Source organism: Ambystoma mexicanum, chromosome 4p (genome assembly GCF_040938575.1).
Source record: "Ambystoma mexicanum isolate Mex_15411 chromosome 4p, UKY_AmexF1_1, whole genome shotgun sequence".
In the NCBI taxonomy this organism is placed as follows: Eukaryota; Metazoa; Chordata; class Amphibia; order Caudata; family Ambystomatidae; genus Ambystoma; species Ambystoma mexicanum.
In genome coordinates this window covers 13,793,689-13,865,777 of record NC_090927.1, presented here as the reverse complement: position 1 = coordinate 13,865,777, position 72,089 = coordinate 13,793,689, and the positions used below count along the sequence as shown (strand labels likewise).

The following is a 72,089-nucleotide window of genomic DNA, read 5'->3' as shown; positions in this document are numbered from 1 at the left end:
CGTCCCTCGAGGTCTAGAGATACACGTCGCGGGGCGTGAGACCGGGTTGGCCAACTGAGACTATTTTGCTTTGCAATAAACCCTAGCTTTGAGAATACAACCTCATGTCTGGTGTATCTTTCGTGTGTGGTGATTTGCTTTGTTTCCATATCACGAGGGACTCCTAGGGGCCCCTATCAGATCTACTACCTTGTTTAGTGCACGCAGATCAATTATGAAACGATACGGTACCTCATTACCTCCTTTCTTATACACCGGAAGAATGGGACTGTTACATGTGCTTCCTGTAATCTCTACAATCACCCCCAATTTTACCAAATCAGACACAATACTTTTCAATCCTTTCCCTCCTTCTGCTGAGATTTTGTACTGTGGAATACGTGGTAACGTTACTCCTTCTTTTAGTGTAATTTTCACTGCCTCTATCTTCAAGCATCCCACATAATTGTCATTCATCGCCCATATGCAAGTTGGCACTTCATTTAATTCTCCTGGCAAAGGCTTAGACAAAAATTCTGATACTGGTACATCCTGTGGTGAAATGGTCAAAAATACTCCATCTGGCGTACAGTGGATCACTGCACTCAGATTTTTCAATAGGTTTAATCCTAATATATTTTCACCGCAGTTTTCTGTTATGTGAAATGGACAGTATTCAGTGAATGGGCCTAATGTTACGGGTACTGGTTGGGACACTGGATTGATTACTGGGGTGACTGCGAACCCTACTGAAATATTTCTATGCCCTGACAGGACATCACTGGAACCAAGTGATGGTCTATCGAACACCTTTGTGCCCCCGTATCCATGAGGAAGCTGCGCTCACTATTCCTGACTTTCATTTCTACGTAGGGTCCTTTCTGATTCATGGGAATAGACACTGGTTCCAACCCCTGTCTTGGGCTTTCCTATTGAGGAAACAATTCATCATCCAATGTGTAATCGCTGCTGTTATTATAGTACGCATTTGATTGAGTGTCAAAAATGTTCCCACCCCTTCCTCTATTTCCATTATGCATGTTCTGATGACTCTGGTTCTGAGTAGGGGCAGTTTGATTATTAGCTTGGTTCTGACTTTGGGTACCATTCCCTTGGCCATTTTGGTGCTGCTGCATGTTATTTCTATTCTCACCATTTGCTCCAGGATGTCCCCTATGCTGTCTTCTCTGGCCATACCCATTTCTATTTTGCAGATGTGGACATTGCGCTTGCCAGTGACCTTCCTCCCTGCAATACGCACACTGATTTAATCCCACAGGCCCTCCATGCATGTTCGAATTACCTCTGCCTTGTGCATTCCCTCTTCCTCTATTGTGTCCTGCCTCTTGCTGGAGTAATACCTCAACCATTGTTCGTAGGGCTTCTATTCTCATTGGCAAGGGGTATTCATCAAACATCTCATGTATTTCCATTGTGGGGGTACTAGGATCTGAAATCCATTTTAAAACCCTCTCGTATACGTACTTTTAGTTTATCACCTGTCTGTCTTGACAATGGTAAAAATAGCAGCTGTATATATAGATCTACCGCTTCCTTCCTGTCTCTCCTAATATCTTTACTCCTATACCCAGGCATGGCAAACATTTCAGCATATTCATCATCAAGTTCATTCTTAAATTCAAAAAGTCGATATACATGTTCCCTTATTTCTTCATCGTTTTCTCTACAACGTGCTAATGCATTTAAATCCAACAACAGTTGTGGCGGTAGCCTCCCAGTTAACTGTTTCCATCTCGCCACTAAATATTCACCCATGCATTCCAAAACTACCTGTCTTTCACTGTTCCTTCTGAAATCATACATCGAAGCCAGCGCTGACGTTTCATTGTTCCTGTTTATATACATTTCTGCCTGTTCTTGCAACTCCTGTCTTCTTTCCTTGCTGATCGCACTACGGGTCACTCTCGCGCATTCACTTTGTCCAGCCCCTTCCATCGCTTCAATAATTTCAAGTTCAATCACGGAAGGGACGGATGGGACAGAGCTAGTCTTTAGGGCTGGAGGTGCAGATGGGACGACGGGAATGGGGAGTGACTGTTGCGGTGCTGACTGGCTAATAGGAGGCGCTGAATGTGCGGTCTATGGCTGTGCTAGGATTTGAACAGTTGGGAGGGGCTGAGCAACAGGAGGGGGCTCTAGCCTTGGAACTTGCTTTGTATCAGTCAACATTTTTTCTATCAATTCATCTGGTGCATGCAATTCTCATTGTGGGTATATTTTTTTTATACTCAATTGGTCGCGTCTATTTGACTTTCTCAAACTATCATTCCACTCCTCCTCCTTCTCTTCTGCTCTTTCTGCTTTTGATTTATGCCTGCGCGCATGTTTCTCTCTACTTTTCCAACAAAGCATAGCTTCCCTTCTCCAGTCCCTAAGGATATCGAGTGCTGCAGGGCGTGTTTTCTTTTTTATCAACACCTTCTCTAAATTATCTATTCTCGTCATCTCAAAACTCCCATGATTCGGCCACTGAAGATCTTCCTGTTTTCTGGTTTGCCTATGCCAAATCTCACAAAACATTATCGATCTCACACCATATTTCACATACATTTCATACGCCAGCGTTCCCACAGGTTGCGCGATCTGGCCAGTTTCCAAAGATTGTCCACCGCAGCGGAAAAATCCTGCTAAAGTGGACAATACCCCAGGCATGTTTTAACCTTACGCTCGGCTAATCAACCTTACACTAGGTATTTGATTTTGCAAAATCAACTCTCAACCAATATCAGGATTACTTTGAATCGGGGCACGACTCACCTGATCAATCAAATTGTCTTTTCAAGACACAATTCGTCCGTATACTGACGCAACCAAAGACATCGTGTCTGCGTATCTTGGCTCACTCTGCCTCGTTTCGGGACCCTCGCCTCCTTGTTCTCTGGCTGGGCATGTCGATCAGGGATCAGTTGTGTGCAGATCTGCAAAGGAGTCTCTCATCGCTTTCGCAGGGGCGCCCCGAACACCACTTGATCCCGGCTCGATCGTCCCGTCCTCGCCGTTCTCTCCACCTTCCTTATTTTACAACGTACACGATGGAACAAGTGGGGGAGGGTCCCCATTTCGGCGCCATCTTGAAGGGGCCCCTGAGGGACCCTCGCATATGGAAACAAGGCAAAATCACCACACACGAACTGATGCGCCAGACACGAGGTTGTATTCCCAAATCTAGGGTTTATTGCAAAGCAAATAGTCTCAGTTGGTCAACTGGGTCCCACGCCCCGCAACGTGTGTTACCAAACCCAGGGGGACGCAAGAGAGAGAAAATCGTACATCAGTTACATATATACAAAACAAGCATCTTGCAATAAGTGGTGTCACATCAAATACCGCCACCAGTATATTTCCTTTGAATTGGGCACAATGATTGACAATGGTGATAAGTATGACACCCTCAAACATTAATTTAGCAACAGTTTGCAATTTTGCGAGCCTACAGACACAAGTCTTTGTTTTAAAGAACATAATGCTCCTGTTTTTGCAAGCAAGCTGTGTGCAGGGGAGAGACACATTCCAGGCCTTGCTATCTCCTAGTTTCTATTCGTGTCCTGGGGGTCAACTTGCTCTCCAGGACTCTACAGGGCTCAGGAAAGGGGGGCCGCAAAGAAGAGCATAATTCAAGTCATTTAATATTCGCTTCTAACATTTCTACTGTGTTTTCGAGACTAACTGGCACCTGTGGACTGATTAGGATGCCTCGCTGCTTTCTTCCAAGGATATGCGAGGGAGGAGACTGGGCATTTCTGTCTGGGTCGCTATGTTATGTTTCAACATGTCTTTCGTGGCCTTGCGTTATGCACTAGTAAAGCAGAATAATATTTCAGCGAAGCAGTTTAACAGAAGGCAAAGAGCAAACGTTAAAGAAAACAAAATGGCGATTTCAGTCACCTTAAAATGGCCACACTTTAGTCAAGCTTATGGCTATATATTTCTAATACTAAACACATGAGACGGTTGGTCTTTGGCCAACATAGTACATAGCCTTATGTTTGAGGGGTGTCTACTTTTTCTAGATTGACAAGCTCTCCGCCCCACGTTGGACAACACAAATTAAGACGGCTCACGTAGATAGGATGACACACTGGCTCAGGTTCTAATAACAAAAAAATTTCAAAACGTGGATGGAGGCCCGCCTGGCCTTCCACGTTAAAGTCACTTATTCCAGCGTTCCAAAAGTTGTTTCACAGTTCAACAAAAAGTTCATGTAGGTTTTTCTCCGTCGCACTCGGACCTCTCAAAGCTGTAATAGTTCACTTAGGTCTCCCTCAGCCATGCTTGGACCTCTCAATCACAGCACTTGCAGGGGTTCCCTTTCCCAATATTATTTCATATTCGTTAGGGGCTCCCTTGCCCTAACTTATCACACTTCTGGTCTCCCTCAATCGGACTCAGACCTTTCACGGAGGTTGAAAACCTACGAATGTGCGAGGCTTTTACTATAGACCTCCACAGGACTACTTTGAATTTCTCTTCAGCTCACACTCTCATGTTATTTGCCCCTGTGTCTCTTGGTCATGGTAGTTCTGTACCATAAGCACAACAAGTTCAAATTAATCTTTCTCTTAACCATTCACCTTTTCACTTCCCCTTTTGCCGGGCTTAATCTTGACCGTTATGCATTTCATAGTTCATTCAATTTGCTGCTTTTTCACAAAACATTTCACATTTTGCGGAGACTTTTGTGTGGGCCACTTCCTTTTGCCGGACCACTCCGCCACTCTGTATCACTGGCTTTACAGTTATCACCCACTTAAAAGTTCATCAGTGGTTAGCTTTCTTTCGCATCTCAACAACATGTGCACAACCTTCACTTGTGAGATATATTTTACGACTTCAATCTTTCCTTGACACAATCCGGCCTCTCCTGTCTTTCACTAACTCACCGGTTGTGCACGTTCCTTTCTTGTCTCTGCAGCTTTTATTCACGAGTCAAGGTTAATATCACAGGCTTGGCCTCACCTCCGCAACTCTGTCGTTCACCCGGCAGGGTCGCTGGCGTCTTTGAAACACAATGCAGGTTTCTCCTTGTCTGCAATTTGGCTTTCTCCATGTTTCCTTCACGGCTTCCGGAAGGCAACAACCTCCTGCAGGGAACTTCCAGCTTTCTCCACCCTTTGCTCTAGTCCCTCGATTGATCGTCCTGCTCCAGTAGGTTCCCCTTCGAAACCGGAAGATCTGCTCCTTCTCATGTCCACCTTGCTCAGGGTGTGTCCCTATTTGTCATGACCACCAGCAACCCCCATCATGTCACCAGCAACTCCCCTCATGTCACCAGTATGGTCACCAGTAACTCCCATCATGTCATCAGGCGCTCCAGAGAATCATCCCTTACACCTCCCCACATTGCCAGGAAGGGGGAAGGCCGGGCCCTGCTACTGTACCCCTGACACTTACATCAACCATTGCCTGCCACAAGTATGGCTTCATCTGGGATCTCCAACATGGCAGCCTCGTAGGGCTGGCCTGTTACCTCCAACATGGCTAACAATCCACCAGAAGGCAAGCAAAACTTCAGGCTAGTAGCAAGGGTGTGGCACTCTTACAAAAGCCACGCCCATGCTTCCTCCTTTGCTTTGCGTTCTCTGCAGTCCTCTGCGCAATGCTTACCACCGGCTCCAGTGAACAGCGCCTGCAGCTGGCATCGGTCTCCTGAAAGAAGCAAAAGATGAGCCACCAACATGCAAGGCTCAGCAGGCTCACACCATCCAGTAAATCGGCAATCTCGATTGTAGCATTACACAAGGACACTCACCTTCTATACTGCAATCCTATCCCGTGGCGTTTCCAAGCACTTTGGGACCACATCCATCCCTCGGTGCAGTGCAGCAACCGCAGACAGCCCCTGGAAAATCCAGCGCCCACAGCCTCCAGGAAGCCACGAGCACGATCCTGGTATAAAGAAAGAGACTAGGAAGGGAATTGAGACACATGCTGAGACTCATGCAGCAAAAGTGAACAAGACAGAGAGAGAGGAAACAGAAACAACCAGTAGGAAGCCCTGAGACTACTTATGGGTCAAACAAACTTATACCAGGGACAAGAGACAACCTAGTAGGAAGCTCAGGAAGCAGCTTATAAGGGCAAACAAACTTCAAACAGGCAAACAGAGAAATTGTGAAGAAGAAGGCCAAAGAAACACAAGGCTGAGCGCAACCGCATCCCACAAGCCGCAGCTGGTCTGGGCAGGGCCAGTGAAGTAACTGCATGGATCGAACCAGGAACTACCAATACCTACCCGTGCTGTACAACGGGAGAGTCAAGCCTTCCGTTGGAGGGGGCAGGAAAGTGTAGACAAAGTTTGCCATCAGAAACACTTACACCCATGTTTTGGCTTTAGGAACTCCATATCCAGCAAACCACATATCCAGCAAGTCACCTGGCTTTCCTGGGGTGCAGCATCCAACAACATATCCCACTCCTTCCACCCCACACTTGGTGTACTATAGCAACCATACACAGGAGTGGGGCAGAAGTAGTGTGGAGTTGTCGTCAGGAATTCGGATGCTCCCGCAGAGTACAAAGGTAAGTGTTACAGAACACAAACCCCACATTACCTACTCTGCCTGAGCACCATGGTTTCCTCTGAAATGGACCAGTTGGCACAACTCCTTGGTGAGCTCAGGGCTGAAGTTCATGCAGCCCGCTCAGAGACCAATACCCTGTGGAGGGACCTTGTGGTGAATAGGGACGACACAGAGGAGCTGGCAAGACTATTTCTACAGACACAGACAGGACAGGCCCCACTCCCGCGGGGGCTCCTCCTGCTGTTCCACCCCCGCTTCAAGTGGTGGTTCGAGGCATAGTTCCTTTAGCCCCACCAGAGAGGATTTCTGGGGATCCCCACATGCCTTTAAAAAATTCTTAACCTCATCAATCACTAGCTGCTTTCGTGCTTCTGGGAGTTTGTATGGCTACAAATAGTCCACTTTCCCCTTTGGAGTTCTAATATAGTGGTAAGTACCATGTACTCACCCTGGTTTCTCACAAAATACATCAGGGTATTGTAAGGAACACATGGTGACAACAGTAAAGACAGACACAATTGATCACAGTTCAAGGGTATTTATTAAACTGTAAATGCAGGTTGGAAAAACACCTAATCTAACCCTAAACCTAAGATGGGAGCAAGCGTTGACCATCAAATGAAAATAAAGCAGTCCTAGTGGCGTTGTGTATAAAAGGACCTAAACTGAGAAAAACCTATTGCCAATCCTTACAACTAATACAAAAAGGGCGTGGGATAGTTTTCAAGAAAAGAAAGAAGTGTTCACAAATAATATGACACAATGCTGTAGCGTGAGTCTCCCTTCTCCACGTTTTGAGCACGGGATAAGGTGGGACTTCTGGACACAGCACACTTCTCAAGCTTTCCCCAGCACCAGACGACAGTTCCTGTTTTAACTTCTCAGGAGCCAGACGGACAAGTCTCTTTTCAACAAATTCTCTTACCTTTGAGGGTCGGGAAAATAACAAACAAATGAAAGTTCTGGGTGCAGACCCCTCTCAATTTTCAGCGTCCCTACACTGGTTTCACTATGGCTTTTCCCGGATGCATGAATCTTAATGTCTTTTTAAACAGTTCTCTGTGGATCTGCCTCTACCGGGTTTACTTTTGTCTACACACTGTTTCTTGGGACTTTTAGACTTTGCCCCCTTTTCCCTGGCATCCCTCTATCGGGTTCACTCTTGCCATTTGACAATTCCTTTTGCTTAAATGTCTGCAGGATTCACTTCCCTTGCTTTCTCTCGATGCAGGATTCACTTCCCTTGCTTTCCCTTGCTTTCTGGACAGTTTATCGGTCAAAGACTTTCAACTGTAGCAGGATTTTGCTAGACCTCCTGTATGACCACTTTGATCTGTCTTGGTGGCTCTCCTACGACCTTCTGGTATCTGTAGTTTCATCAAAATGGGATAAACCAGGGTTTCTGGAGACAAGCACCCATGTGGTGCTGGTCTTTAACAATTTTACAGTTATTTGAACTTCTATCAATATGCCACTTTGCGACTTTCTTTCAACACAGCCCGGTTCTTATCGGTTCTACCTTCGTCTTGCCGGCTGTGATGAACCGCTTGGCTTTCCATCTATCTGGAGTCAAGGCCAGATCACGGCATCAGGTGTCTCCCTCGCTCTGGCTCTTCGGCGTAGGCAGGCCCTGTGTACCGTTGACATCGGCTGCAGGACTGTATAGCTATTATTCTCTGGCTTATGTTTTCTTCCTTGAAGGTTTTGCAGGGTTGGGTCAGAAAGGGCAAGGTCACTTCTCTCCTTGTCACCCTCTCGATTCTCGCCGCCTTTCCCCTTCTCTTGAACTGCCGGGTTCGATTAGCTGTCTCGTCGTGCGGTCTGCCTTGCTCGTACTGTGCTCTCTTGCTCCACCTTTTATCCCTGTGGGGATTCAAAAGGACCATCTGATGTGTGTGATTCTGGTCAATTGCCTGACTTTTCCTGACCCTTGTATTGGGACATGTCAGGTAAATGGCTCAGGTGTTAGTCCGTACTCTAGCATGTTGTGTGAAAGTGTTTGTGTCGGAAAAAGGGTGAGGGCAGTGTTTTTGAAAATCCTACGTGGTAGGATGGTAAAAATGTTTTGTAAGAAGGGAGATACCGCGTCTCACCCATCAGTGTCTCACTCCCTGAGGACCCCCCACCAAGGTGATTCTCCCTTACTGTTCCAACCCCAGGAACTGAATCCAATAGCGATGGCTGTGTCCTGGCCACCTGGATGATAGATCCATGGGGACTAGCTAGGGAGACACCTTCAGATTTCTCACATTATGCAATAACAAGGTCGTTCATATCCTTTTGCTTATCTTTAGATAGAGTTGTCTATTTCCTCGGGTACCAAACAAGACAATATAGAGGAGGTAGCAGTAGAAGGATTTTCTTTCCACTCTTTAAGGAGACTTACGTGGTAGAGGCGGGTCTTTTGTCTGCCATCGGATTGGGCTATTTTATAGGTGCAGGTTCCTGTTTGCTCTAGTTCCTCATAGGCTGTGCCACTTTGAAACAAGTTTATTATCAGAGGTAGGTAGAAGGACTAATACTTTCTGTCCTACTGACATGTCCTTAGATTTACCTTCTTAGTATAGGTACATTTTTGTTTCCAACGGTCCTATAATATCCATACTGATTCTAGAGAAAAAGTGGCTTCTATTAGGTAATGGGTTTAGAGGGACAGGTAGGGGAATATGTGAGCTGGTTTTTTGGTATATGTCGCATGTCTGAATGGAGGTATTTATGTCAGCATGGATACCTGGCCAAAGGAATGTTCATTTCATGTGAGCTTGGGTTTTAGATTGTCCCAAGTGTCTCCCTGTAAAATGAGAGTGTGCAATCTCTAGCACTATCTTGTAATGGGTTTTGGGTATTACTAATTGAGTCTTGCTTAGGCCTTCCCTTCTATATAGTAATCCCTGTTTCAGGAAGAAAAAGGGACTTCCTTTTTCTTGTCCTTCTCCCTCAGGAATCACTTGTCCGAAAGCCTCTGTGAGTATTGGGTCATTTTGCTGGGCGAAGGCTAGGTCAGGAAGGATGGTAGGTTCCTCTTCCATTTTTGCTTCGGTGGTATGTATCTCGTCGGCCTCTCCAAAGCCACTCTGTTCCCTCTGGTTCAATGTCTTCCGCAAAATGGAGAAATAGAGCTTTCTCAAGAATTCCCTATGCAAGTTTGTCCCCAGGATATGATATGATATGATATGATATGGTATTTGTAACGCGCCTATACACAAGTGTTTCAAGGCGCGACGAGGCGGGGGGGGGGGAAACAAGGGAAAGACAGACAAACGATCCTACTAGGCCAGGTGTCATTCAGATCGCGCAAGTGCCGAGGTAAGGGGAAAAAGGAGAAAGTGCAAGGGGAGGAGGTGGGGGGGAAAGTGCAGTACAAGGTAAGTAGCGTAAAATAAATAATGAATAAAAAGGGCCAGCTGGTGGCAAGTGCGAGGTAAGTGCATAGCAAGTGCTGGGAAGGGGGCTGTAGGGATACAGTGACAGTCCCACGGTGCAGGGGGGGCCAAGGGAGGCAGTGCAGGTGGAGAGTGGCTGGGCCCTGGACCGAGGTCGCTGAGAGTGGCCCAGATGCAGGTTAAGTGCAGAATTCAGTGGGGAGTTAAGCAGGTTTAGCAGGGGAGAGGGAGAGAGAAGGCAGAAGCGAAGAGGAAGGTTTTGAGGTGCTTCCGGAACCGGAGATGGTTCTCCTCAAGTTTCAGGGAGGCAGGAAGGCTGTTCCAGAGGGAGGCCCCTGCTGCGGAGAGAGATCTACCCCCAGCTCGTTGCTTCGAGAAGCGGCTGACCATGAGGGAGTTGGAGACGGATGAGCGAAGTGCTCGTGAAGGAAGATATTTAGGAAGAGAGAGTTGAAGGTATTTAGGCCCCAGGCCCCAGAAGGCCTTGTGGACAATGCAGAGGGTTTTGAACTTAATCCTCGCAGCCACTGGGAGCCAGTGAAGAGATTTCAGTCCAGGAGAGATATGGTCCCTGGGCTTGAGGCCAAGGACAAGTCTCGCAGTTCTGTTCTGGATAAGTTGCAGAGGGCGGAGAGTGGAGGCAGGCAGATTTAGATAGAGGCTGTTACAGTAGTCCAGCCTTGAGAGAACCAGGGCTCGGGAGACAGTGAGCTTCTGGGGGAAGGAGAGGAAGGGAAGAATACCTCTGAGGAGGTGCAGTTGGTAGTGAGACTTCTTAGAGACGTCAGATATATGAGGAGAGAAGGAGAGTGTGGAGTCGAAAATGACCCCGAGGTTTTTAGCCTTGCAGGTAGGGGCAGGAGGGGGGCCAAGGGAGGCCGGCCAGAGAGCTGAAGGGAAGGAGGGAGTGGGTGTGCCGATGAGTAGAATCTCAGTCTTACTGGCGTTAAGGCAGAGGTCATTGGCGGCACACCATTCCTTGATAGCAGACAGACAGTCGGAGATGAGGGAAGGAGAGGAGGAGGCCGAGGGTAGCCTGAAAATGAGCTGGGTATCGTCCGCATAGCACTGGAAGTAGGGGCAGAGAGCGGCGATGCGGTGGGCAAGGAGTGCCAGATACTGGTTGAAAAGCCAGGGAGAGAGGTTGGATCCCTGGGGGACACCACAGGTGGAGAAAAAGATGTCAGAGAGGAAGGAGCCCATTTGGACCTGGGAGGGTCGACCGGAAAGGAAGGAGGTCAGCCATGCCAGAGCCTGACCAGTGATACCCAGGTTATCACGGAGGCGGTTTAGCAGGATGGCATGGTTGACAGTGTCAAAGGCAGAGGAGAGATCGAGCAGAATGAGAACACAGGGAGTGTTGGAATCGAGGTTCAGGAGCAGGTCCTCACGGATGTTCAGGAGAGCAGTTTCCGTGCTTCTCAGGATGTATTTCAAACAGAGTTTCGCCACGGTTCTGTAAGAGAACTTTTATGTCTACCCGAAAGTCTGGATCTATAACACCTGCTAGGATGTCTAGACCAAATTTCCAGGCTAGGCCAGATTTAGGGGTCAATCTTATATAACAACCTGCAGGGGGTATTTGAACTAAGGCAGTGGAAATCATCCCTCTTTTCACAGGAGGATAGCGGCTTCTCTTCTGCTACAAATATCAGAGCCTATGGATTCTTTCATGGCAATAGATGGTTCTGAGGCTCTGTAACTTAGCTTCTGGAATTTTAGGGTTCCCCAATTTGTCTCAACTGAGTCGCATCCCACTCCTGGCACTATATGTAAGGAAGGCATGGTATCAAACTGTAAGACAGACACAAGTAACCACAGTTCAAGGATGCTTATTGAACTTCAATTGGGTTTGAAAAATGCCTATCTAATCCTAAATCTAAAGATGGGAGCAAGCTACGATCATCAAATAATAATAACGCAGTCCTAGTCGGGTCTGTCAAAATAAAAGAGCCTATACTAATAAACCTATTGCCAATCCTTACTTCTAAATGCAAATAGTGTGGGAAACAATGTTTACGCAAAAGAAAGGTGTTCAAGAAATCATATGACAGGATTTTCAAGCCCTTGGCTACCCTTCCCCATGTTTTCAGCACTGGGTCAAGGCGGCAGAATAAAGCTTAGAACACTCTCTAGCTTCTTCAGCACGAGGATGCAGTCCAAAACCTCAACACCAGGGCCTTCTGTGTCAAAGTCTCTTTAACTTTTAAAGTCTCTTCTTTCAGAGGACCTGATGCAACACAACAAACAATGAAGTTCCTTTCCTTTCAATATTTCACATGTACACAATTTTCATAGATGATTTACTATCCCACACTATTTGTATTTAGAAGTAAGGATTGGCAATAGGATTATTAGTATAGGCCTTTTTATTTTTACAGACTCAACTAGGACTGCGTTATTATTTAGGTTTAGGATTAGATAGGAGTTTTTCAAACCCAATTGAAGTTCAATAAACACCCCTGAACTGTGATCACTTGTGTCTGTCTTGCTGTCTGATACCATGCTTTCCTTACACCATCCTCCGTCACATGGTCACTAATGCAGAATAAGGCAGAGCATGACATGGCAGGATTCCCCCTCGCATTCACACATCCATGTCCCATTCTGCCTCATTTAAAGTGGCTTTTAGTTGTTGCAAAACCCAGTGATTTTCTGTGAGATACAAAGTGTCTGCCTCTTTCCAGGGAATATCTGAGGGTGCAATCATTTGTTTATGGTATAACACTTCATTGTTAAGGACAGGAATGAAGATGATGGTTGTGGGGGTAATGATCTGATTACTTACTATAATCTTCACTACTTCTAGATCTAAGCTTCCTCTTCACTGTATTTAAAACATTATTTATTGTTTTATGTGGTTTACATTTGAAACCTTTACATTCACATTGAATTGATTAATTAGAAAAAAGGTAACCAGAGAAACAACTATTCATATACAAATGTTTCAGTGCAGTACAACCTAATTATAGTAAAGATTCAGTAAGCATTGGATTACAATAGTTTCACACAGTTCTACATACATTTTTATCTCAGGTATTCGTATCAAAAAGTATTCATATAAAAGAGGTGGCGAGGGGGGCCTAAACTAAAACATTTTTTTTTTAAGGGGAATAATCCGCAGTCCCACATGAAGACCTTCTAAAGGAGGGGGAGACACATTATAGTATCCATTCAGAACAGGCAAAACCTCTCTCAAGCCACGTCAGTGCCAAGTTCCAAGGATTCGATAAAGCTGGCCACAGCTAGCCCTTCCGACAGATTGGAGTCTGATACACATCTTGACCATATGTAGTCATCGTCTCCCAAAAGCCCAGCGATACTGAATTTCCCCAAGTATAAATTCCAGTTTTTTGTTAGTTTGAGGCACTCTGGAAGATGATGACGTGCTGTTTCTAAAGCCCCTATCTTACAGAATCTACAAGGGATATTAAATTCATCAATCAGATTTCTTCTCTGCAGAACCTCTTTAGTTAGTAGAGAATTCCACCTGAGTTTCAGTAAAAGGGTGTGGTAGTACCGATTCGGGAATTGTAACATCATAAATGATAAATTTCCTCTTTTTCTATGTTCATATTTGATGCTGCTGAGAGAGGGATAGGAGTGTAGACGTTCAGTCGTATTATTCCAATCTGATGTGCAGAGAAGTTTCTTGACTTTATCTGGCTTGGTCTTAAGTGTTTTCCTGTCTGTGGAGAGATCAGTAAGCGTTTTATCACATAAGACCTTTAGCTTATTAAAATAGTAATTCCCTTTACTACCATCCTGGGAAAGTAGGGTTCTTCCTAAGTCCTCATATAGAGAATCAGTTAATGGGCAAAGAAGGGAATAAAATAAGGCCAGATACCGCCAGAGGGATTTAGTTCTAAGTGAGACCAATCCTAATAATTAAAACCTGATGGCTACCACTGGTATACTGTTGGATAAAGTCAAAACCTTTCTCCAAATTATTCCTTCTATGGTGTCCCAGTATGTATGGATGTCCATATAATGGAGCTCCATACCATATAACAGTTTAGGCACAATCTTCCCCTCATAAAAGTCCATGGCTGGCTTTAAAGAAAATCTTCCATATTTTCTATCTAACTTAATGGTCTGTGTAATAAGTGGAATTGCTTTGTGTTTGATCCACAATTTAAGTGTGGATACTGATGATTGGGCTAAAATAGGGAAGCCTAGATACAGAACTTTTTGTGCTCTTGAAATAGATTTCCCCTCAATTTTCCAATCTACGCGTTTGCTCTTTTTACCTTTTCATATCACAAGAATATGGGTTTTACTTGGGTTAATCTTTAATCCGTTGAGTTCCGCATATTGTTGGATTTTATTAATCAACCGTTGCAGCCCGATTCCGGTGTGATCAAACAGGAGGAAATCAACCATTGCAGCCCGATTCCGGTGTGATCAAACAGGAGGAAATCGTCGGCATAAGCCAACCACGAGAATCTAGTTGGCCCCAATTTAGCACTCACCAGCCCAGCTTCAGTCAGAAATTCTCCAACATCAGCCAAATAGAGGTTAAAAAGGCAGGGAGCCAAAGAGCATCCCTGTCGGAGCCCTATCCAAGTTCTTATTCTTCTGGATAGGTTGGTTACCCCCCATATTGAGCCAGACATGCATCCCAGAGTTCTCGTACATAGCCATTATCAATTTCAAGAGGCCTTCTGGAATGCCCCACTTTTTAAATTTGGTCCAGAGACGGCCTCTAATGACCGAGTCAAACGCAGTTGACAGGTCAAGAGAGGCGACATAGAGAGTTCCCCAAATTTTATTTAAATATTGAAGTCTGAAGAGCAGTCACAATCAATCCATTTAGGTTTGTGGAGTGCATACCCTAAACCCAGTTTGACATTTGTTAAGGATTTTGTTCTTTGTTATCCAGTCATTAACATGGGTTAACCGCATGGAGGAGAAGAGCTTACAGTCTGCATCGATCAGCGCGATCGGTCTGTAGTTTTTAGCCACATTTCTATCCCCTCTCTTAAATATGGGGACTGTGGGCAGTCTGCCAGCTAGGGGGGATAATACCACTATCCACCATGTTACTGAATAGCGTGGTGAGTATATGGGCCCACATTTCTGGTAGTGCTTTAAAAGTGTTCTTCGTCAATCCATTGGGCCCAGGGGCACTAGAGTTTTTAGCTTCCAGTAAAAGTTTTAATACCTCTTCAAATTCAATAGTCGTCTCCCATAGTGTCTTATCAGTCAAACCCAATGTATCTAAGGCATGACATCCCTTCTCCTCATATTTATAGAGGTCAGTGAAAAAATGGACCCATTGAACCTCTGAGACCCCATTCAACTGATTGGTAGCAGAGACAGGATTTTGCCCATTGATTAAGTCCCAAAAATCCCTGATGTCTCTTTTTACCAAAACTCTGAGCATCATTTCTGTGTCTTCTTGTAACATACTATTTTTTTTGTTTGCAGATGCAATAGTTCTTATATTTCTGTCTGATCGCCCTGCTCACTGCATTTTTATGTAATTGATCAACATTTAAATCGCGGGTCTCTCTAAGGAACTTCTGAACGATGGCCTTTTACTTGGCCACGTCTTTATTATAAATATGTAGATGGTTACTTTTGTTTATACCTTTTGTTAGGGAGTCATGGGCTCTGCCGTGAAGATCAGTCAAAAAATGATCATCGCCTGGTCCCGTAAAGGCCGCTTGTTTCCATAGATGAGAGGTATTATTAAAGAGTTTAATATTTAGAGGGGACCATCACACCCCTGTCCTATTGTTCTTAGGTTAGTAGGACCCTCTATAAGAGCCTCTCTAGTAGGGAAAGGGAGATGGAGCCCCACTGTACCATAGTCACAGTTACTTCCGAGGCTAATGGCACCAGAGATTCATCTAGAAAAAAAAATCCAAAGGTGACGAAGAGTCTCCCCTTCGCCAAGTTGGGAGAAGTGGGCGGGGCTGATCATAGTAGCTATTTAAACATATCAGTCCAACGGAATCCAACAAGAGATTCCATAGTCTACCCCAGGAATATTTTTGGCCCCTTACTAAGGGGTCCCCTAAATCCTCTCCCAAATCCCCCACTTCAGCCTCAGAGCAATCAGCATTTAAGTCCCCTGCAAGAATGACTATCCCCGAAATATATATATTTCTCCAATCAAGGATAATTTCCGTAATTATTTCTAGGAAGTCCTCTAATAGGGTGTTAGGCAGAATCCTGTGCAGATCCCTTAGGGAGCACTACAGAAGATTAAGACTACAGGTATGAGCAATAAATCCCCTTTGGTATCAGTCTGTACCACAAACATTTAGTTGGTAGCTGTGGCTAAGCAGTCAGACTTATCTCAAGAGGGAGATGAGCAGCATTCAGGGTTTACACATTAGGTATTACATCACTATGGCACAAGGAAACACTGGCCAAAGCTTTGTATCAAAAAGAGAATATATAGATTTATTTTATGCACATCTAGTTCAATACATAAATCACAGCTGAGAAAGCAAGCTAAGTTTAGTCAAGGAAAGTATATACAACTCCCTAGTCAATTGTAGACAAGTTGGCGGTAGAGCGAAAACTGAGCAAAACGGCACAGTGAAAACCAACTACAAATGGCACTCTAGCAATTCAGCGAAAGGGAGAGAAAGCACAAGTTAAACCGAAATATCTTCAGACACCCCCTAGCAACACTCCCCTGAAGTTTTGTGAACAGTAATGCACAGTAATACTTTAGCAGAAAGATAAGTAATTGAAAACTGAGCAAAATGGCACTTCACAAGTTAAGACAGTTGGAAGGAAGAGGTGTTTAGAAGATTTAGGTGCATCAACACATTTCTCATTGAAAACCAATCTAGTGAGAGCAGATCTAACAAATCAGCCAGAGTCAATAGGCCTGAGCCAGAGTCAGTGTTACAGGACCATGAGTTTAGGAGCAAAAATGTTCTTGTAGCTGCAGTCAAGTCTTTGGTAGACGAATATTGAAAAGATAGATGAAAGGCGAAAGACAATGTTAGACGAAAGGGCGGCCAACCCAACAAGTAGATAAAGGATTTAAAACACCTTTAGGGCTACCATGCAGAAAGGGAGGCCTGGCGGAACAAAGTACCTTTGAATGAAGAAGTGGCTCCTGCAGTGGCGGTTGTTCCTTGTAGTTCCTGCAGTTCGGGGGATCCAGCAGAGGAAGAGAGGCTCTCATCGTGGAGGAAGGTTTGAGTTATTGCACTACCAATTGATGAAACCAGCCGCGGTGCTGCCCAACGAAAAAAAGGTATGCTCCTTTAAATTGCGGTCCGAGTGGATGGCTGCCTGGCTATCCAGCCTCCAAGTGCTGGGCACTGGCGCTTCGACCAAGGCAGGTCCGAAGAAGCAATTGAACTGGTTGGTCCCACCAGCTCAAAGGAAGAAGGCTCTTGCGAAGAAGATTTCCTCTCGTCGTGTGGAAGAAAAGTGGTGAGACGCTGCAGCAGGGCTTCACTGGTGGTGCAGGTGCTGAAGATGTCCGTGCCTTCTCTCCCCTTCGGTTCTGTAGTTCCAGTGGTGACATCTTGCTCTTCCAGTCCTCAGGACCCTGCTTTTATGCAAAAAGAACCCCATTCATACAGCCTAGCTGTCACTCACACAGTGGAGTGGTCATCTTGGCGGGAGACCGTCCAGCCTATCAGGATAGAGTGCGACCTGGGTTGCGGAGGCAACCCTGTCCAGGGGGCCTAATCCCCCTGCCACACAATGGACCCACCCCAGACTCAGTGGCGCTGAAAGGAGGGCTTCTTGGCAGCAGCCCGCCAAAAGGACGAACAAAGGATCCCCGACCTGGTTTAGGAGTTTAGAGTTAGACACAAGAAAGAATTTATATTAATGTTCTGGCAAATAAAACCTACCAGAGTAAAGTTAATAATAAAATAAACCGGCGGTATGATAGAGGCTGTCAGAAAAAGTGGTAGCCTCGAACAATGGGAAAATCCCATAGGAAAATATTCGCGGTTGAAAATTTATGGTAGTAACCACTGCCACCAGCCAGAAACTTTAGAGAGAGGGACTTTACGGTATCCCCTTGAAATGAATCTTAGGGAAAAACTATTAACCCTTTCCAGTACCTCCATAGTAAGATGGGTTGTACTGGTTAAGTTCATAAGAATTGACTAGTAAAGTCAATGGGGACTTTACATGCCCTGGGAGACTGTAGTCAGTCCCAGGGTATGGAGTCTATGTTTGGGGGTTGGTATGACACCCCTGTGTCACTGCACTGAGTGTGCTGTGTAACACATGTGAATAAAGATGGTTCCTATGGGGGAGAGAAAATCCCATAGGCATTAAACACAAAAATAGCCTAGAAAACACATAGCAAAAATGCCTAAGAGTGGGAAAAAGAGTCTCACTCTTAGCAGGTACAAAGAAACAAACCCTTCAAATCCAGCAAAGCTGCTGGGGGACTCTATAGGTAAAGGAAATTAGCCATAGAATGAGAATTCTCCTTAACACTCCCCCTCCCCCCCAGACTAAGGGACAGGAGGATCTAATCCACTCCTAGATGTGTCTCTTGCCTCTAGACGGTTATAAACATCCTAGAGAGACCATCAGCATTTTGGTGGTGACATCCTGACCTGTGCTCAATGGTAAACTCAAACCCTTGGAGGCAGATTGACCATCTTAGCAGTTTTGGGTTTTTCCCTTTTCATTTGCATCAACCATCTCAAGGGTTGGTGGTCTGTTTGAATGATGAAAGTAGATCCATACAAGTATGGCCTAAACTTCTTCAAAGCCCACACAATGGCAAAACATTCTCTCTCAATAGTTGCCCACCTTGTCTCAGGTTCCTTCAGTTTCCTACTGATGAAGCAAATGGGGTGCTCCCTACCTTTCTCATCCAGTTGACTGAGTACTGTACCTATACCTATATTGGAATCATCTGTTTGTACAATGAAGGGTTGGTGGTAGTCAGGAGCTCTGACAACTGGAGCTTGACAAAGGGCTTTCTTTAGGCTTTCAAAGGCCTAATTGCACTCCTCATTCCATTTGACCTTTTTAGGGAACTTAGGAGAAGAGATTACATTCAGTGGAGAAGCTATGGATCCATAGTTCTCAATGAAATTCCTATAGTACCCAGTGAGACCTAGGAAGGCTCTCACCTGGGTTTGAGTAAAAGGGGTTGTCCAATTTTGCACAGCTTCAATCTTGCTGAGCAAAGGCCTTATTTCACCACCTCCTACCTCATGCCCAAGGTAGACCACTTTACTCTGGCAAATCTGGAATTTACTTGCCTTTATGGTCAGATGGGCCTGTTCAAGAGCCTGCAAAACATATCCTAGGTGGTCAAAATGTTCTTTCCAAGTAGGGCTGAACACTGCAATGTCATCCAAGTATGCCAGGCAGAAGTCCTCCATCGCATTCAGAACCTGATTAACCATCCTTTGGAATGTAGCAAGTGCATTCGTTAGTCCAAAAGGCATAACCTTAAACTGGTATAAGCCAACTGGGGTGGAGAATGCAGTTTTCTCCTTGGCATGGTCAGTCAGGGCTATTTGGCAATAGCCTGACGTGAGATCAAATGTGCTGAGGAACTTGGATGAACCAAGTCTATCCACCAGCTCATCTGTCCTTGGCAAAGGATGGGCATCAGCCTTAGTGACTGCATTTAGAGCTCTATAGTCCACACAGAATCTCAACTCCTTGGATCCTGCCTTTGGTACTAACACAACTGGGCTAGACCATGGACTAGTAGAGGGCTCTATTACCCCGAGATCAAGCATCTTGTTGACCTCTCCTTTGATGTGGGTTCTTACATTTTCTGACATCCTGTAGCCCCTGCTTTTGACAGGTAAACAGTCATCAATTTGGATAACATGTTGGCCCCAAGGGGTCAAGCCTGGTGCTAGAGAAAACAGAAGGGCAAATTGATTTAACAAAACTTTGCACTCCTCCTGTTGCTCAAGTGTCAGATTAGATGAGAGATTAACTCCTTCTATTTTCTCATCCAAAGGTTTGCCTCTGAGGAGGTCAGGTAAAGGTTCACTCTCCTCCTCCTCTTGAGCTGAAGCCAGAAGTAGAGCTCCCAGTTCTGGTCTCGAGACATAAGCTTTTAGACGATTGATGTGAAAGACTCTAGGAGCCTCCTTAGGATTGCCTAAGTCCACCAGATAGTTCACCCCTCCAAGTTTTCCCACAACCTTGAAGGGTCCCATCCATTTGTCATGCAAGGCCCTCTGCCTTGTAGGGACCATAACAACAACTAGCTGGTCTTGAGCGAACTGAACCATGTTGGCCTTCTGGTCATGCCAATGCTTGCCAGGCCATGCCAAGCCTGACCTGCTTTCAAGTTATCACTTGCCTCAGCCATCATGTGTGACATTCTCCTCCAAAGTCCTATCACATAGTCAGTGACTCTGACTGGTGTGGGGGAAGGAGCACTCTCCAACCCCTCCTTGATCAGGGCCAATTGACCTCTGACCAGATGGCCATAGAGAAGTTCGAATGGACTGTATCCCACTCCCTCCTGAGGGACTTCTCTATATGCAAAGAGAAGGCATGGCAGTAGAAGATCCCACTTTTTCTTAAGGGGGTCATCTAAAGCTTCTATCATGCTCTTCATGGTTCTGTTAAACCTTTCTACTAATCTATTTGTCTGAGGGTGGTAGGCTGTTGAGAACTTGTAGGTAACGCCACAGTTTTTCCACATGGCCTTCATGTAGCGGGACATAAAATATGACCCCCTGTCGGATATTACCTCCTTAGGAAACCCAACCCTGGTAAAAATACCAAGGAGGGCCTTAGCCACAGCCGGAGCTGTAACAGTCCTCATAGGAATTGCTTCAGGGAACCTAGTAGCATGGTCTACTACAACAAGTATAAACCTGTTGCCTGAAGAAGTTGGAGGATCAAGGGGACCAACAATGTTGATTCCTACCCCCTGAAATGGTACCCCCACCACAGGGAGAGGCACTAAAGGTGCCACGCTCTTGGAACCACTTTTACCAGAAGTTTGGCAAGTGTGACAACTCTTGCAATACTTATCTACCTCCGCCCCCTATTTTAGCGCAATAAAAGTAGAAAGAGAGCCTTTCCTTGGTCTTCTTGAAGCTCAAGTGACCAGCCAAAGGTATCTCACGGGCTAGTTGCAAGAATTGGAGTCTGTTCGCTTGGAGCACTACAAGTCTCTTGTAGTATCCAGGGGTTGACTCTGTTGGTTCACTATAGAAGAGGCCATCTTCCCAGTGTAACCTATTCTTCCCAGGCTCTTGCCCTTCAAGCTGAGAAGTTGCCTGGTGGCGAAGACCTTCCAGAGTTGGACATTCTCTTTGTCCCTTCCTGAAGTCTGCCCTTTGGGGTCCACCTTCTGCCAGTAAAGACTGCAGCTCCGGATGGTACACAGGGTCAAGATCTCCAATGAGTTCCTGGCCTCCTACTAGATCTGAGTCCTCAGGCTCTAGTTCAACCACACAGGGTTGTACCTCACTCTCAGCCTCAGCTGGAGGAGGAATCACAGGTGTGATTTTTGACAACCTAGGAGATTTCCTGGTTGGCAGTACTGGAGTGCTCTCTGCTGGTTTCTTCTTTGAAGCCTTGGGTTTCCCCTTTGCCTCTGGTTGCTTGGAAATAGCAGTTAGTAACTCCAGTGGAGTAGGAGTGATTTCTTTTCCCATCATCTCCTCAGGAGAGCCTCTCAAGGTCCTCTCCCTTGCAGGTCTGGTAAGCTCCTGTAATCTCTTACTAGGAGGTCTGGGAGTACTTGACACTACTCCCAGGTCTTTCAGATCATTGCCCAACAGCACCCTTCCTGGTACTTCAGATTGTACACTCACAGGTATCCTGACAGTCATTTCATTGCACTGGATGAGAGCTGGTAATTGTGGAAGCATATGCACAGGCCCTCCAGCTAACTTGGTGAGGCGTTTGGGTGCCTTAGCAACATCCTCCACCTTAAAAAAAGATGTGTCCACCACAGTTATGCTGGCCCCAGTGTCTCTAAAGGCAGGAGTCTCCTGACCATTGACCTGGACAATGTCTTTATACTACTCTTTAGTATTAGGAGGGATAGAATTATACACATCTAAATTATGTTGTTCCCACAACCCTAGGGATACTAAAGATACACTAGCTGAGACTCCAATGGGGTCTTCAGCTAGTAGTTGAAAGTTGCCACTGACCATATGTACTTCCTCCTCTGGAGCGAAGGCTAAGGAGACAGTGTGGACCCCTGAAAGTTTACCCTTACATCTGGGATCCCCTTTCACATGATCAGTAGAGCCACAAACATAACATTTCCCAAATGTCTTTATGAATGGTGGCTTGTTCTGACCTCCTTCTGGTTTGGGACTAGAAGGTACACTAGCCTGATTAGGTTTCCCTTGTGGCTTACCCATTATCTTTGTTTCTTTCTTAGGCTGCTTTCCCTCATCCTTTTTCTGAGTTATCCCTGAATCCTTGTGAGTAGCCCTGTTGGCAACCCACAAGTCAGCAGCCTTAGCTAGCTTCTTAGAATCAAATTCTTTTGAATCAGCCAAGTGCTGTCTGAGCTCAGGAGAGCAGGCATCATAGATAGACTCCATCATAACAAGATTTCTCATTCCTTCATAAGTGTTAACTCTGTAACCCCTAATCCATCCCACTAAGTTCTTAAAACATTCATTCACCCAAGTAGCCCAAGGGGTACTATCATGCTTTTTGAGGGTCCTAAACCTCTTAAGGTACTGGGAAGGAGTCTTCCCAAATCTAGCTTTCAAAGCTATCTTTATACATTCATAATCCATCCTATCCACCTCCCCCAACTCCATTACCACATCAGATGCAACAGGGGGAGCCTAGAGAATAACCAGGGGATCACCTGATTCCCAGTGATATCCTGGAGCCCATGATAATATTCAAACATAGCAACCCAATCTAATACATCCAACTTCGGTTCATACATACCCACAATCTCTTTAGGCATCCAGAGTCTTTTTGGACTGGAAGATCTAGAGGATTCGGGGAGAGAAGTATTTTCCAAAGACAATTTCTTCATCTCAAGCTCATCGTTGAGCTCCATTTCTTTGAGCCTTAGTTCTTGATGTCTCTGTTCAGTTTGGGCACTACTTCTTTTGAATTCTAGTTCAAGTCTCATTTTTTCTAGTGAGATAAATTCAGGACTTAATGTGGGACCTGGTAAGGGTCCAGGAGCCACAGGCTGAGGCCTTTAAGCAGGTAGAGGACCAGAGGGGGTGACATTGTTATCCTCCTCTTCCTCATCTCTCTCAACAATAATATCTTCAACATTATCCTCATTACTGTTTGCTACATTTGCTGGAGTAGTAGGGCCTACAGCACCACTATCCAGACTTTGTTTCACTAACAGTCTATCAATAATTTCTGTTTTCTTGCCTTTGACAGGAAGACCTTTCTGTCTGCACAAATCTTTAAGATAATCAGCAGTTTTAGATAGAAGGGTCCTCTGACTATCACTTTCCATACTTGACTTTGTTAAAAGAAACTTTTTGTGATTGTTAACCTTGTGGTTAATTGAACCAAGGTACTAGTAGCACACTAAAATGTAAATCCAATACTTTTATCCTCACCGCTGTACACCAGTGTTAGGCAGAATCCTGTGCAGTTCCCTTAGGGAGCACTACAGAAGATTAAGACTACAGGTGAGAGCAATAAATCCCCTTTGGTATCAGTCTGTACCACAAAGATTTAGTTGGTAGCTGTGGCTAAGCAGTCAGACTTATCTCAAGAGGGAGATGAGCAGTATTCAGGGTTTACACAATAGGTATTACATGACTATGGCACAAGGAAACACTGACCAAAGCTTTGTATGAAAAAGAGAATATATAGATTTATTTTATACACATCTAGTTCAATACATAAATCACAGCTGATAAAGCAAGTTAAGTTTAGTCAAGGAAAGTATATACAACTCCCTAGTCAATTGTAGACAAGTTTGCGGTAGAGTGAAAACTGAGCAAACGGCACCGTGAAAACCAACTACAAATGGCACTCTAGAAATTTAGCGAAAGGGAGGGAAAGTACAAGTTAAACTGAAATATCTTCAGACAGCTCCTAGTTACATTCCCTGAAGTTTTGTGAACAAGTAATGCACAGTAATACTTTAGCAGAAAGATAAGTATTTGAAAACTGAGCAAAATGGCACTTCACAAGTTAAAACAGTAGGAAGGAAGAGGGGTTTAGAAGATTCAGGTGCATCAATACATTTCTCATTGAGAATCAATCTACTGAGAGCAGATCTAACAAATCAGCCAGAGTCAATAGGCCTGAGCCAGAGTCAGTGGTACAGGACCAAGAGCTTAGGAGCAAAAATGTTCTTGTAGCTGCAGTCAAGTCTTTAGTTAACGAATTTTGAAAAGGTAGATGCAGGGCGAAAGAGAATGTTAGAAGAAAGGGCGGCCAACCCAACAAGTAGTTAAAGGATTTAAAACACCTTTAGGGCTACCACGCAGAAAGGGAGGCCTGGCGGAACAAAGTACCTTTGAATGAAGAAGAGGCTCCTGCGGTGGCCGTTGTTCCTTGTAGTTCCTGCAGTTCGGGGATCCAGCAGAGGAAGAGAGGCTCTCATCGTGGAGGAAGGTTTGAGTTTCTGCACTACCAATTGATGAAACCAGCCGCGGTGCTGCCCAACGAAAAAAAGGTACGCTCTTTTAAATCGCGGTCCGGGTGGATGGCTGCCTGGCTATCCAGCCTCCAAGTGCTGGGCACTGGCGCTTCGACCAAGGCAGGTCCGAAGAAGCAATTGAACTGGTTGGTCCCACCAGCTCAAGGGAAGAAGGCTCTTGCGAAGAAGATCTCCTCTCATCGTGTGGAAGAAAAGCGGTGAGACACTGCAGCAGGGCTTCACCGGTGGTGCAGGTGCTGAAGATGTCTATGGCTTCTCTCCCCTTCGGTTCCGTAGTTTCAGCGGCAATGTCTTGCTCTCCCAGTCCTCAGGACCCTGCTTTTATGCAAAAAGACCCCCATTCATACAGCCTAGCTGTCACTCATACAGTGGAGTGGTCATCTTGGCGGGAGACCCTCCAGCCTATCAGGATAGAGTGCGACATGGGTTGTGAAGGCAACCCTGTCCAGGGGGCCAACTCCCCCTCCCACACAATGGACCCACCCCAGACTCAGTGGCGCCGAAAGGAGGGCTTTTTGACAGAAGCCCACCAAAAGGATGAACAAAGGATCCCCGACCTGGGTTAGGAGTTTAGAGTAAGACATGAGAAAGAATTTATTTTAATGTTCTGGCAAATAAAACCTACCAGATGGGGGAGAGAAAATCCCATAGGCATTAAACACAAAAATAGCCTAGAACACACATAGAAAAATGCCTAAGAGTGGGAAAAAGAGTCTCACTCTTAGCAGGTAAAAAGAAACAAACCCTTCAATCCAGCAAAGCTGCTGGGGGACTCTATAGGTAAGGGAAATTAGCCATAGAATGAGAATTCTCCCTAACATACTGACAGAGCAGGATTCCTATCCTCCTTATTTTCTGGATTAAGGCCTGGTTTATTTAAAATACTTTCCTCAGAGTTGGATTTCATCATATATATTTCCTGTAGAAGTTGTTTAGCTGAGGATTGCCTAATTAACTAATACAGGTTTATTGCTAGGTAATAGGTGCCTGTTTTCTGTAGGGATTGGGCTAATTAAAGGGACCTCCTTTTGAGCAGGTTCAGGACCTTGGGATCCCTCTCCAAACTCAGTCTGCTCTGACTTGCCAATAGGTTCCTTCCCTGTGGGGGGCCTTAACTGATCACCTAGAGGTGCAGCGTTCGTCTGACCAACCATGCAAACCTCCTCCAAATTATTTTGGAGGGACTTTCTTGTTCTTATGTATGGCAATTTTCAAAGGAATAGCAATTTCCCCTTCCTTAATAGCCTCTTGCTGTATAGCCTACAATTCCCCCTTATCTTCCACAGCCTTTATGTCAGGAGTGGCAGTGCCATTATCTAGCACAGTAATTTCCCTCAAGTTCTTAAGACCCTCTAAACTGTTTACAAATGGCGTGCTTCCCTTTGAAGAGATTTCCTTTGGAAATACCAAATTCTTAAAGAATTTGTTAGGTATTGAATTAATTTTCCTAATGTTTTTTTTGTTTTTTTGATTGGTTTCAGATGCTTTTTGCCTATCGGGAACTTTCTTTTAATCGGGGAGTCTTCTTTAGTTAAATCAACCACCTCAGCATTCTTGATTATATTAGGGGTCCCCGTTTCACCGGGAATATTGTCTTGTTCGACTTCTTTACCCAACTGTAAGTCTATGATTACTGCGGATTTTACTGCAAATGAAGGTGCCAAAGGGACCAGAGTGCCATTCAGTTTCCCCGAAAAATCGCATTTAGGCTCTATGATTACTGTTTCTTTGCCCATATTTCCCAACGGACTAACCTGGCCACCTGTGGAAATCACTGGAAGGCAGGGTAAGAGGATTTGCGGTTTAGATGGAGAATTATCCTCCCTCATTAGCCACATCAGTTCTTCACATCTGTCTATGCCTTGAAGCCTCGTGTATATTTCAGTAAGCATTTGGGAATGTGATCTTACTTCTGCCCATATGTTATCATATAAGCTGATGAAGGAGCTAAGCACCATATTTAACGCAGATACTGTTGGTTGTGTAAGTCTGATCCTTTCCTCAGCTTCCCTTAATGTATGATGTAAAATTGGGTCACTTAAGTTATCATTTGTAGACTCAGGTAATAGGCCCCTTTCCTTTAACCAGTTTTGCTTTACAGTATATTCATCAATGAAGTTAGTGAGTTCAGTGGGGGATCCCTTATAGGAGGTATCACAAGTCTGTTGGGTAACGCTATTTATTTCTGATACTCTAGATTCTAGATTATTCTCAGCCAACGCTTTATCTGCACATTCCATGATACTAATCCTTGTGCGAGATTTCCTCAACCTCCAGTTTTTTTGCCACTTCAGTTTAGTGTGTATAATCCAAACTAGCCACTGGTAATGATAAGGGCAATGATCTTATCTCTGTACTCGTTGCAGTTCTTTTACCGAAGTAATTTGTTATTTTTTTGCCAGGTATTGGTTCTCCCGTTTTATTTTTGTAGAGTTTATATTTGGGGTTACTCAATGGAGGTTTCATCATTGGAGTTTTGAATAGGCTGTCTACATGTAGTGAGACCTCTGAAGTGGCCTCTTTACTAAGGGGAGATTTCCCCTGTACTCCCTGTCCCAATTTGGGTGTAATCTTAGGGAATGGATCTAGCACCGAAACTTTAGGTGGAGCGGTTACCATAGTCTTTTTAGTATCTACACTTACTGCATGCTTGCTGTCCTTACTATCAGGGACTTGTAATGTTGACTTAGTTCCATATAAGGGTTCTGAGGAATTGGTTTTCTGTTCACCCCTCGTGGAGGTAGGCACGGTGGTTCCGGACAAAGGGTAATTAAGCCCATATGAGTTAAGTGCCCCCTCCTCCCTATGTTCTTTTCTACTAGGGGTAACCTCCCCAATTTCCTCAGACCCTTCCCCCAGGTGCCTAGCTGGGGGGAACCGCTAATCGATCTTCTTGGGCGGCAATAGAAAAGATTTATTTCCCCCATATGTGCAGTTGTTAGGATTTGACTTCAAGGGGGTCCATCCTGATTTTATATTTTTTATCATCTTATCTTGGGAGTATACTTGTGGCTAAGTAGTGGACGGCTCTTTAAGAGCAACCCCTAAATATGAATTAGACTCAGCCATCCCATCTTTGGGCTCATTCCTTTCACCGTTTACTAAGGCATTCTTGGGCGCCTTGTCCACAATCTCCTGCCGGGAATCCATTAAAATAGAGCCCCCTAAAGATCTCTGGAGCTCAATAGTAGCCTCCATAACTGTCTGGCTCCGTAGTCCTTTAGGGGTCATGTAAGTGAATCAACGGTGTCGAAAACTTTAGGTAAAACAAAGTACAGGGCGGGGTATCAGTTTCTCAAAACACCAGAATAGCGTATAACTAACTACTCGCCCAGAAGCCAATAACCTACTCTATATATTTGCCTATAAAATTTTGAATCGATAAAAACAAATCTAAATTTCAGTTAATTAATTATATTTTAAAACATCCACAGTCAAAATACTGAATCAATACTTTACACACAAACCACAGATCATATAGTTCTGGGAAGCAGGATTCAGTAGCTTATAATCATACAACGAGGGAGAATAGAATCGCAGCCCCCAGAATCCATATAAACACTGTATAATACGGCAAAGAATCCTCGGAGGAGAGGGAATCTTGCAGCTCCCCAAAGGTTTCAAGATGCAACTCCACTTTCCAGGATTAGAATTATGAGTTTCCTAAAGTCACAATCAAAGGGAACAGGGTGAGGCACGCCCGACAGCTTAAAGAGCTGCCAGAGTCCGACTCTCCTGCCTCACCCTGTAACCTTAATTCCACTGGGAAGGTGTAGCAAGGAGAATAAATATTCCTTTTAAACTTGAGACTCTTAAGTTAATAGAGTCTACAGTTGATAGGATCTCAGTGGTCGCAGAAAAGAGATTTTGGAATCTTCAGATTAGTCAATCACCACTAGATCAGCAGAGAGCACGTTCCAAAGGTGGTCTACAAAACATGTGGCAGTCTTAAGTGCAGAAACTAACACCTTTTCAGGAATTCCAGAAGTATAGGAAGGTAAGTCGGACAAATTACTTACAGGCTATTAGTGTACGTAGCTCACACTAATGTCCGTTGCAGGTAGAGGGCGCCTCCCGCCAAACAGCGAAACAGAGCGGCGCCAGCCCTTTACGCTCCAGGGCTGAACACCCCAAGGGGAGTAGCCTCGTGCATTTATCCTCATAGCAAATGTGCGGGGCCAAATGCTGTCCCGTTCAGGGGCTGTGAAGAGTGTTAGCAAGCTGTATTACAGCACCCAACTACAGCGTTTCAAGTCACCAGCTGATTGTGTAGCTTTAGCAGTGTTCAGAGTATTTACTCTGACCTCCCCTACACTGGAGAACAGATGGCCCCATCCTTGCTTTCATACAGTGTCTTCCAAGAGAGTTAGAGAGTCTTACATGCTAGGTGACAAGGGCAGGCTGGCCGGGGCAGGGGAATACAATTGAAAAAATAACATTTTTGAGAATCAACTCTTACACCTTGTATTTAAGTCCTGTGATGTGGAAGAGTAGGATTAGGAGAAGTGAAGATTACTGGTAATAAATTGGTGCATTGTCCTGAAATAATATCTGAAACCTTTGCTTCTTTCAACAGAGAGTAGAGCCATCACTGAAACCAAGGAACTGGAAGTGAACATGAGAAGATGAGATATGCAAGGGAATAAGAGATGTGCTACAGAAGATGGGCAGCGCCATTCCATGGAACCTTTACTGAAAGTGCCATCCTCTCGGGAGAGCCCAATGCCCGGCACATCTATGAGGTTCCATAACTAGTGGAAGGCATTTCCCTGCAGCGTTTGTGGGATGTTCTTTACTCACAGGTCCAGTCCAATCGAACACATAAGAGGATAGCTCAGGATAGCTCAGGAGCAACATGTCTGTCTTGGAAGCAAGAAAACGCTGAGCAACGCAGGTTTGAATCCTGGCCCCGCGCTTAGAGACTGGTCTCTGGTATTAAGCACCTAATAAAATATTTATTAATTAATCTCACATGGCTGAGAAACCTTACAAGTGTACAAAGTGCATGAAAAGGTTCAGTCAATTCTCACACCTGATAAGCCATCTCATCGTTCACACTGGAGAGAAGTCGTACACGTGTACAGAATGCAACAAAAGCATGAGTGATTCCTCATCTCTGAGACTCCATCAGAGGACCCATACTGTGGGGAAGCCCTACAAGTGCAAAAAAGTGCACAAAAAGCTTCAGTTATTGCACTATACTGAGCATTCATCATAGAGTCCATAGCGGAGAAAAGCCCTACGAGTGCCCAGAATGCAAGAAAAGTTTCAGCCAATCCTCAAACCTGAGAAGCCATCTCATGATCCACACTGGAGTGAAGCCCTTCAAGTGTACAGAATGCAAGAAAAGTTTCAGCCAATCCTCAAACCTGAGAAGCCATCTCATGATCCACACTGGAGGGAAGCCCTTCAAGTGTACACAATGCAGGAAAAGCTTCAGTCATACCTCAGCTCTGATATACCATCAGAGGATCCATACTGGGATGAAGCCCTACAAGTGCTCAGAGTGCAGGAAAAGCTTAAGTGATTCAACAGTGCTTATCAGCCATCAGAGGATCCATACTGGTGTGAAGCACTACGAGTGCACAGTGTGCAAGAAAAGCTTCAGTAAAACCTCAAACCTGAGAATCCATCTCATGATACACACTGGAGGGAAGCCCTACAAGTGCACAGAATGCAAGAAAATCTTCGGTCATTCCTCATCTTTGAGAATCCACCATAGGACCCATACCGGGGAGAAGCCCTATAAGTGCACAGAGTGCAAGAAAAGCTTTGGTGATTGCACAGCGCTGAGCAGCCATCAGAGGATCCATACAGGGGTGAAGCCGTACAAGTGCTCAAAGTGCAGGAAAAGCTTCAGTCATTCCACAACTCTGAGAATCCACCAGAGGATCCATTCTGGGTTGAAGCCCTATGAGTGCACAGAGTGCAAGAAAAGTTTCAGTCAATCAACAGATCTAAGAAACCATCTGAGGATCCATACTCGCGAGAAGCCCTACAAGTGCACAGAGTGCAAGAAAATCTTCAGTGCCCCCTCAGCTCTGATACGCCATAAAAGGACCCACACTGGGGTAAAGCCCTTCAAGTGTATAGAATGCAAGAAAAGCTTCTGTCAATCCTCACACCTGAGAAGCCATCTCATGATCCACACTGAGGTGAAGCCCTACAAGTGCCCAGAGTATAAGAAAAGCTTCAGTGATTCCTCAAACCTAAGAAGCCATTTCATGATCCACACTGGAGAGAAGCCCTACAAGTGCGCAGAGTGGAAGAAAAGCTTCAGTCGTTCCTCACACCTGAAAAGTCATCTCCTGATCCACACTGGAGAGAAGCCCTACAAGTGCACAGAGTGTAAGAAAAGCTTCAGTGATTCCTCAAACCTAAGAAGCCATCTCATGATCCACACTGAGGTGAAGCCCTACAAGTGCGCAGAGTGCAAGAAAAGCTTCAGTCGTTCCTCACACCTGAAAAGTCATCTCCTGATCCACACTGGAGAGAAGCCCTGCAAGTCCACAGAGTGCAATAAAAGCTTCAGTATATCCTCAAACCTGAGAGTCCACCAGAGGACCCATACTGGAGGAAGCCCTACAACTTTACAGAATGCAAGGAAAGCTTCAGTGACCCCTAAGCTCTGATACACCATCAGAGGATCCTTACTGGGGTAAAGCCCTACGAGTGTACAGAGTGCAGGAAAAGCTTCAGTCGTTCCTCAGCTATGAGAATTGTAAGGAAGGCATGGTATCAACAGTATGGCAGACACAAGGTATCACAGTTCATGGGTGTTTATTGGAATTTGCACAAGGGGGTGATAAACACCCATCTAAACCTACATCTACAGTTGGGAGCAAGCTACGACCATCAAAATAATAATAATGCAGTCCTAGTGGAGTCTTGTTAAATAAAAAAGGGCCTCTACTAAAAAGAAATGATTGCCAATACTTACCACAAATTTACAAATAATGTGGGGTAATGTTCCTGAAAAAGAAAGAAGCATTCACAAAATGATAAATCAGGATATTTAGGGCGTTGGCCTCAATTTTTTCCCCACGTTTTCAGCACAGGACAAGGCGGTTCACTCGAGCAAAGTACACACTCTGGCTTCTGCAGCATGAGGATACAGTTTCATTTCCACAGTTCAGGACCTTCTTTGTCCAAGCCTTGTTTACTTTTTGCAAGTCTCCTGACTCAGAGGGCCTGGTATACAAAAACAACACAAAAACTTTATTTTCCTTTTCCAGTATTCAATTTGGGTGTTCACCCTGAATCCCCCTCAGCCGGACTTAGACCCTTTTCAAAACAAACATTTTTCGGGTGACTCACGGTTCACCCCGGATCCCCCTCTTCCGGGCTCAGATCCCTTTCTTCCACTCAATTAGTCTCCCTCAGCCGGGCCCAGACCAATTGTTATGTACTTTGAACTATCGAAGAATTTTGAATGTGCACAGGGTTTAGGTCGACCCGTTGCATGATCACTTCAATCTCAATTTCTTTCTCTCACACTCAACATCAGTTGGATACCTAACAGAGACTTTCAAATAAGCACTCACATGGTGCTGGACCACTCTGTGTATGGTATCTGTCCTTGGCCTCCCAATGTTCAATTATAAAGTTCAACTACTTCCTTTGGCTTCCAATTATATTTGCATCGCTCATCCCATACGCCTCACCCACTGTCCTCTTTATACAATGTTTCCGCTTGCAGCCTTGCTTCAAAACAAAAGCTGGTTTGATATCAGTCTCTCTGACTGTGCTGTCTTTTGTAACATCACCTTCTTGTAGGAGCCAAGGACAGTACCACAGCAGCAATCTCTCTTCCCTGCCTTGGTTATCGACGCAGGAGAACCCCGGGTATGTCCGACACACTGTGCAGATTTGATCTGCCTTAGTTCCTGCCCTTTGGTTTCTTACTTTCCAAACTCCTGAAAGTAACAGTCTTTGCAGGTCAAGGGCGCGTCCCTCCTCGCAATCCTCTCTGGTCTCGCCGTCTTTCTCCTTGTATTAAACTGTCATCTTGGAACTGCTGTTTCCTTGTGTGTTTTGCCTCGCTCAGAGTTCACTTTGTTGCTCCGACTTTTATCCTTGTGGGGAAGTGTGGGGAAGTGTGATGGAAGTCAGGTGTGTGTAATGATCTGTAATTGTGTTGGGACATGTCAGGTATACGGCTCTGGTGTTAGTCCGTTGTCGCTCACAGTGAACTGCCCGTGAGAAAGTGTTTGTGTCGGGAAAGGGGGGGGGGCGGGTTGAGTTCCTAGGTATCCTACATGGTAGGGTGGGGGAAAAGGTGTTACAAGGAAGGGGATACCGCGTCTCACCCTCCGATATCCCACTTCCACTCCCTGAAGACCCCTCATCCAGGTGATCCTCCTGCACTGGTCCACCCCCAGGAACTGGATCCAAAAGCGAAGGCCGTGTCCTGGCCACCTGGATGACAGAGTGCAAGAAAAGCTTCAGTGACTCCTCAGCTCTAATCATGCATCAGAAGATTCATTCTTTTAAAAAGACTGGAGGTCCACCTAGTGTTTAGGAGATCTTTGAAGACCTTACTGTTCCCATAGATGCCACGTGGAGAGATGTTGTGAATGTGATCCTGTCAGTGATTAGGGCTTCACTAATAGTACAACTAAATATTACACTCTTGAGAAGAATAGACGAACACCGCACAAGTGTTGACAGACACAAACATTGAATAAAAGAGATACAATCACAGCAACATTCAGGACCTGGCAGCAGGAGATGAATCGGACAATTACATTTATTAGTTGAACGTTTAAAAGCATAAAAATGGCTCAAATACGGCACAGCAGAAGTAATTATTAAGAGGCGAATGACAACTTAAATACAAAATACAATCTCATTCCCTTGGCAACAATGAATATAATTAAAGAATTGTCACATGCAGAGCAGACTTGACGTTACTCTAAGCATCTCTGAAAGGCATAATGACAACCAAAGTCCTGAAAAAGATTAAGATAAAAAGCGAAGGAGAATTCCGCATGAACTTCATTGCATTTAAAGACAAAATCAAGATCCTTCAAGAAGCAGAAAAGTTAGACAGTCCTACAGAGTCACAGTCCCGTGCTCGGAAAACTAGAAAAGAAAGGTGCAGCAATTATGAAAACTCCCCCCGGCGGCCAGCAAAGTAGTTACAATTGCTGTGCCTTTAATTTTACATTTTCTGTGCTTCCCTTTGCTTAGGGAGAACAGAAAATGTAGAATGAGAGTCAAGGCAGCTTCCTCTCTTCATGATGAACTCCCAGTAGGGGGCTTTGCTTGATTATTGCCACCAGAGCAGAGTTTAACATGAACAGAGGAGGCTGCTTCATTTCACAAAATTGATTCCCCCATGTCAAAACCTTGAGCCTCATTTGCCCAAAAATTTACATAGGAACTTTCTTTAAAAATATTTAGTATATATATATTTTATTATGGCCCATCTTTTGAGACAATAACTTTTTTAAGTGAACTTCCTCTTTAATGCAGTAATTACCCATAGTAACACTGAGTCAACACCAACCTGGCCAACAACATGAAACCTGATACCTCACATCCCTTATTGATATTGTCCTGTTCACTATGCCCTTGTCTACATGGGATGCGCTCTGATGCCCGCGGGCTGCAGCGCTTTAAAAATATATAAATAAATAAAAATAAATAATAACCGATTTATCTACAGTGCATACAGTGCACCCTGGGATAGCTGTGGGCAGGATGCATGGCCATATAGAATGCACACCTGCTACCTGCAATGTGTACGATGCACCCTGGGGTAGATGTGGACAGGATGCATATCCATATAGAATGCACACCTGCCTACCTTTAATGTGTTCAATGGACCCTGGGGTACATGTGGACAGGATACACATCCATATAGAATCCACACCTGCCTACCTGCAATGTGTGCAATGCACCCTGGGATAGACATGGACATTCTACATATCCATATAGAATGCACAACTGCCTACCTAAAATGTTCACAATGCACCCTGGAGTACATGTGGACAGGATACACATCCATATAGAATGCACACCTGCTACCTGCAATGTGTACGATGCACCCTGGGGTAGATGTGGACAGGATGCATATCCATATAGAATGCACACCCATCTACCTGCAGTGCATACAGTGCACCCTGGGATAGGCATGGACAAGCTACATATCCATATAGAATGCACAACTGCCTACCTAAAATGTTCACAATGCACCCTGGAGTACATGTGGACAGGATACACATCCATATAGAATGCACACCTGCCTACCTGCAATGTGTACAATGGACCCTGGGGTAGATGTGGACAGGATACACATCCATATAGAATGCACACCTGCCTACCTGCAATGTGTACAATGGACCCTGGGGTAGATGTGGACAGGTTATACATCCTTATAAAATGCACACATGTCTAGCTCCAATGTGTACAATGCACCCTGGGGTAAATGTGGACAGAATACACATCCATATAGAATGCACACCTGTCTACCTGCAATGTGTACAATGCACCCTGCGGTAGATGTGGGCAGGATACACATTCATATAAAATTCTCACCCGTCTACCTGCGCCGACGCTGGGAGTAGGCTGGAGCCCCCCCCCGCCACCAGCGCTACGCACAGGATCTCCAGCGACCAAGTTATGGGAATCTAATTTCTACCGGCAGCCCATACAATCATCGCCGGATCATCCGTAATTGAAATTACTGAATCCCAACTATCCTGCTACAATTTGGAAAGGTACTGCGACCTCCGTACCTGGAAACTCGTACTCCTTCCCATTGATCACCATTATTGTCAACATGCTCAATGGCCGCCGAAGCGCCATCCACATAAGCAGAACGGCTGACCTCAGGCGACGCAGCACCTGATTGGCCTCCGCACCCTACTTCCGCTTCCAGTCATCACCGGCAGGTGGAAGCCGGCCGTCTCGCCCAAGGACTGTATCCATAAGGGACTGTCTGTGTCTGTCCATGTCGGACGTGCCGACTGCCAGTCTATATGCAGCCCTGGTCTCGTTTTCTGCACCCGTGAGTAAACTGTTACTTGTTATCGTCCAATCTGAATTGCAGCCCTGCTGCATACCCACTCCCCTGTATTCTCAACGTGTTACCCCCTGAATAACCCCGAACTCGTAACCACAAGCGGACTGTACTGACCCTGCACGCCCATCAGCACAACTACCTACGTATCGCTGAACATTGACCTTGGCATTGCTGAACTCTCTAAACTTCAATGCATAAGCACAGATACCACACATGACCCGCTCGATCCCGCTACTGCTACTACATTTAGCAAAACGTTTGCCTTTCCATTACGTATACATCTGCATTGTTATTACACGTGATTATTGGACACATCCCTGCTACTTATTTTACTGTTTCATGGTAATGCAGGTAATATGCCTACCAATCCCCATACATAACACCTTTTGGCAATCCAAATTGGCACCCCATTGTGTTATAAGGCACCTAGCTGGTCGCCGCTCATTAACGCAAGTGTTAACCTGTCGGCAATTATCTGAAATGTAATTGTCTTCTGTCTTTTTGGTGACAAACTGCTTACAGCCACATGTACACCATCTGTTAAGCCCTGGGATACTGCTCACTATGTTAACTGCATTGCTACTGATCATGTTCCCCTATTGCATAGTCAATAACTGCACACCCTGTACAGGAAATGCCTTTGTACCTTTAGGCAATGGACTCACTAAATTAGGCTGTCCTAGGCATCACCTCATTCCTTGCCTAACGCCATTCCTACCTGCAATACCTGCCTTCCATCACACCCCCAGCCCTGCAGCTTCTCAAACACTGTCGAGAGCCCTAGTACTCACGAGCCAACGCCCACCCATAGTTCATCTATACCCCATGATCTCTTGATCTTTCGTCCAAAGGCTACTAAACCCATTCTGGGTGCTCCTCGCTTATACAGACTAAGAGCACGGACTAAGCCATGGATAATACATCCACTTGGCCTCACCTTATCAGAGCCCAAGACCACCCTAAGTATTACTCGACTCAAAGACCTCTCAACTGTAGTACCTACCTCTTCCAAACCTATCCCAAATGGAATCAGACAACTGAGATTAAGATCTCGGACCAAACCAGCTACCACAGGTCTGTTAACTTTTAATACTAACCAGACACATCATCTTAAGCCGCCCCTAGATCAAAATCGCCCACCTCCCAATCAAAACCCCACTCAATCTGTACAGCCACACAGCACTAGTAAACCATCTCTCCCAGAACTTACCAATACAATCAAATGTGCACTCATTAATGCACGCTCATTGGGAGCACATGCAATAGAGATTCATGACCACATCATTGACCTTAAATTAAACCTCCTAGCTGTAACAGAAACCTGGCTACACCAAGCCTCGGGCCCTCTCCTGTCTGTAGCATTGCCACCCGGCTTCAATATTCACAGGACCGACAGAGTCACATCTCAAGGCGGTGCAGTGGCAATTATAGCAAAAGATAATCTCCTCATTAGATCCTGCCCATTGGAACAAATAGATGGATATAAACTCCTGCTAACTAAAATAACAACTGACCATAACACTACCATAAATACTCTGCTCATCTATAGATCTCCTAACAAAAATTCTATCCCCGACATTGACACCCCACTATTCCTCATGCCACTTCTTAAACCAAATACTAAATGTATTATTCTTGGCAATTTAAATTTAGGATTTAACGATCAAACAGATAACAAAGCCTACTCATTCCTTGAAGCAATCACTGATATGAAGTTCAGTGATTGCTCACAAAAGCACTGAACATATCAATGTCCCCCCTCATATTCAAGAAGGACCCTTGACTGGGTACTCACGGTTAACACCCTAATAACCATTGATTCTATCCTCCCATTATTTTGGTCAGACAATCAAAGCATTAATTTTACTATAAACTGCTTAGGCAGAACTAAAGATATCACAAACAACCTGGAAACCTTTGAAACGAGAAACACCCGCAAACTTACTGCCAATTCTCTCTCATCTATCATCACAAACAATCTCCAAATTAGTGGACCCAACTCCAAAAAGCCCACTCTGCTTGCAGATATATACCAGAACTGCCTCACAATAGACATGGTGGCCCCCATAACCTCTAAAAATCGTAAAACCGTAAAAAGCTAATTTTATTGGTTCAATGAAGACCTAGTAGTCAAGACGTACCAAACAGTCCCTGGAATACCTACATAAAAAAATCCCAATTTAGACATCAAAAATGCCTTTAAATCAGCTAACAGTATATGTAAATCAGCTATCACCAGGCACACAGCCAATGCTTACAATACCAGGATCGCCAATGCTAATTCTGATGCCAAAGAACTCTTTAACATACTCAGAGAGTTAGAGAACCCCACACCTAACTCCACCCCATCCAATGCTCGCAAAGATTGGTGTACCACAATCCAAAAAGGCCTAGCCTCTAAGATTGACTTACTTCAAACCAAAATGAATAAAAAACAGAAATTGCTAGCAGATAACACCAGCACTACCAACACCCCTAAAGTGATAACTCCTAATGCTATCTCACCCTTTCACTTTACTCCAGTCACCCAGGACCAAGTACTAATAACCATAACTAAGCTAAAAGCCTCTAACTGCAAAGGCGATCAATTCCCTGCCCACCTAGTCAAACTTTGTGCACCCACCCTCACCCCTCTCATCACTGATTTCATCATTGCCTCTTTGAGCTCCATCCTGGTACCTAGCAGCATCAAAGAAGCATGGGTTACCCTGCTACTAAAAAAAAACACCCTCGGCCCAACTGTCCCCACTAACTACCGTCCCATTACCACAGTTCCCTTCTTGTTAAAAATGATTGATAAAATAGCCTACACCCAAATTCTGGACCACCTAGAACAAAACCAACTACTAGGTACTAGACAATCAGGATTCCGCCCTAACCATAGCACAGAAACAGCCCTCCTTGATCTCAAAATCCAGATGGATGCTATCGGAGATTCAGGGTAACTATGTATTCTCCTGCTATTAGATCTATCGCCAGCATTTGACCTTGTAGACCACGATAAACTCTTCACCACCCTAGCCAATGACTTTGGTTTCTTTAACGAAGCAACATGTTGGATGAAATCCTTCCTAGTGGACCGCACCTCCAGAATCTGTATAGGTAAAGAAGCAGCAGACCCCATGCCAGTCCCATTAGGTGTACCCCAAGGCTCCAGCCTCTCCCCCACTCTATGCAACGCCTATACTAAACTCCTTTGCGCAGCGTTGGATAATATGGGTGTCATCTATACCAATTTTGCCGATGACACCCAAATACTCATTCCACTTTCTGGGAACTACGTGTCAGACATCATCCTAATAAATAACATCTATGCAATCATACAGAATTGGATGGCCCTAAACAGTCTTTGTCTTAATGATGAGAAAACTGAGATTCTCATTGTGGGCTCACCTGCTAAAATCAATGCCCTCCATCCGGACTACAACTCAATCAAAATCGATGGCTCCATTATACCCGTACTTAAACAAGTTAAAACCCTTGGTGTCTACCTCGATGCCAACCTATCCATGACAAAGCACACCAATGCCCTAGCTTCATCTACCTCCTATACAGCCAAACTCATAGCCCTTAGCTGCCAGTTCCTCACTCCAGCCAATTGTCTTACACTAGCTAGAGCCCTAATACTTTCCAAGGTTGATTACTGTAATGGTCTTCTATTAGGTACTTCAAAGGCAAATCTAGCCAAACTCCAACTTATCCAAAACAAAGCCCTTTGAGCTTCTTTAGGATTAAGAAAATCAGGCCACATCTCTCACATTAGAAGAGAGGCTCACTGGCTGGCAATCAAAGCTAGAATCACATTCAAAGCCCTATGTATTACACACAAATGTATTAACAATACAGCACCTAGATACCTCAACAAATCCATTACAAAAAAACTTGCAAACAGAACTTTAAGATCAAATGCTGAATCTCTCCTGGCCATCCCACGTTATAAGAGCAGTAGGGCTGGAGGAACTTGCTTCCCAGTATTGGCACCCACTCTCTGGAATACCCTCCCCATTAATCTGAAAAACGAATCCTCTTTCCCCATCTTCAAGAAAGCACTAAAAACTTGGCTATTTAACACAGACTAACTTAGTGCGTCTACATCCCAGAGTCCCCCTCCTCCGGTCCCCCACCTGTGATCGGTTTAATTGCCAACACCAAATGCATACTGCTTGTACTATGTTGCTTTCATTTTGATTGTGATTAAAACTGCTCACTAACTCATGTGGAACTATTATCTTGCTTGTATGTTATCTTGAATAATGATTGCAATTATTTCCCGAATTGTCTGTAACTACGTCGTGATACGCTAGGGTCTGGGCGTATAATAAATGTAATAAATAAATAAATTAAATTAATAAATGCATACAATATCCTACATATCCATATAGAATGCATAGTGCACCCTGGGGTAGACGTGGACATCCTACATATCCAATGTGTTCAGTGCACCTTGGGGTAGACGTGGACATCCTACATATCCACAGAGAATGCACACCTGGGGCGGACGTGGACATCCTACATATCCACATAGAATGCACACCTGACTGCCTGCAATGTGTACAGTGCACCCTGCGGTGGACGTGGACATCCTACATATCCACATAGAAAGCACACCTGACTGCCTGCAATGTGTACAGTGCACCCTGGGGTAGACGTGGACATCCTACATATCCACATAGAATGCACACCTGACTGCCTGCAATGTGTTCAGTGCACCCTGGGGTAGACGTGGACATCCTACATATCCACATAGAATGCACACCTGACTGCCTGCAGTGTGTACAGTGCACCCTGGGGTAGACTTGGACATCCTACATATCCACATAGAATGCACATCTGACTGCCTGCAGTGTGTACAGTGCACCCTGGGGTAGACGTGGACATCCTACATATCCACATAGAATGCACACCTGACTGCCTCCACACAGAATGCACACCTGTCTGCCTGCAGTGTGTACAGTGCACCCTGGGGTGGACGTGGACATCCTACACATCCATACAGAATGCACACCTGTCTGCCTGCAGTGTGTACAGTGCACCCTGGGGTGGACGTGGACATCCTACACATCCATACAGAATGCACACCTGTCTGCCTGCAGTGTGTACAGTGCACCCTGGGGTGGACGTGGACATCCTACACATCCATACAGAATGCACACCTGTCTGCCTGAAGTGTGTACAGTGCACCCTGGGGTGGACGTGGACATCCTACACATCCATACAGAATGCACACCTGTCTGCCTGCAGTGTGTACAGTGCACCCTGGGGTGGACGTGGACATCCTACACATCCATACAGAATGCACACCTGACTGCCTGCAGTGTGTTCAGTGCACCCTGGGGTAGACGTGGACATCCTACAAATCCATACAGAATGCACACCTGACTGCCTGCAGTGTGTTCAGTGCACCCTGGGGTAGACGTGGATATCCTACACATCCATACAGAATGCACACCTGACTGCCTGCAGTGTGTTCAGTGCACCCTGGGGTAGACGTGGACATCCTACACATCCATACAGAATGCACACCTGACTGCCTGCAGTGTGTTCAGTGCACCCTGGGGTAGACGTGGACATCCTACACATCCACACAGAATGCACACCTGACTGCCTGCAGTGTGTTCAGTGCACCCTGGGGTAGACGTGGACATCCTACACATCCACACAGAATGCACACCTTACTGCCTGCAGTGTGTTCAGTGCACCCTGGGGTAGACGTGGACATCCTACACATCCACACAGAATGCACACCTGTCTGCCTGCAGTGTGTTCAGTGCACCCTGGGGTAGACGTGGACATCCTACGTATCCACACAGAAGGCACACCTGACTGCCTGCAGTGTGTTCAGTGCACCCTGGGCTAGACGTGGACATCCTACGTATCCATATAGAATGCACACCTGACTGCCTGCAGCGTGTACAGTGCACCCTGGGGTAGACGTGGACATCCTACGTATCCATACAGAATGCACACCTGACTGCCTTCAGCGTGTACAGTGCACCCTGGGGTAGACGTGGGCATCCTACGTATCCATACAGAATGCACACCTGTCTGCCTGCAATGTGTTCAGTGCACCCTGGGGTAGACGTGGGCATCATACGTATCCATACAGAATGCACACCTGTCTGCCTGCAATGTGTACAGTGCACCCTGGGGTAGACGTAGACATCCTACATATCCAACAGAATGCACACCTGACTGCCTGCAGTGTGTTCAGTGCACCCTGGGGTAGACGTGGACATCCTACGTATCCATACAGAATGCACACCTGACTGCCTGCAATGTGTTCAGTGCACCCTGGGGTAGACGTGGACATCCTACGTATCCATACAGAATGCACACCTGTCTGCCTGCAGTGTGTTCAGTGCACCCTGGGGTAGACGTGGACATCCTACGTATCCATACAGAATGCACACCTGACTGCCTGCAGTGTGTTCAGTGCACCCTGGGGTAGACGTGGACATCCTACATATCCATACAGAATGCACACCTGACTGCCTGCAGTGTGTTCAGTGCACCCTGGGGTAGACGTGGACATCCTACATATCCATACAGAATGCACACCTGACTGCCTGCAGTGTGATCAGTGCACCCTGGGGTAGACGTGGACATCCTACGTATCCATACAGAATGCACTCCTGACTGCCTGCAGTGTGTACAGTGCACCCTGGGGTAGACGTGGACATCCTACGTATCCATACAGAATGCACTCCTGACTGCCTGCAATGTGTTCAGTGCACCCTGGGGTAGACGTGGACATCCTACGTATCCATACAGAATGCGCACCTGACTGCCTGCAATGTGTTCAGTGCACCCTGGGGTAGACGTGGACATCCTACGTATCCATACCGAATGCGCACCTGACTGCCTGCAATGTGTTCAGTGCACCCTGGGGTAGACGTGGACATCCTACGTATCCATACGGAATGCGCACCTGACTGCCTGCAATGTGTTCAGTGCACCCTGGGGTAGACGTGGACATCCTACATATCCATACGGAATGCGCACCTGATTGCCTGCAGTGTGTTAAGTGCACCCTGGGGTAGACGAGGACATCCTACATATCCATACACAATGCGCACCTGACTGCCTGCAGTGTGTACAGTGCACCCTGGGGTAGACGTGGACATCCTACATATCCATACAGAATGCACAACTGACTGCCAGCAGTGTGATCAGTGCACCCTGGGGTAGACGTGGACATCCTACATATCCATACATAATGCCCACCTGACTGCCTGCAATGTGTTCAGTGCACCGTGGGGTAGACGTGGACATCCTACATATCCATACAGAATGCCCACCTGACTGCCTGCAATGTGTTCAGTGCAGCCTGGGGTAGACGTGGACATCCTACATATCCATAGAGAATGCCCACCTGACTGCCTGCAATGTGTTCAGTGCACCCAGGGGTAGACGTGGACATCCTACATATCCATACAGAATGCACACCTGACTGCCTGCAATGTGTTCAGTGCACCCTGGGGTAGACGTGGACATACTACATATCCATACAGAATGCACACCTGACTGCCTGCAATGTGTTCAGTGCACCCTGTGGTAGACGTGGACATCCTACATATCCATACAGAATGCACACCTGACTGCCTGCAATGTGTTCAGTGCACCCTGTGGTAGACGTGGACATCCTACATATCCATACAGAATGCACACCTGACTGCCTGCAATGTGTTCAGTGCACCCTGGGGTAGACGTGGACATCCTACATATCCATACAGAATGCACACCTGACAGCCTGCAATGTGTTCAGTGCACCCTGTGGTAGACGTGGACATCCTACATATCCATACAGAATGCACACCTGACTGCCTGCAATGTGTTCGGTGCACCCTGTGGTAGACGTGGACATCCTACATATCCATACAGAATGCACACCTGACTGCCTGCAATGTGTTCGGTGCACCCTGGGGTAGACGTGGACATCCTACATATCCATACAGAATGCACACCTGACTGCCTGCAATGTGGTCGGTGCACCCTGGGGTAGACGTGGACATCCTACATATCCATACAGAATGCACACCTGACTGCCTGCAATGTGGTCGGTGCACCCTGGGGTAGACGTGGACATCCTTCATATCCATACAGAATGCACACCTGACTGCCTGCAATGTCTTCGGTGCACCCTGGGGTAGACGTGGACATCCTACATATCCATTCAGAATGCACACCTGACTGCCTGCAATGTCTCCGGTGCACCCTGGGGTAGACGTGGACATCCTACATATCCATACAGAATGCACACTTGACTGCCTGCAATGTCTCCGGTGCACCCTGGGGTAGACGTGGACATCCTACATATCCATACAGAATGCACACCTGACTGCCTGCAATGTCTCCGGTGCACCCTGGGGTAGACGTGGACATCCTACATATCCATACAGAATGCACACCTGACTGCCTGCAATGTCTTCGGTGCACCCTGGGGTAGACGTGGACATCCTACATATCCATACAGAATGCACACCTGACTGCCTGCAATGTGGTCGGTGCACCCTGGGGTAGACGTGGACATCCTACATATCCATACAGAATGCACACCTGACTGCCTGCAATGTCTCCGGTGCACCCTGGGGTAGACGTGGACATCCTACATATCCATACAGAATGCACACCTGACTGCCTGCAATGTCTCCGGTGCACCCTGGGGTAGACGTGGACATCCTACATATCCATACAGAATGCACACCTGACTGCCTGCAATGTCTCCGGTGCACCCTGGGGTAGACGTGGACATCCTACATATCCTTACAGAATGCACACCTGGCTGCCTGCAATGTCTTCGGTGCACCCTGGGATAGACGTTGACATCCTACATATCCATACTGAATGCACACCTGGCTGCCTGCAATGTCTTCGGTGCACCCTGGGGTAGACGTGGACATCCTACATATCCATACAGAATGCACACCTGGCTGCCTGCAATGTCTTCGGTGCACCCTGGGGTAGACGTGGACATCCTACATATCCATACAGAATGCACACCTGGCTGCCTGCAATGTCTTCGGGTGCACCCTGGGGTAGACGTGGACATCCTACATATCCTTACAGAATGCACACCTGGCTGCCTGCAATGTCTTCGGTGCACCCTGGGGTAGACGTGGACATCCTACATATCCATACAGAATGCACACCTGGCCGCCTGCAATGTCTTCGGTGCACCCTGGGGTAGACGTGGACATCCTACATATCCATACAGAATGCACACCTGGCCGCCTGCAATGTCTTCGGTGCACCCTGGGGTAGACGTGGACATCCTACATATCCATACAGAATGCACACCTGGCCGCCTGCAATGTCTTCGGTGCACCCTGGGGTAGACGTGGACATCCTACATATCCATACAGAATGCACACCTGGCCGCCTGCAATGTCTTCGGTGCACCCTGGGGTAGACGTGGACATCCTACATATCCATACAGAATGCACACCTGGCCGCCTGCAATGTCTTCGGTGCACCCTGGGGTAGACGTGGACATCCTACATATCCATACAGAGTGCACACCTGGCCGCCTGCAATGTCTTCGGTGCACCCTGGGGTAGACGTGGACATCCTACATATCCATACAGAATGCACACCTGGCCGCCTGCAATGTCTTCGGTGCACCCTGGGGTAGACGTGGACATCCTACATATCCATACCGAATGCACACCTGGCCGCCTGCAATGTGTTCGGTGCACCCTGGGGTAGACGTGGACATCCTACATATCCATACCGAATGCACACCTGGCCGCCTGCAATGTGTTCGGTGCACGCTGGGGTAGACGTGGACATCCTACATATCCATACCGAATGCACACCTGGCTGCCAGCAATGTGTTCGGTGCACGCTGGGGTAGACGTGGACATCCTACATATCCATACCAAATGCACACCTGGCTGCCTGCAATGTGTTCGGTGCACCCTGGGGTAGACGTGGACATCCTACATATCCATACCGAATGCACACCTGGCTGCCTGCAATGTGTTCGGTGCACCCTGGGGTAGACGTGGACATCCTACATATCCATACCGAATGCACACCTGGCTGCCTGCAATGTGTTCGGTGCACCCTGGGGTAGACGTGGACATCCTACATATCCATACCGAATGCACACCTGGCTGCCTGCAATGTGTTCGGTGCACGCTGGGGTAGACGTGGACATCCTACATATCCATACCGAATGCACACCTGGCTGCCTGCAATGTGTTCGGTGCACGCTGGGGTAGACGTGGACATCCTACATATCCATACCGAATGCACACCTGGCTGCCTGCAATGTGTTCGGTGCACCCTGGGGTAGACGTGGACATCCTACATATCCATACCGAATGCACACCTGGCTGCCTGCAATGTGTTCGGTGCACGCTGGGGTAGACGTGGACATCCTACATATCCATACCGAATGCACACCTGGCTGCCTGCAATGTGTTCGGTGCACGCTGGGGTAGACGTGGACATCCTACATATCCATACAGAATGCACACCTGTCTGCCTGCAATGTGTTCAGTGCACCCTGGGGTAGACGTGGGCATCCTACATATCCATACAGAATGCGCACCTGACTGCCTGCAATGTGTTCAGTGCACCCTGGGGTAGACGTGGACATCCTACGTATCCATACCGAATGCGCACCTGACTGCCTGCAATGTCTTCAGTGCACCCTGGGGTAGACGTGGACATCCTACATATCCATACGGAATGCGCACCTGATTGCCTGCAATGTGTTAAGTGCACCCTGGGGTAGACGAGGACATCCTACATATCCATACACAATGCGCACCTGACTGCCTGCAGTGTGTACAGTGCACCCTGGGGTAGACGTGGACATCCTACATATCCATACAGAATGCACAACTGACTGCCTGCAGTGTGATCAGTGCACCCTGGGGTAGACGTGGACATCCTACATATCCATACATAATGCCCACCTGACTGCCTGCAATGTGTTCAGTGCACCCTGGGGTAAACGTGGACATCCTACATATCCATACAGATTGCCCACCTGACTGCCTGCAATGTGTTCAGTGCACCCTGGGGTAGACGTGGACATCCTACATATCCATACAGAATGCCCACCTGACTGCCTGCAATGTGTTCAGTGCACCCTGGGGTAGACGTGGACATCCTACATATCCATACAGAATGCCCACCTGACTGCCTGCAATGTGTTCAGTGCACCCAGGGGTAGACGTGGACATCCTACATATCCATACAGAATGCACACCTGACTGCCTGCAATGTGTTCAGTGCACCCTGGGGTAGACGTGGACATCCTACATATCCATACAGAATGCACACCTGACTGCCTGCAATGTGTTCAGTGCACCCTGTGGTAGACGTGGACATCCTACATATCCATACAGAATGCACACCTGGCTGCCTGCAATGTGTTCAGTGCACCCTGTGGTAGACGTGGACATCCTACATATCCATACAGAATGCACACCTGACTGCCTGCAATGTGTTCAGTGCACCCTGTGGTAGACGTGGACATCCTACATATCCATACAGAATGCACACCTGACTGCCTGCAATGTGTTCAGTGCACCCTGTGGTAGACGTGGACATCCTACATATCCATACAGAATGGTCACCTGACTGCCTGCAATGTGTTCAGTGCACCCTGGGGTAGACGTGGACATCCTACATATCCATACAGAATGCGCACCTGACTGCCTGCAATGTGTTCAGTGCACCCTGTGGTAGACGTGGACATCCTACATATCCATACAGAATGCACACCTGACTGCCTGCAATGTGTTCAGTGCACCCTGGGGTAGACGTGGACATCCTACATATCCATACAGAATGCACACCTGACTGCCTGCAATGTGGTCGGTGCACCCTGGGGTAGACGTGGACATCCTACATATCCATACAGAATGCACACCTGACTGCCTGCAATGTGGTCGGTGCACCCTGGGGTAGACGTGGACATCCTTCATATCCATACAGAATGCACACCTGACTGCCTGCAATGTCTTCGGTGCACCCTGGGGTAGACGTGGACATCCTACATATCCATTCAGAATGCACACCTGACTGCCTGCAATGTCTCCGGTGCACCCTGGGGTAGACGTGGACATCCTACATATCCATACAGAATGCACACCTGACTGCCTGCAATGTCTCCGGTGCACACTGGGGTAGACGTGGACATCCTACATATCCATACAGAATGCACACCTGACTGCCTGCAATGTCTCCGGTGCACCCTGGGGTAGACGTGGACATCCTACATATCCATACAGAATGCACACCTGACTGCCTGCAATGTCTTCGGTGCACCCTGGGGTAGACGTGGACATCCTACATATCCATACAGTATGCACACCTGACGGCCTGCAATGTGTTCGGTGCACCCTGGGGTAGACGTGGACATCCTACATATCCATACAGAATGCACACCTGACTGCCTGCAATGTGGTCGGTGCACCCTGGGGTAGACGTGGACATCCTACATATCCATACAGAATGCACACCTGACTGCCTGCAATGTGGTCGGTGCACCCTGGGGTAGACGTGGACATCCTACATATCCATACAGAATGCACACCTGACTGCCTGCAATGTCTCCGGTGCACCCTGGGGTAGACGTGGACATCCTACATATCCATACAGAATGCACACCTGACTGCCTGCAATGTCTCCGGTGCACCCTGGGGTAGACGTGGACATCCTACATATCCTTACAGAATGCACACCTGGCTGCCTGCAATGTCTTCGGTGCACCCTGGGATAGACGTGGACATCCTACATATCCATACTGAATGCACACCTGGCTGCCTGCAATGTCTTCGGTGCACCCTGGGGTAGACGTGGACATCCTACATATCCATACAGAATGCACACCTGGCTGCCTGCAATGTCTTCGGTGCACCCTGGGGTAGACGTGGACATCCTACATATCCATACAGAATGCACACCTGGCTGCCTGCAATGTCTTCGGGTGCACCCTGTGGTAGACGTGGACATCCTACATATCCATACAGAATGCACACCTGGCTGCCTGCAATGTCTTCGGTGCACCCTGGGGTAGACGTGGACATCCTACATATCCATACAGAATGCACACCTGGCCGCCTGCAATGTCTTCGGTGCACCCTGGGGTAGACGTGGACATCCTACATATCCATACAGAATGCACACCTGGCCGCCTGCAATGTCTTCGGTGCACCCTGGGGTAGACGTGGACATCCTACATATCCATACAGAATGCACACCTGGCCGCCTGCAATGTCTTCGGTGCACCCTGGGGTAGACGTGGACATCCTACATATCCATACAGAATGCACACCTGGCCGCCTGCAATGTCTTCGGTGCACCCTGGGGTAGACGTGGACATCCTACATATCCATACAGAATGCACACCTGGCCGCCTGCAATGTCTTCGGTGCACCCTGGGGTAGACGTGGACATCCTACATATCCATACAGAGTGCACACCTGGCCGCCTGCAATGTCTTCGGTGCACCCTGGGGTAGACGTGGACATCCTACATATCCATACAGAATGCACACCTGGCCGCCTGCAATGTCTTCGGTGCACCCTGGGGTAGACGTGGACATCCTACATATCCATACCGAATGCACACCTGGCCGCCTGCAATGTGTTCGGTGCACCCTGGGGTAGACGTAGACATCCTACATATCCATACCGAATGCACACCTGGCCGCCTGCAATGTGTTCGGTGCACGCTGGGGTAGACGTGGACATCCTACATATCCATACCGAATGCACACCTGGCCGCCAGCAATGTGTTCGGTGCACGCTGGGGTAGACGTGGACATCCTACATATCCATACCGAATGCACACCTGGCTGCCTGCAATGTGTTCGGTGCACCCTGGGGTAGACGTGGACATCCTACATATCCATACCGAATGCACACCTGGCTGCCTGCAATGTGTTCGGTGCACCCTGGGGTAGACGTGGACATCCTACATATCCATACCGAATGCACACCTGGCTGCCTGCAATGTGTTCGGTGCACCCTGGGGTAGACGTGGACATCCTACATATCCATACCGAATGCACACCTGTCTGCCTGCAATGTGTTCGGTGCACGCTGGGGTAGACGTGGACATCCTACATATCCATACCGAATGCACACCTGGCTGCCTGCAATGTGTTCGGTGCACGCTGGGGTAGACGTGGACATCCTACATATCCATACCGAATGCACACCTGACTGCCTGCAATGTGTTCGGTGCACCCTGGGGTAGACGTGGACATCCTACATATCCATACCGAATGCACACCTGGCTGCCTGCAATGTGTTCGGTGCACGCTGGGGTAGACGTGGACATCCTACATATCCATACCGAATGCACACCTGGCTGCCTGCAATGTGTTCGGTGCACGCTGGGGTAGACGTGGACATCCTACATATCCATACCGAATGCACACCTGGCTGCCTGCAATGTGTTCGGTGCACGCTGGGGTAGACGTGGACATCCTACATATCCATACAGAATGCACACCTGTCTGCCTGCAATGTGTTCAGTGCACCCTGGGGTAGACGTGGGCATCCTACATATCCATACAGAATGCACACCTGTCTGCCTGCAATGTGTACAGTGCACCCTGGGGTAGACGTGGACATCCTACATATCCATACAGAATGCACACCTGACTGCCTGCAGTGTGTTCAGTGCACCCTGGGGTAGACGTGGACATCCTACGTATCCATACAGAATGCACACCTGACTGCCTTCAGTGTGTTCAGTGCACCCTGGGGTAGACGTGGACATCCTACGTATCCATACAGAATGCACACCTGACTGCCTGCAGTGTGTTCAGTGCACCCTGGGGTAGACGTGGACATCCTACGTATCCATACAGAATGCACACCTGTCTGCCTGCAGTGTGTTCAGTGCACCCTGGGGTAGACGTGGACATCCTACGTATCCATACAGAATGCACACCTGACTGCCTGCAGTGTGTTCAGGGCACCCTGGGGTAGACGTGGACATCCTACATATCCATACAGAATGCACACCTGACTGCCTGCAGTGTGTTCAGTGCACCCTGGGGTAGACGTGGACATCCTACATATCCATACAGAATGCACACCTGACTGCCTGCAGTGTGATTAGTGCACCCTGGGGTAGACGTGGACATCCTACATATCCATACAGAATGCACTCCTGACTGCCTGCAGTGTGTACAGTGCACCCTGGGGTAGACGTGGACATCCTACATATCCATACAGAATGCACTCCTGACTGCCTGCAATGTGTTCAGTGCACCCTGGGGTAGACGTGGACATCCTACGTATCCATACCGAATGCGCACCTGACTGCCTGCAATGTGTTCAGTGCACCCTGGGGTAGACGTGGACATCCTACGTATCCATACCGAATGCGCACCTGACTGCCTGCAATGTGTTCAGTGCACCCTGGGGTAGACGTGGACATCCTACGTATCCATACCGAATGCGCACCTGACTGCCTACAATGTCTTCAGTGCACCCTGGGGTAGACGTGGACATCCTACATATCCATACGGAATGCGCACCTGATTGCCTGCAATGTGTTAAGTGCACCCTGGGGTAGCCGAGGACATCCTACATATCCATACACAATGCGCACCTGACTGCCTGCAGTGTGTACAGTGCACCCTGGGGTAGACGTGGACATCCTACATATCCATACAGAATGCACAACTGACTGCCTGCAGTGTGATCAGTGCACCCTGGGGTAGACGTGGACATCCTACATATCCATACATAATGCCCACCTGACTGCCTGCAATGTGTTCAGTGCACCCTGGGGTAAACGTGGACATCCTACATATCCATACAGATTGCCCACCTGACTGCCTGCAATGTGTTCAGTGCACCCTGGGGTAGACGTGGACATCCTACATATCCATACAGAATGCCCACCTGACTGCCTGCAATGTGTTCAGTGCACCCTGGGGTAGACGTGGACATCCTACATATCCATACAGAATGCCCACCTGACTGCCTGCAATGTGTTCAGTGCACCCAGGGGTAGACGTGGACATCCTACATATCCATACAGAATGCACACCTGACTGCCTGCAATGTGTTCAGTGCACCCTGGGGTAGACGTGGACATCCTACATATCCATACAGAATGCACACCTGACTGCCTGCAATGTGTTCAGTGCACCCTGTGGTAGACGTGGACATCCTACATATCCATACAGAATGCACACCTGACTGCCTGCAATGTGTTCAGTGCACCCTGTGGTAGACGTGGACATCCTACATATCCATACAGAATGCACACCTGACTGCCTGCAATGTGTTCAGTGCACCCTGTGGTAGACGTGGACATCCTACATATCCATACAGAATGCACACCTGACTGCCTGCAATGTGTTCAGTGCACCCTGTGGTAGACGTGGACATCCTACATATCCATACAGAATGCGCACCTGACTGCCTGCAATGTGTTCAGTGCACCCTGGGGTAGACGTGGACATCCTACATATCCATACAGAATGCGCACCTGACGGCCTGCAATGTGTTCAGTGCACCCTGGGGTAGACGTGGACATCCTACATATCCATACAGAATGCGCACCTGACGGCCTGCAATGTGTTCAGTGCACCCTGGGGTAGACGTGGACATCCTACATATCCATACAGAATGCGCACCTGACGGCCTGCAATGTGTTCAGTGCACCCTGGGGTAGACGTGGACATCCTACATATCCATACAGAATGCGCACCTGACGGCCTGCAATGTGTTCAGTGCACCCTGGGGTAGACGTGGACATCCTACATATCCATACAGAATGCGCACCTGACTGCTTGCAATGTGTTCAGTGCACCCTGGGGTAGACGTGGACATCCTACATATCCATACAGAATGCGCACCTGACTGCCTGCAATGTGTTCAGTGCACCCTGGGGTAGACGTGGACATCCTACATATCCATAGAGAATGCGCACCTGTCTGCCTGCAATGTGTTCAGTGCACCCTGGGGTAGACGTGGACATCCTACATATCCATACAGAATGCGCACCTGTCTGCCTGCAATGTGTTCAGTGCACCCTGGGGTAGACGTGGACATCCTACATATCCATACAGAATGCGCACCTGTCTGCCTGCAATGTGTTCAGTGCACCCTGGGGTAGACGTGGACATCCTACATATCCATACAGAATGCGCACCTGTCTGCCTGCAGTGTGTTCAGTGCACCCTGGGGTAGACGTGGACATCCTACATATCCATACACAATGCGCACCTGACTGCCTGCAGTGTGTACAGTGCACCCTGGGGTAGACGTGGACATCCTACATATCCATACAGAATGCACACCTGACGGCCTGCAATGTGTTCGGTGCACCCTGGGGTAGACGTGGACATCCTACATATCCATACAGAATGCACACCTGACTGCCTGCAATGTGGTCGTTGCACCCTGGGGTAGACGTGGACATCCTACATATCCATACAGAATGCACAACTGTCTGCCTGCAATGTGTAGAGTGCACCCTGGGGTAGACGTGGACATCCTACATATCCATACAGAATGCACACCTGTCTGCCTGCAATGTGTTCAGTGCACCCTGGAGTAGACATGGACATCCTACATATCCATACAGAATGCACACCTGACTGCCTGCAATGTGTTCAGTGCACCCTGGGGTAGACGTGGACATCCTACATATCCATACAGAATGCACACCTGACTGCCTGCAATGTGTACAGTGCACCCTGGGGTAGACGTGGACATCCTACATATCCATACAGAATGCACACCTGACTGCCTGCAATGTGTACAGTGCACCCATATCCATACAGAATGCACATCTGACTGCCTGCAATGTGTACAGTGCACCCTGGGGTAGACGTGGACATCCTACATATCCATACAGAATGCACACCTGACTGCCTGCAATGTGTACAGTGCACCCTGGGGTAGACGTCCTGGGGTAGACGTGGACATCCTATATATCCATAAAGAATGCACACCTGTCTGCCTGCAAGAATGCACACCTGTCTGCCTGCAATGTGTTCAGTGCACCCTGGGGTAGACGTGGACATCCTACATATCCATATAGAATGCACACCTGTCTGCCTGCAATGTGTACAGTGCATCCTGGGGTAGACGTGGACATCCTACATATCCATATAGAATGCACACCTGTCTGCCTGTAATGTGAACAGTGCACCCTGGGGTAGACGTGGATATCCTACATATCCTTATAGCATGCACACCTGTCTGCCTGCAATGTGTACAGTGCACCCTGGGGTAGACGTGGACATCCTACATATCCTTATAGAATGCACACCTGTCTGCCTGCAATGTCTACAGTGCACCCTGGGGTAGACGTGGACATCCTACATATCCATATAGAATGCACACCTGACTGCCTGCAATGTGTTCAGTGCACCCTGGGGTAGGGGTGGACATCCTACATATCCATATAACAATGTATCCATATAGAATGCACACCTGACTACCTGCAATGTATTCAGTGCACCCTGGGGTAGACGTGGACAGGACACACCCATATAACATGTCAATAGATCGGAGAGGCAGTAAAAGAAGATCCTAGGGAACCTCATGCCCGGAAATGGTAAATAAAGTGGTCATGTTATGTTATGTTATTTGGCATTCATATAGCGCTCTATATATCATTGGTAACCTCAGTCCAGGTCAGTTGAGAGTGTAGGGTGTTGAAGGGTGCTTGGGTGCACCAGTTAAGTGTGCAGCTGATGTAATTGCCTGATGGTAGCTGCATCCTAGCATTAGGTGTGGTGGTATTGGTACCGGTTCAATGTGTGCAGTCTGGCGGGTGGACACCAAGACTGGGTTCTGGCTGCGTTAGGCCTGTGTGGCGCTTATGTGTGCAGCTAGGCCGGTTTGTCGTGGGGTCTAGCTGCATTTTATTAGAATGATGAGGTGTTCATGGGATAGTGTTTGTATGTGAGCAGCTAGGCCGCATTATTCGAGGGGTATAGCTGCAGCCTAGTTGGGGTTGGTGTAGAGTAGAGAGTAAGCATAGTGATATGAAATTATAGTTCATCTATACAGCGTCCATACACAATGTGCTTCAAGGCGCCCTACGACAGGGGAGGGAACACGAGAAACATAAAAAAAAACATGCCTACAGGCTAATATTCCCTCTTCAATCCAAATGTGGCACTTGCAGACATTTACAGTCTTGGCTGGAGGTGATGCAGGCTAGTGCTTACAGTGCTGGATGTGACGCAGGCTAGTGTTTACAGTGCTGGATGTGATGCAGGCTAGTGTTTACAGTCTTGGCTGGATGTGATGCAGGCTAGTGTTTCCAGCCTTGGCTGGATGTGATGCAGGCTAGTGTTTACAGTGCTGGATGTGATGCAGGCTAGTGTTTACAGTGCTGGATGTGATTCAGGCTAGTGTGTACAGTGCTGGATGTGATGCAGGCTAGTGTTTACAGTTCTATCAGGTGAGGTTGTCGCTTACATACATGGTTCTATCTTGTTCCGGCGCAGGCTAATTTTCACAGTTCTATCTAAATGTGCTATTGTTAACATTCACAGTACAATCTAAGTATAGCACATGCTAACATTCATAATCCTGTCTGTTTGCAGCGCCGGCCAATGTTCACAATTCTATCTTGGTTTGGCCATTGCTATTGTTCGCCTCAGGCTAGTGTTCATGACACGATCTAAATGAGGTACCTGCTAACATTCACAAATCTATCTAAATGTTGTACTTACTAACATTCACAAATCTATCTAGATGAGACTCAAGCCAACATTCACAATCATGTCTAGATGCAATGCAAGCTAATGTTAAAAATTCTATCTAATAGTGGTACTTGCCAGGATTCACAATTCTATGTAAATGTGGTACTTGCTAACATTCACAAATCTATCTAGATGTGGTACTTGCTAACAATCACAAATCTATCTAGATGTGACGCAAGCCAATGTTCACAATTCTATCTCAATGTGTGTCATGCCTGTGCCACTGGCGCACACATTGGCAACCATCATGGACGATGTGGTACTCATTTATCTTCATAATACTCTTTAAACAACCCCTATTCACACTTTGGTCCTTAATTTCCATTTGTACGACTTTGGTTCTTTCTTATTTAATTCAGCTAACTACATGTACCATAATGCACCTTGCTACAGCTATCAATTCCCGGCTATTCCCATTCATCGGTATTGGAACCACAATCCCCAGAAGCCCTAGCGATCAGTGCTGTTTCCACCATCTCAGGACCAGAGAGGGAGGAGGCAGATTACCTTCAGGTGTGCTGCTCCAGGTGCTGCCAATTAGCCTGCCTCAGTACAGGGCAGGGCTGTATTTAAGCAGCTGCCTGCAGGAGCCCAGTCTCTTGCATCAAGAGTCTCCCAGCCCCTTTTTGCCTTGCGCCATGAATTGTACGCTGTTCCTGTTGCCGCTTTATCCTGCTTTTGATCCAGTGCCCTTTCTGGGCTGCCTGCCTTGCAGCCTGCTACACTCTGCTGCCTACAGCCCTGGCTTTCTGGGCTCCCTGCCTCGCTGCCCTGCTCCTCTGGGCTCCCTGTCTTGCAGCCTGCAACCCTCCACTGCCTACAGCCCTGGTCCTCTGGGCTCCCTGCCTTGCAGCCTGCTACACTCAGCTGCCTACAGCCGAAGCCTTCTGGGCTCCCTGGCTCGCTGCCCTGCTCCTCTGGGCTCCCTGCCTTGCAGCCTGCAACCCTCCGCTGCCATCAGCCCTGACCCCCTGGGCTCCCTGCCTCGACGCCCTGTTCCTTTGGGCTCGCTCCTTGCTGCCCTATTTCTCTGGGCTCGCTGTCTGCCACCTACTACAGCTCTCTGTCCTGCTCCTCTGGACTCCATTCCTTGCAGCCTACTACAGTCCTCTGCAGTCCACTACAGTTTCTGCACCTTGTGCCATCCGTTACTGCAGCCCTGCTTCCTTGTTTGCAGCCCCCGTATTTCCTGGCTGCTGCTCCCTTGCTCTCTACCTTGTTTGCAACCCCTTGTTCTTGATCCCTGTCCTTCTCTTCCTTGAGTCCTCTGTCCTCCCCTTTAGTTTACCCATTTCAATTGTACTATTTTTTCCATCATTTCCTTCTGCTGGATTTCTCTTAGACTTCCTTTTCCCTGGTTATTTCTGTTCTTGTCTTCTCTAGTGTCTTATGTTAATCCTTTGTACAGAGCTTGACTGTTGGTTTCCGGCAGGCAACCTCTGCCCCTTCCCTTGTCGCATTTTCAGTGTTACAGACACCCACAGCTGTTGTTCCCAGCCATGAGCATACAGTGTGGGCCCCTGTTATAGCAATCTGTGCAGAAGGCTGGAGTTTCCAAAGGTCCGTGGAACACTCTTTCCCATTTCTGCATACACCCCAAGAGGGAATCCGGTTTGTTTGTACCTTTGTATTTTCTGCTATAGTTGCCTACTCTATTTTCTGGTTGAGCTTCCAGCTGTGTGTGTGCTTACCTGTCATCTTATATCAGCACAGCCACCCAAAACCTTTTTGGGGGCATGTGCCACTCTTGACAGAGTACCATCTGTGATAATGTGGTACTCGCTAAAATTCTCAAATCTCTCTAGATGCGAGGCATGCTAATGTTCACAATTCTATCTAAATGTGGTACTTGCCAACATTCACAATTCTATCTAAGTGTGGAACTTGCTAACATTCACAAATATATCTAGATGCGACGCAAGCCAACATTCACAATCATGCCTAAATGCAATGCAAGCTAATGTTCACAATTCCATCTAAATGTGGTACTTGCCAACATTCACAATTCTATCTGAATGTGGTACTTGCTAACATTCACAAATCTATCTAGATTTGACGCAAGCTAATGTTCACAATTCTATCTAAATGTGGATCTTGCTAACATTCGCACATCTATCTAGATGTGGTACTTGCTCTTGCTAACAATCACAAATCTATCTAGATGCGACACAAGCTAATGTTCACAATTCTATCTAAATGATGTGGAACTTGCAAGCATTCGCACATCTATCTAGATGTGGTACTTGCTCTTGCTAACAATCACAAATCTATCTAGATGCGAGGCAAGCTAATGTTCACAATTCTATCTAAATGTGGTACTTGCCAACATTCACAAATATATCTAGATGCGACGCAAGCCAACATTCACAATCATGCCTAAATGCAATGCAAGCTAATGTTCACAATTCCATCTAAATGTGGTACTTGCCAACATTCACAATTCTATCTGAATGTGGTACTTGCCAACATTCACAATTCTATCTGAATGTGGTACTTGCTAACATTCACAAATCTATCTAGTTGCGAGGCAAGCTAATGTTCACAATTCCATCTAAATGTGGTACTTGCCAACATTCACAATTCTATCTGAATGTGGTACTTGCCAACATTCACAATTCTATCTGAATGTGGTACTTGCTAACATTCACAAATCTATCTAGTTGCGAGGCAAGCTAATGTTCACAATTCTATCTAAATGTGGATCTTGCTAACATTCGCACATCTATCTAGATGTGGTACTTGCTCTTGCTAACAATCACAAATCTATCTAGATGCGACACAAGCTAATGTTCACAATTCTATCTAAATGATGTGGAACTTGCAAGCATTCGCAAATCTATCTAGATGTGGTACTTTCTAACAGTCACAAATCTATCTAGATGTGAAGCAAGATAATGGGTAATGGTCTGTTATCCATGTATAGAGGTGGTGGCTGCGCCTAGATTTGAAAGTCCTACATAGTGGTAGGAGGCCTAAGTTTCATAGTGAAGCAGGTTACGGAATATAATACAGTAGGTTTACTATTATAGCAGGCACAGCAAGCATGATATACCTATACCTGTGAGTAGATTTATATTGGGCGATTGCTAGTGTTGGATGTTCACTAAGAGAGTGATGCAGGTGAATACTGGCCTGTCAAGCTATATTCTACGGTAAGGTAATGTAGAATGGCAGGGCTTTCTGGAGTAGAGTGATTGCATACAACATTCCTAGTGTGTGACAACATTTCAATTGGGCTCTAATTTTAGTCCTGCTTTTAAAATGAGCTTTGGCGAAATAATCACTGCAGGACATATGTTCAGAGTTTAAAGGAGTAGCCTTGTGCTTATATTGCAATCAGAGTTTTTAAGAGCCAATTATTAGTAAAACAATTATAATATAGAAAACCAATGTGTACGTTAGATGGACAAATCGGTGCTCTTGCTCTCTGACCTTTGCGTTGCAGGATCATGGGACACATGCTGGCAATGGAAAGACTTGCGGTGTCCTCTGGCTGCGCTACCCACAGGAGCGATCCGCCAAATCATAAAATATCTGGACATATCTGGAGCATCTCACGAAATTAATATTATGAGGAAACGTAGAATTGTTACTGCGACAAATCGTGGCAGAATGGATATAAGGAATGACAGCCACGTGGAAGGGCTAAACATAGAACATGAGATGCCAGGATTTGCAATATAAATTGTTTTTTAAAATAAACTGTTGCACTTACAGGAGCTCCAGATGTGACTTGTACATGTATACAGTGATTAGCTAAATCTCATGTCTGCTAAGAATTGTTAAATACGGGAAGCATCTTTCCTCTTTAGCTGGGATCTGAACATGTAAACTCTCGAAATACCATGTCAACAATCAGTGTACAGCTGCAAAACTATGCTTCAATTATTTTCATATTTAAGTGTGTTGCACATCACATGCTCATCTCTTCAAATGAAATAGCTTTATTTTAGGACACATTCCTGTAAAAGCTAAGGCTTAAATAGCAAGTATATATAATAGAGGTTTACAACTCCATCTAAGTTGAGCGCAAAATAATGAATTTAATAACAATACAATTAAAAAAGAAATCCTGTAAAATCAGATCATTCTACCAACAGCAAATTCCTAAATATCTTAAATACAATGCTTCATGTTAAACTAGAACATAGATATGAAAGAGCTGGATGACATTGCTAAAACACCAGAAGGTGTCTCACCCGCTAATCCCCAGGGATCTGTCATTGAGGTGGCAGGACACGCCATTGCTATTGGATCCAGTTCCTGGGGGTGGACCAGTGCTGGAGGATCGCATGGATGGGGGTCTTCAGGGAATGGAAGTGGGACAAAAAAGGTTGAGACGCAGTATCCCCTTTCCAGTAACATCTTTTCCCCATCCTGCCAGGTAGGATACCTAGAAACTCAACCCCCGCCCCCCTTTTCCAACACAAGCACTTGCTCATGGACTGCTCACTGTGAAAGAAAATGGACTAACACACTAACACCCGAGCCGTATACCTGACGTGTACCAATACAATGGTAAGGGAAGTCAGGCAATTACTGATCATTAAACACACCTGACTTCCATCACACTTCCCCACACGGATAAAAGGCAGAGCACAAAAGCACACTCTGAGCAAGGCAAAGAACACGAGGAAGCAGCAGTTCCAAAATGGCAGTTTAATACAAAGAGGAAGATGGCAATATCAAAGAGGATTGCAAGGAAGGAAGTGCCCTTGAACTTATCACCGAAAGATCGCGGGCCTCATTACGAGTATGCCAGTCCAGTAACAATGGTGCTGGTAAACTACCGGCACTGTTTTTACCCAACCGGCAGACTCCGAGTCCTGCGGGTGGGTGTTGTCCCTCCCCCCAGTTCTGACCTGGCGGGCGGAACGGCACCCGTTCGCAGACTTTGATGGAAGCACCACACTGTTATCAATGGTGCTGGTGCTTCTGTCCTCCCCATTCCCATTGATTCCTATAGGACTCGAATGGGAATGGGGAATATTTTTTTCCGGCGCCTGACTATGGGGAATTACCAGGATCGCCGGGGTTGTCATGCACCAGTAATTCCCCATTGCCAGGCACCGGAAAAAAATGACTCTGGCGCAGCCGTGCCGTTTATACTGGCACGGCTACTGCCAGGGTCGTAATGAGGCCCCGCACCTTTCATGAGCCTTTGAGAATAGGAAACGTAAGACCTGGAATCAAAGCTGAAGAATCCTGCATTGTGTGTCGGAGGTACCCAGGGCTCTTCCGAGTCGACAGTCAAGGCGGGGAGAATCCTTTGCCGCTGTGGTACTGTCCTTGGCTCCTACAACAAAGCAGCATCAGTGAAGTCAGCACAGCTGGTCAGTTGGGAAGACTGATACCAGACCGGTCTGTGTGGAAACCAAGGTTGCAAGCGGCAACATTGTATAAAGAATTTTGAAGTGAACAGTAAATGAAGCATATGTGGTGAGTGACGTGAATATAATTAAAACAGCAGATGAGGGATTGATCTTTAAAGCTAAAATACGATAACATAGACGGGGTGGTCCGGCACCACATGGGTGCTTATTCGAAAGTCTCTGTTAGGTATCAAACGAAAAGGTGACAAATGTTAAAGCAAGAGTAATTGTGAAATCAAAGTGGTCCTGCAACGTGTCAAGCTAAGCCCCGTGCACATTCGACAGTCTTCGATACTTGAAGTAAATTGAAATTGGTCCGAGCCCGGCCGAGGGAGACTAATTGTGTTAAAAGGGATCTGAGCTAGGCTGAGAGGGATCCGGGGGGAACTGTGAGTTACCCGAAAAAGAATATCCTACAAACCTTTTGGCAAATGGGATCTGAGCCCAGATGAGGGGATCCAAGGTGACGAACATTGTGCTAAATTGATTTGAGCCCGGCTGAGGGAGATCCGGCGTGGAGAGAGACTCACCTGATGTGAATACTTGTGCAAATCTAAGGAAGAAAATAACTTGTTGTTTATTTGGTTGCATCAGGACATCTGAGTGAAGAGACTTTTAAAAGCAAGGAGACTTGTGCACCGAAGGCCCGGATTGTAATGATTGCACTGTATCCTTGTGCTAAAGAAGCCAGAGTCTGTGCTATGCTCGAGTGAACCACCTTGTCCTGTGCTGAAAACGTGGGGAAGGGAGGCCAATGGCTTGAACAACCCGACGTATCATTTTGAACACTTCTTTCTTTTTCATAACATTGTTCCCAACACTATTTGTATTTACAGGCAAGGATTGGAAATAGTTTTTTTAAATTATGGGCCTTTATTTTGACAAGACACCACTAGGACTGCGTCATTAATATTTGATGGTCGTAGCTTGCTCCCATCTATAGATTTAGGCTTAGATAGGTGTTTATCAAACCCTTTGTGAAGTTCAATAAACACCCTTGAACTTTGGTCAAGTGTGCCTGTCTTACTGTTGATACCAGGCCTTCCTTACAGGAGACACATCCAAACTCATCTTCTTTTGCAACAGTGCCTAGTGAAAAGGAAGCAGGTCTGCCAATCAGGGTTGGGGACTCAGAGACAGAGGAGAAGCCAGAGAAGGGCCAACAAAGAAAGGAGATATTTCCCCACCAAACTGTTGAGCTGTGTTACAAGCCTGCAGACGGCTGGGCACAGAGACATCTCCCAGAGAGACATCTCTCAGAGAGACATCCCCCAGAGAGACATTCCCCCAGAGAGACATCCCATTCCCCCGAGAGACATCCCCCCAGAGAGACATCCCCCAGAGAGACATCCCCCAGAGAGACACCCAAAGAGACACCCCCAGAGAGACACCCCCAAGAGAGACATCTCTCAGAGAGACATCCCCCAGAAAGGCATCCCCCATAGAGACATTCTCCCAGAGAGACATCTCCCTGAGAGACATCCCCCAGAGAGACATCTCCCAGAGAGACATTTCCCAGAGAGACATCCCCCAGAGAAACATCTCCCTGAGAGACATTCCCCCAGAGAGACATCTCCCAGAGAGACATCCCCCAGAGAGACATCCCCCAGAGAGACATTCTCCCAGAGAGACATCCCTCAGAGAGACATCTCCCAGAGAGACATCCCCCAGAGAGACATTCTCCCAGAGAAACATCTCCCTGAGAGACATCCCCCAGAGAGACATTCCCCCAGAGAGACATCTCCCAGAGAGACATCTCCCAGAGAGACATCCCCCAGAGAGACACCCCTGAGAGAGACATTCCCCCAGAGAGACATCCCCCAGAGAGACACCCAAAGAGACATCTCCCAGAGAGACATCCCCCAGAGAGACATCTCCCAGAGAGACACCCCCCAGAGAGACACCCCCCAGAGAGACATCCCCCAGGAGTTCACAAACTTTACGAGAAGCCTGAGTAAGGCGTTGGACGGCAGACAACTCCAATGTTTGAGAAACTGAAAAGTCCAGAACGGTTACTCCAGCTTGGCTGGAACAATCTTCTTTATGTTTAGTTTAAACTTAGAGTGTGAGGGACATAGTTTGGATTTCTGGGGCCGAGGTCCAAAATACCTTCAGCTACACCCCTCTACAAATACCTCCCCTCTCAAGCTCTTCGCTCCTCTACTTCTAAATCCCTCCGGGTCAGTCGCTTTTCAAGGAAACGAGCTGGGGGTAGATCTCTGTCTTTGGTTGGGGCCTCCCTCTGGAGCAGCCTCCCTGCCACTCTAGATCTTGAGGAGAACCATCTCCAGCTCTGGAAGCACCTCAAGACTTTCCTCTTTGAATCTGCCTTTGCTCCCCCTCTTCCCTGCTGATCTGTTCTCTCTTGGCACCGTACACCTGGCCACCCTCTGTCCTCCGGGCCCAGGTACCTGCTCACCCTGCCACCCTCCCACACTGCCTCCGGTCCACCCCTTACACTGGGGTCTGTATCTGTACCCATACAGTGCCCCCCTTTTTCTTCCTGCACTTAGCAGACCTACCCTGTCTGCTGCCTTAAACCCAGCACTTGCGAATTGCTGGCTGCACTACCACTGTTTGTTGCTTTTATTATTTATTTGTTTATTATTATTTATCTGTTTCTCCTCTGCTTCACACTTTCCACTTCTCCCCCTTCCATGCACTTTTCCCTCCCCCTCTCCCATGCACTTGCGTGTTCTCAATGTCACTGGGCCTAGTAAGATCGTTGTTTTGTTCTCCCCTGTTCCCCTCCCTTGCCTTGTTGCGCTCTGAAACATTTGTGTATGAGTGCGATAGAAATAAAATATCAATATCAATAAATAAAGGAACCTTTTAAATATTCATTGATTTCACACAGTGAGAGCATATTGTAAGACTCCCTCTGCCAACACTCTCCTACACCCACCCCGTACCTTTCTGCCAATCCCTTCTCCTGCAGCCTTCCACTAATCCGTGTTCTTCCTTCAACTAAAAACCTCCATATTCAGCTGAAGACCTGCACTCTCAGCCGAAAATGCCCCCGAGCAAGACAAGACCCATCTCCAGGTCTTAGGCAAATCCCCTCTCGACACTCTGGAAAAGACTCCCCCCAACAAACAGCCTCAACACTCCAGATACTACTATTTCAGCACCCAGCTCTGCTGAACACACACACCGATGCCCCCCCACACACACCCACACACAAAGCAGTCAGGCTCCCCCACACACAGCACCCCACACAGATAGCACCCTGCACAAACACAGCCTACCGCACCCCACAAACAGGGCCTCACCCCCACACACACTTAGGACTACCACACACTCTGGGACCCCACACACACAGGCCCTCACATACAGCCCCCACACACACATTCCCCAACAAGGCCAAAGAGGGGGCCAGGACAGAGAGCAAGGGAATCAGTAGGGGACCCACAACCAGCCTCAGGGGGTGTAGATGCAGACCCATCCCAGGATGCAAGGGGGACTATGACGCATGAACCATATCAGGGAGCAGGGGACAGACCAACCCACAGAGAACAAGGGTGAGGTAGGCTGCAAGCCTAGCCAAAGAAGCAAAGGTGTGGGTTGAAGACCCAGCCCAGGAAACAAGGGTGAAGAGGGAGGTCCAGGTATGCCCTCTTAACCCCCACACAACACTCAACACACAAAATAAAGAATGAAAGGCGCAACTCACTCTTTAGCCAATCACCGCCTGCACCAATATATCGCAAATATGAGAAAAGGTATTCACTCAGACAGCCATTCAAGCCATATCCAGTTGAGGATTTTGAGGAGACAGAGATACCATCAATCCATCAAGTCGACTAACTCTTAAGCCAGACATCAATGACATCATTAGTGACATCACAACATAGCTGCATTAGTCATGAAGAATATACTCACCCAGGCACGAAGTTACACAAACATCCACTAGTGTTTTGCTTATGACTCATGCACAGTTAGAGGACAGATTAACATAAAGTTTTATACAATTATGTTCCTTGCTGGAGCAAAACCGAAGATGCTAAAGTATACGTGGACTAAGCTTGCTTATGCTTAACTGCTGCGAACAGGAAGAAGCTATAATGACACCTAGGGGAACTAAAGGCCATTGAAGCAAATGAGGAAGGAGAGACAGGCCAAGGTAGAAAGTGGATGGAAAGGTCCTGGTTACCATGACAGTAAGCCACCTGCAAGAATTCAGACTAAAAATCCTATTAATTACAAGGAGGAGTCCTTCATTTTGCGGTCCGGTCACACGTGACCCAGTAGAGCAGGACAATGCTCATTTAATGTAGGTGGGATTGAAGAGCTGTTCCCAGCAAGATAGAGGTGTATCGTTACAAGTGTTGCCTACAAAACTGCAACCTGCAAGCAGTCTCTCAGGCCTAGGTGAGCAGAGAATGGTAACAATATGGAACGCACAGCCCTCCATGTCCTTTTTTATTGCCTTGAAGAGGCTGGTTCACACCACAGTTAAGAGTGCTTCGTAAAAGCAAATGCTGTGTCGAAAATTGTTGGAAAAGTCACCCTTCTGACACGCACAAAGACGGTTTCTTCATGGCTTCGCTCAGCTACAAAGCAGCCATTATCGAGGCGAAAAAAGACTCCCTTAATAAACGTATCCTGCAAGCTGACTCTAACTCTAAGGAACTCTTTAAGATCCTAAAAGAGCTTGAAACCCCAGCTACACACCCTGACACCTGCATTAAAGATAGTAAATGGTGTGCTAACATCCAGGCAGCCTTACTGAATAAAATCACCATGCTACAATCTAAAATCAAAACCAAACAAGACAGCCTGAAACTGGACAATCGCTGGGGCCCCCACTTCTGACTTGCCCAATCTTAAACGGTTTGCCTTCTCACCGCTCACTATTGCTGAGGTGGAAAACATCATCTTGAGGATCAAACCCTCCAACTGCCAGGGTGATCCCTGCCCTGCCCCCATTATTAAGGAATCTGCCCGCCCATGATTTGGCCTCATTTATTACATCCTTCATCAACTCCTCCTTTAAAACAGGAACTGTCCCTGACAACCTTAAGGACGCATGGGTGATCCCACTGCTCAAAAAACCCTCCTTAGACACTAGCATACCCACCAACTACAGACCCATAACTACCGTCCCGTTCTTGCTCAAAATCTTAGACCGTGCAGCATACCTGCAGATCCAAGAGTACTTGGAATCCAATAATCTTCTAGGTCTTAGATATCTGGTTTCCGTCCCAAACACGGAACAGAGACAGCTCTACTAGATCTTAAAACTCAAATTGAAGTTTTGAAGGACAAGGGCAAATTAGCCATGTTACTTCTACTTGATCTCTGCGGCATTCGATCTGGTCAATCACCAAATCCTTTGCAGGCATCTCCACTCTGCCGCCCACTTCACTCCGTCAGCCATGGCCTGGATCAAATCCTTTCTGAGTAATAGATCTATGCAGGTCTTTTCTCAATCCGCAGCAGCAGATCCCTCCCCAATTCACTGTGGCGTCCCTCAGGGTTCTTGCGTGTCGCCAACACTCTATAATGTTTTTACGAAACCGCTCTTTGATGTACTCGACTACCTGGGTGTCTCTTATACAAATTATGCTGACAACACCCAGATACTCATTCCCATCACTGGAGACTACTTAGCTGACACCAAGGCCCTGAATGACATCTACCTGGTCATGAAGCTTGGATGGCACAACACCAGCTATGCCTCAATGATGACAAGACAGAGCTCCTCATCCTGGGCACTACGCAACGCCTTAGTAACCTTGAGAGGTCCTACCAGTCATTTATCATTGATGGCAATACCATCCAAGTCTCGAAGGACACTAAAACCTTAGGCTTTTACCTTGACGCCACTTTATCCTTATCACGACAAACATATGCAGTCAGATCAGCCTCTGCATACACCTGCAAACTCATTGCAGCTTGCAGACCATTTCTTACCACCCCGAATACTGTCACACTGGTCAGAACCCTCATTATGTCCAAAATTGACTATGGTAGTGCCCTCTACCTAGGAACTAGCCAAGAGAACCTGAATAAACTACAAATCACCCAGAACAGTGCTATTAGAGCGGCACTAAACATCCCGCGAAACCACCAAATCTCTGAATCTAGAACCAATCTACATTGGCTACCCGTCAAACAGAGAATTTCACTGAAATCCTTAGCCCTCATTCACAAGTGCCTGGCCAACAAAGCCCCCCTCTACCTTTGCAGCCGGCTATCCTGCCACACGCCTACCCGACCTCAAAGAATCACCCAGACCCACTGTTTATCGATCCCTAGGTTCAAACTTCAAAAAACTGGGGGCTCATGCTTCCCCGTCCTCGCCTCCAAGCTTTGGAATGCTCTCCCTATCACCATCAGATCTGAAGATTCCTTTAGCACATTCAAGTCCAAAACGAAAACCTGGCTCTTCAATCAGCCTTGAAATATGCCCTGCACACCACTGTCCTACTAGCTTTGGCCCTTTCGCCGGCTCACACCTTTGGCTCCTTGTCCCTGTAAAGTTTCTGTTCTAATTTCTGCTCTGTAAATTATGTATATTATGTATATTGTTATATGCTCTGACTTTTATGTTTGTAAACTCGTCCTGTGCCTGAAGTATGCATATATATGTGCTCTTTATGTAACCCTGCTCAAGTTGCCCCCTGATGCCGCCGGGCCTGACGGTGCGCGTTACAAATAAAAATACAATACAATACAAGAGGTACATTCAGCTCTGCGACCAGACATGGTCCCAGGCCTGGGAGGAACCGCTCTAGCCAATCCAGAGGCTCCCTTCATGAGACAGTATAAAATGTTGCTCAGGCCAATGGTCTTCCTGTGACCCTACAACAGTGTAGTTTGCAACATTTACAGGTGGTCCCAGGAGGAGCCACCCGATATGTAAAGTAACCCCTATACGGTATATAGGTAATTGGGCTAAACTGACCAATGGGATAGTCTAGTAGGTTTTGGGGATGGCGTTTGATTTTGTGATGTCACACGAGATTGCTGGAGAATTGCTGTTTTCTGGTGTGATCCCTGTCAATTTTTCCATTCTTGCGATGGGGAGTCTTTGATGGGCCCGATAATCTCTGTTTGTAATTGGGGAGACTGCTTTGGTACCCTGCTGCTAGGCTATACAAAGTGGTAGCAGAGGATGGTTGTTACGTCCGTTTGGCAGGAAACTGTCTCGTCTCGCAGCATGCGTGGGGGATATATGGCGACCCGCGGAAAATTGCTTGAGCCACGCGTGCATCAAGAGAAGGTCGGCAGGAGCCACCTTTGATGGGAAATTTCTTCCCGCTTTCCGTGGGACGCCCAGGGACACGGAAAGCCAGAGTGGCAAGTTCGGGGAGATTCGGTGTCCGAATGACGTCAGCAGACCATGGGGTGAAAGTATAGACTCAGCTATATGGCAAAAAGGGGAAGGGCAATGGTTCGCTTGAAGGTTGGGTAAAGGTGTGGGCTTGGTAGAGAGTGTTTTGTTGAAGTTTTGTTTTTGGTAGGCTACCATTCGGTCTTTGGGCAGTCATTTTGGCCGATTAGCCTAGGAGATTAACTCAAGTGTGCGATGACAAGAAGTATGTTTCTGATGCTTGTTAATCTGCTTAGAATCACATGCTGTGCATATGGTCCGACATCCAGTGGTAACCACGGAGTATTGCATCTTGTCTTTCGGGGACCAAAAGGGGACGTCAGCTTAGGCGTGTCTGTAACACTATCCCTATCGTGACATCTAGTGTACCTAAAATCCCTCACGCACCGAGGTCCCTCAGATTGTTTTTTTCCGCCCAGATAACTGGTCGCCCTATAGCGGAGCTCTTACAAGAGACATAGTTTATTTTACCGACCTTTCTGTTATTCCCCGTTAAGTCACTTCGCTCATCAAGAACATCTTCGATGAAGACTACGGGGGATTCCTCTACGGCTGTGAATTTCGGCGCCCACTAATCTGGCGGTCGGTTATCCACGTGGTCGGGCCTTCTGGCCGGCCCATACAGTAGGAAGAGTGGGGTCGTCGTGGCCATGTTGTCGGTATGTCTTTCTTCCTTTCCCCTCTTTTCCCTTTCGGTCTGGTCATCTTTCCCTTTAGCTATGGAAAGGACTCCTTTTAGATTCTGACCTAAGTGTAGGGTCAGATATCCTTGGAAGGATGAACACAGGACGTGTAACGCCTGTCTCCCCCTAGAGCACGACGAGAAGCGGTGTGCAGCTTGAAAACTCCTTCGGCCTAAGACCCTTAAGGAGCGCTGTGTAAATCGGTGGGCCGTGTACGGTAAGTCGCGGGTGGAACCCCATTCCCTGATGCCACACCCGCTGAAAGTGACGGGGGTACCTCGAATGACCAAACATACGTTGCGGATGTTATAGACCTGGAGGCGGACATTTCTAGATCCGCCACGCCCATCCCCTACCCTTTAAGGCCTGAATCTGGTCTCGCTACAGGGACAAAACCGGCAACAGGGGCGTACAAGCGCATCACACTAAGCAAACAACCCCTACACCGGTTTCGACGTCTTCTTCGAAAATGGTGAAAGCGCCAACAGGGCCACCGAAAACTTTGCTGGTTCCCTCGGATCGTTCAGATCCAAAGCCTTCCCCGCATCCGCAGCAGCATCTTGTGACTGGGCAATCTAAATCAAGTAAGGGCTCTGCTCCAAAAACTTTACACGTACACTGAAGGCCGCGGTAGGCCCGAAAACTGCGGATAGGCCTCTACCTGAAAAACGAACCGCTAGGCCCTCTAGCGCCACGGAAGGTACTACACCTACCGATAAACCATCGGAACCTCTGTCTCATGCCGATTCGGCGACTAATGAAAGCAGCATGGGAAGAATTACTGCGGCAGTGGGTCTTAACCCGGTTCCACCTAAAGTTATGGGACAATCTGCAGAAAAAGTTTCGACGGATTGGGATTCCGATTCTTACGGTGAGTACGCAGATAGTCAAGAGACTCTTTTCGACGCCGTAGGGCAGAGAACACCGGCCTTCCATCCGTAGGCCCGTTTGGGTCCACTAAATGGACTACACAGAAGTTCGAAGGACGAATGGATCGGTTGGAGAAGATTATCAGTTTTTCTGATCATCCTCCCCCGAAAAGGGCTCGGTAGACCCTAACCTCCAAATTCAAGAAGATCAGTCTTCTACCTTTCAGCAGGAAGACGTTGTCCACATGGACTCATATAGGGACATTTATAATGAAGAAGAGGAAGCTTCATTCCTACAAAGTTATGAGGAAGAACAACAGGATACTACGGACAACTGGGAAAAAACCCAGCAGGAAGGTCAAGACCCATGGACACTGCAAGATCAGGACACTGATGTTTTGTGCCTGGATTCTCCTCCGTCCACCCTGGCTCGCCAGGCCTCACCTGTAGATGTCCAAATGGCATTCAACTCTATGTTGAAAAAAGCAGCTGAATACTTTCAAATCTCCACTCAAGAGGCTGTTCCTGAGCAAGATTTTGTGGAGGATATTCTTAAGGAGAAACCTACATCTAGCCAGGCCATCCCTCTCCTTAATGCTATTAAGAGAAGGTTGGCCCCCTCATTGGTGTCACCAGCTCAAACTCGGGCGGTGAGCCCAAGAGTCAAAAAGTTATTCTGCCCCTCCCCTTCCGACCCTTTATACATCAGAGGACACGACGTCCCAGATTAATTGGTAGTGACTACCACTCAGAAAAGGGCAGGGGTACCCCTTGCCACAGGGGAATCACCACCGGACAAGGAATCCACCGACTGTATGCCCTTGGCAAACGTGTCACGTCGACGGCCACATATACTACGCGGATTGCTAATAATACAACACTATTGGCAAGCTATGCCGACGCCCAATGGAACTTACTCCAAGAAGGCCTCTTAGAGGTTCCTGAACCCGCCAAATCAAAACTTCCCTCCATTGTAATGGAGGGAAGACAAATTAACCAGCATGTCATTAAAAACACTCTGGACACTGCGGAAACTGCGGGCAGGTCACTGGCCCAAGGGACCCTGCTGAAAAGACATGCTTGTCTGCGTACATCATGGTTTAAACCTGAAACTCAGGCCTCCCTCATTAATAAACCCATTGAGGAGTCTAACCTCTTCGGGAAAGCGGTGGATGAGTCTTTGGAAACAGCCAAGAAGGAGCATGAGACTCTAAAGTCTCTGCAACAAATTACGCAGAAACCCTCCTCCCAGAGGGGTAATAACTCTCAGCGGTCCTTTCGAGGGCAAGCCCGTGCTGGTAAAAACAACTACGGCACAGGTAGCTTCAAAACAGGACAAACATCTGGAAGCCCCACTTAATACCCTTCAAGGGGTCAGAAACGTGGCAAAGACAGAGGAAGATGCCCAATCACAGAGGAGCCACAGCCTCTGGTCAGAAATGACTACCAAATCCAGGTCTCCTCCCATGTCACCCCGGTCGGGGGGCGATTAACATCTTTCCTCATGGCATGGGAGGGGATAACTTCAGACCAGTGGGTCATAAAGACGGTCGCCCACAGGTACTGCGTGGAATTCACCCGACCTCCACAATTCAGATCGCCGCGCTCACAGTCCCTTTCACCGGACCATCTGGAGATCCTGAATCAAGAGGTGGAAGCACTGCTGGGAAAGGACGCCATAGAAGCCGTCCCTATTCTTCAGGTAAACGAGGGTATTTATTCAGTGTACTTCCTTGTACCCAAAAAGGATCTCACCATGCGCCCTGTTCTAGACCTGCGCCCAGCGAACACGTTTATAGAACCCCGGAGGTTTGGCATGATAACACTGCAGGAGGTGATTCCATTGCTGAAACAAGGGGACTACATGGCAACATTGGACATGAAAGATGCATACTTTCATATTTCAATGTTGCCAGCGCACAGGAAATATCTAAGGTTCGTGATCCAGACAGGCATTACCAATTGAAGGTACTCCCCTTCAGCATCGCCTCAGTGCCAAGGGTGTTTACCAAAGTCCTGGCAGTGGTGGCAGCACACATGCGCAGACTATCAGTCCCAGTTTACCCTTCGATCCACGACTGGCTCATTACGGGAGACTCGGTCAATGCTTGTTTTTTGAACACCCAAAAAACAGTAGATTTCCTCTTCAGTCTGGGTTTCTCAATCAACAAAAAAGAAATCCAGTTTAGTCCCCAGTCAAATAAAACAATTTCTGGGAGCTCTTATTCGGATGAAGGACGGTCTCATTTTCCCCTCCAACGAGATGGTTCCGAACATGCTTTTTCAGATCCCTCAATATGTAGCCAGTCAGGAGGTGACGGTGCGCAAAGCCATGTGCTTGCTAGAAATGATGGCGTCATGTATATACTTGGTAACCCACGCGCGGCTACGCATGCGTCCCATGCAAGAGTGGCTTAACAGCTAGTGGTGTCAGGCCAGTGGACAATGGGATGATCTGGTAGTTGTCTCGCCAGCCCTCGTTCTCTCTGCAGTGGTGGTCAAGAGTAAACCTCTTGAAGGGGATGACCTTCACCAACCCTGCAGTGGAAGCCACTCTCACTACAGACACATCTCTCACAGGGTGGGGAGCTCATCTGCTTCAGCAGACAGTACACAGAGTTT

General features: G+C 47.1%; 1 pseudogene; it reads left to right on the top strand.

Moving 5' to 3' along the window:
• Window positions 1-29,433: 29,433 nt before the first annotated feature.
• LOC138452685 (zinc finger protein 665-like) lies at window positions 29,434-70,198 on the top strand (annotated as a pseudogene).
• Window positions 70,199-72,089: the final 1,891 nt, after the last annotated feature.